The sequence below is a fragment of the Pseudorasbora parva genome, chromosome 2 (genome assembly GCF_024679245.1).
Source record: "Pseudorasbora parva isolate DD20220531a chromosome 2, ASM2467924v1, whole genome shotgun sequence".
In the NCBI taxonomy this organism is placed as follows: Eukaryota; Metazoa; Chordata; class Actinopteri; order Cypriniformes; family Gobionidae; genus Pseudorasbora; species Pseudorasbora parva.
Window position 1 is genome coordinate 517,532 of NC_090173.1, and position 72,089 is coordinate 589,620.

The 72,089-nt window shown below is 41.6% G+C and overlaps 2 protein-coding genes across 5 annotated transcripts in view; both read right to left on the reverse strand.

Annotated features, from left to right (window-relative positions):
* Positions 1-22,000: 22,000 nt before the first annotated feature.
* On the reverse strand, positions 22,001-46,164 carry LOC137090008 (uncharacterized). Its single transcript, XM_067453667.1, has 6 exons — positions 46,032-46,164; positions 39,483-39,583; positions 34,836-38,485; positions 25,515-25,542; positions 24,221-24,250; positions 22,001-24,014 (listed from the first exon to the last, which is right to left on the reverse strand). Exons 2-6 carry the CDS (start codon positions 39,580-39,582, stop codon positions 23,482-23,484), a joined length of 4,341 nt encoding a protein of 1,446 aa, XP_067309768.1. The 5' UTR covers position 39,583; positions 46,032-46,164; the 3' UTR covers positions 22,001-23,481.
* Positions 46,165-55,335: 9,171 nt separating this feature from the next.
* grin2ba (glutamate receptor, ionotropic, N-methyl D-aspartate 2B, genome duplicate a) overlaps positions 55,336-72,089 on the reverse strand; it is a 72,166-nt gene continuing 55,412 nt past the window's right edge. For all 4 annotated transcript variants that reach the window (XM_067453687.1, XM_067453679.1, XM_067453696.1 and 1 more), the window contains exons 16-17: positions 68,468-68,706; positions 55,336-60,315 (exon numbers count right to left, since the gene is read on the reverse strand). In XM_067453687.1, coding sequence (XP_067309788.1) covers positions 58,456-60,315; positions 68,468-68,706 — 2,099 coding nt within the window. In that variant the 3' untranslated portion in view covers positions 55,336-58,455. The remainder of the gene's footprint in view (positions 60,316-68,467; positions 68,707-72,089) is intronic.

Here is a 72,089-nt window from a genome sequence, read left to right on the forward strand (position 1 = left end):
TTAGCACGTGTTAGCTGTGCTTTTAGCCCCGGCTAGAGAGACGTTTAGCACGTGTCAGCTGCGCTTTCAGCCCCGGCTAGAGAGACGTTTAGCACGTGTCAGCTGCGCTTTCAGCCCCGGCTAGAGAGACGTTTAGCACGTGTCAGCTGCGCTTTCAGCCCCGGCTAGAGAGACGTTTAGCACGTGTTAGCTGCGCTTTTAGCCCCGGCTAGAGAGACGTTTAGCACGTGTTAGCTGCGCTTTCAGCCCCGGCTAGAGAGACGTTTAGCACGTGTCAGCTGCGCTTTCAGCCCCGGCTAGAGAGACGTTTAGCACGTGTTAGCTGTGCTTTCAGCCCCGGCTAGAGAGACGTTTAGCACGTGTTAGCTGCGCTTTCAGCCCCGGCTAGAGGGACGTTTAGCACGTGTCAGCTGCGCTTTCAGCCCCGGCTAGAGAGACGTTTAGCATGTGTCAGCTGCGCTTTCAGCCCCGGCTAGAGAGACGTTTAGCACGTGTCAGCTGCGCTTTCAGCCCCGGCTAGAGAGACGTTTAGCACGTGTTAGCTGTGCTTTCAGCCCCGGCTAGAGAGACGTTTAGCACGTGTTAGCTGCGCTTTCAGCCCCGGCTAGAGGGACGTTTAGCACGTGTCAGCTGCGCTTTCAGCCCCGGCTAGAGAGACGTTTAGCATGTGTCAGCTGCGCTTTCAGCCCCGGCTAGAGAGACGTTTAGCACGTGTTAGCTGTGCTTTCAGCCCCGGCTAGAGGGACGTTTAGCACGTGTTAGCTGCGCTTTCAGCCCCGGCTAGAGAGACGTTTAGCATGTGTCAGCTGCGCTTTCAGCCCCGGCTAGAGAGACGTTTAGCACGTGTTAGCTGTGCTTTCAGCCCCGGCTAGAGGGACGTTTAGCACGTGTTAGCTGCGCTTTTAGCCCCGGCTAGAGAGACGTTTAGCATGTGTCAGCTGCGCTTTCAGCCCCGGCTAGAGAGACGTTTAGCACGTGTAACTGTTTAACTGGGATCATGATAGAGCGTGACGACTCAACAGCCAATCGCGTTTGAGGGGGAAAATAGCATCAAGGGAAGTAACTAAGAGTTTTATTCATACTTTTATAGATTTTTAAATTGCACAAATTGAAATTGAGAAATAAAAATACGCCCAATGGAAACAGTTTCGCAAATACTCCCATATATCGCAAAAAAGTTTTTACGCTCGCATGATGTGGTTTCTCAGGCAATTAAAAGAGTGCAAAACTGCAATGGATAGTTACGATTGGGCAGTCCACACATTTACTAGCAGTGCAGTTTGCCATCGTCTTAACTTTAGCATGTTTATATAGCAATATGATTTAGACGGCTGAAGCGATGCATATTTTATCTCCTCATCTAAACTGCAACAGTACGGCCTTTCAAAATAAGAGTCCCTGTGTATTTGCAGCTCGTTTATAATTAAAGTCACGCATTATAAATACGCTTAGTGTAGAACTGATTCAATCTCCCATTATTCACATTCACACTTTTTTTTAAAAGTTGTAAAGTGTTAAAATGTAAGTACAATGTAAACACATAAGTGCATGGAATCAAACGATTAATGTAAATGTTGGTAAATAGTAGTTAGGCCACCTAATATGAGATTCTCCTGAGATGATGCTGGTGTTTCCATCACTCGTTCATGATGTGATAGCTTAACACTGGAACCGCCAGCGGGGGGGATTTACCCATGCACACACAGCAAAAAAAGCCAGTGTACATTTAACTCAATTCGAGTCAAATTTAACACTCATAAAATGTATATATGACTCCGTCCGTTTGGGAGTTAAAATCACACTTTTTAAAGTGTGAAATATGTACACTACTCTCAGAGTAAATTTTAACTCCCTAAGTGTTAAAATGTACTCTTGTGAGTAGTGTACATATTTCACACTTTAAAAAGTGTGATTTTAACTCCCAAACGGACGGAGTCATATATACATTTTATGAGTGTTAAATTTGACTCGAATTGAGTTTATATTGAGTATAATGGACTTGAAAAATGAAAGTTGAAAAAATGAATGCAAAGAGTTGTTTTAACAAACTAGTTCTTTATTAACAAGCAAGACCCTTAACATCACTGAAGGTTAACTTTTAAAATAAATGAATAAGGCACAGTATAGGCATTTCTGTCATCAGAATTATATTAAAACTTCTCAAGTGGTGTGTAATACTTCAAGTCCTGCATGTCAGTGCATATATGTCCTGTGTCAGTGAAGTTGGTTCAGTACCTTCAACTTTGCAACAGAACAGCAGTACTTGAGTCAACACAACATTCAGCAGATGAAAAACAGTAGCAGGGTATCTGTGGATCAGGTTGTGTCCAGTTGCTAACAGTACAGGTCAGTGCATAGTTGTTGTTTCACATGCAGAGCAGGGAAGGTTGTGCAGATCCAACTTTCTCGAAAAATCCTGGAATGCTGGTTCCCTAGACAACACAAAACCAGACCAATTACAATTAATATTATTTGTATTTTATAAATACAGCAAGTTTATGGTGGAAAAAGTCCAATCATCTTAGACTTTGGTGACTCAAACATGAAACTATTTTGGTTAGAATTGACTGATTTCCAAGTAAATTAAAGGCTTACATCATCCAAAAATGTTAACTCTGTTATTAATTACTCATGTTAATTAATTACTCAGATAGAGCAAACATTAGTACCATAGTATTTTTTTCCACTATGGTGGTGAATGGTTGCTCTATCTGCTTGGTTACAAACATTTTTCCAAATATCTTTTTTAGTGTTCAACAGAAGAAAGAAACTCATACAGGTTTGGAACAACATGAGGGCGAGTAAATGAAGACATAATTTTCATTTTTGGGTGAACTTTCCCTTACAGAAATCTCACTTACTAGTCAGCTGCTGGAATGATTTTAGTTCGCTCCTTCCTGACTTTGGGATAGGCAGAGATTTCCCAATCTGTTGAGTCTAAAATCAAACAATCAAATCATGAAAACAATTTGTTTGACTCTTTTTTTGTTATTATTTGATGTTAGCCAAATTCCAACAAAGCTATCATTATTTTAGTGCCCATGATTCTCTGATCACCAGGCAGGTTCTATTCTGTAGTCTTTAAGCACCTACCCAGGGCCTTACTTGATGCATTACAGAAACTCCTAAATACTGAAAATATAAAAACAAATATATTTAAAGGGATAGTTCACCCAAAAATGAAAATTTGATGTTTATCTGCTTACCACCAGTGCATCCAACATGTAGGTTTTGTTAGCCTAGAAATCTAGACGCACCCTAGCGGCAGCAAATTTAATCTGTCCGCGAGTGTCGTCTAGCAACTCTCAATACCCTTCTGAGCTGTAATCGCCTAACTCTTGCCAGGCCAATCACATTGTGTATAGAGTTGGTAGGCGGGGCCATAATGACGACGGCCGAGTTGAGTTTGTGTGCTTCTAGTAAACACAAAAGCTGGCGAACGGCAGACTTTCGAATCAGCTTTGACTGCATTTCTGGAATACTTGGAGTTAAGCTTTTCTCTGAGAAAAGAACGGCACTGAAGTCATTCTTAAAAAGGGAAGATGTGTTCTGAGTTTAGCTGAACGGATACGGCGAATTATCCATCAACAAGCTCTGCTTCATCTTCGTTGCTCTGGTTGGAGTAGCACTATCCTATCGCGTGCAGAGGGAGTTTGACAGACAGCCGTTTATCCGCCCCTCGGATTGAGCCGTCAATGGTGAGTTTCCAGACCAAACATCTTGATGTGGGTCTGGCTTGTCAGGCTAGGTTTTTGTTTCTTCAGAACACAAATAAAGATTTTTAACTCCAACTGTTGCTGTGTGTCAGTCATATAATGTGAATGGGTAACAATTCTATTAGAGCAAAAAATAAATGTATACATGGTTAGACGACATGCACAAAGAGCCCTGTGGTTCATGACGACACATTGATATCTTAAGACACAAAACGATCAGTTTGTGTGAGAAACTGAGCCGTATTTATATAATTTCTTACCTCAAATACAAAGCTATATCCAAAAGCCTGGAACGCCTCTCACTTTCAGTAAGGTCAATATCCACACTCGATATACGAGCCAGAGCGTGGATATTGACCTTATCGGAAGTGAAGCGCGTATATATCCAGAGTGTGTATATTGATCTTACCGGACATAATAATAATAATAATAATAATAGATTTTATTTATAATGCACTTTTCATTCCGAAGAATCTCAAAGTGCAACAAAGGGGGGGGGGGGGGGGGGAATAACAACAAAAAATGAATAACAAGTAAAAATATAGAATACTACAAACAATCAACCAACACAGAAAACAGAACAGAAACAGAGCTGATGGTGAACAGAAACAGAGCTGACGGTGAACAGAAACAGAGCTGACAGTGAACAGAAACAGAGCTGACGGTGAACAGAAACAGAGCTGACGGTGAACAGAAACAGAGCTGACGGTGAACAGAAACAGAGCTGACGGTGAACAGAAACAGAGCTGACGGTGAACAGAAACAGAGCTGAAGGTGAACAGAAACAGAGCTGATGGTGAACAGAAACAGAGCTGATGGTGAACAGAAACAGAGCTGATGGTGAACAGAAAACAGCTGATGGTGAACAGAAACAGAGCTGATGGTGAACAGAAACAGAGCTGACGGTGAACAGAAACAGAGCTGACGGTGAACAGAAACAGAGCTGATGGTGAACAGAAAACAGAGCTGATGGTGAACAGAAACAGAGCTGATGGTGAACAGAAAACAGCTGATGGCGAACAGAAACAGAGCTGATGGCGGACAGAAAACAGAGCTGACGGTGAACAGAAACAGAGCTGACGGTGAACAGAAACAGAGCTGACGGTGAACAGAAACAGAGCTGACGGTGAACAGAAACAGAGCTGATGGTGAACAGAAACAGAGCTGATGGTGAACAGAAACAGAGCTGATGGTGAACAGAAACAGAGCTGATGGTGAACAGAAACAGAGCTGACGGTGAACAGAAACAGAGCTGATGGTGAACAGAAACAGAGCTGATGGTGAACAGAAACAGAGCTGATGGCGGACAGAAACAGAGCTGACGGTGAACAGAAACAGAGCTGACGGTGAACAGAAACAGAGCTGACGGTGAACAGAAACAGAGCTGACGGTGAACAGAAACAGAGCTGACGGTGAACAGAAACAGAGCTGATGGTGAACAGAAACAGAGCTGATGGTGAACAGAAACAGAGCTGATGGTGAACAGAAACAGAGCTGATGGTGAACAGAAACAGAGCTGATGGTGAACAGAAACAGAGCTGACGGTGAACAGAAACAGAGCTGACGGTGAACAGAAACAGAGCTGACGGTGAACAGAAACAGAGCTGACGGTGAACAGAAACAGAGCTGATGGTGAACAGAAACAGAGCTGATGGTGAACAGAAACAGAGCTGATGGTGAACAGAAACAGAGCTGATGGTGAACAGAAACAGAGCTGATGGTGAACAGAAACAGAGCTGATGGTGAACAGAAACAGAGCTGATGGTGAACAGAAAACAGCTGATGGTGAACAGAAACAGAGCTGATGGTGAACAGAAACAGAGCTGATGGTGAACAGAAACAGAGCTGATGGTGAACAGAAACAGAGCTGATGGTGAACAGAAACAGAGCTGATGGTGAACAGAAACAGAGCTGAAGGTGAACAGAAACAGAGCTGATGGTGAACAGAAACAGAGCTGATGGTGAACAGAAACAGTGCTGATGGTGAACAGAAACAGAGCTGATGGTGAACAGAAACAGAGCTGAAGGTGAACAGAAACAGAGCTGATGGTGAACAGAAACAGAGCTGATGGTGAACAGAAACAGAGCTGATGGTGAACAGAAACAGAGCTGAAGGTGAACAGAAACAGAGCTGATGGTGAACAGAAACAGAGCTGATGGTGAACAGAAACAGAGCTGATGGTGAACAGAAACAGAGCTGATGGTGAACAGAAACAGAGCTGATGGTGAACAGAAACAGAGCTGAAGGTGAACAGAAACAGAGCTGATGGTGAACAGAAACAGAGCTGATGGTGGACAGAAACAGAGCTGATGGTGAACAGAAACAGAGCTGATGGTGGACAGAAACAAAGCTGATGGTGAACAGAAACAGAGCTGATGGTGAACAGAAACAGAGCTGACGGTGAACAGAAACAGAGCTGATGGTGAACAGAAACAGAGCTGATGGTGAACAGAAACAGAGCTGATGGTGAACAGAAACAGAGCTGATGGTGAACAGAAACAGAGCTGATGGTGAACAGAAACAGAGCTGATGGTGAACAGAAAACAGCTGATGGTGAACAGAAACAGAGCTGATGGTGAACAGAAACAGAGCTGATGTTGAACAGAAACAGAGCTGATGGTGAACAGAAACAGAGCTGATGGTGAACAGAAACAGAGCTGATGGTGAACAGAAACAGAGCTGAAGGTGAACAGAAACAGAGCTGATGGTGAACAGAAACAGAGCTGATGGTGAACAGAAACAGTGCTGATGGTGAACAGAAACAGAGCTGATGGTGAACAGAAACAGAGCTGATGGTGAACAGAAACAGAGCTGATGGTGAACAGAAACAGAGCTGATGGTGAACAGAAACTGAGCTGATGGTGAACAGAAACAGAGCTGAAGGTGAACAGAAACAGAGCTGATGGTGAACAGAAACAGAGCTGATGGTGGACAGAAACAGAGCTGATAGTGAACAGAAACAGAGCTGATGGTGAACAGAAACAGAGCTGATGGTGAACAGAAACAGAGCTGATGGTGAACAGAAACAGAGCTGAAGGTGAACAGAAACAGAGCTGATGGTGAACAGAAACAGAGCTGATGGTGGACAGAAACAGAGCTGATGGTGAACAGAAACAGAGCTGATGGTGAACAGAAACAGAGCCGATGGTGAACAGAAACAGAGCTGATGGTGAACAGAAACAGAGCTGATGGTGGACAGAAACAGAGCTGATGGTGAACAGAAACAGAGCTGATGGTGAACAGAAACAGAGCCGATGGTGAACAGAAACAGAGCTGATGGTGAACAGAAACAGAGCTGATGGTGAACAGAAACAGAGCTGATGGTGAACAGAAACAGAGCTGATGGTGAACAGAAACAGAGCTGATGGTGAACAGAAACAGAGCTGATGGTGAACAGAAACAGAGCTGATGGTGAACAGAAAACAGCTGATGGTGAACAGAAACAGAGCTGATGGTGAACAGAAACAGAGCTGATGGTGAACAGAAACAGAGCTGATGGTGAACAGAAACAGAGCTGATGGTGAACAGAAACAGAGCTGATGGTGAACAGAAACAGAGCTGATGGTGGACAGAAACAGAGCTGATGGTGAACAGAAACAGAGCTGATGGTGAACAGAAACAGAGCTGATGGTGAGCAGAAACAGAGCTGATGGTGAACAGAAACAGAGCTGATGGTGGACAGAAACAGAGCTGATGGTGAACAGAAACAGAGCTGATGGTGAACAGAAACAGAGCTGATGGTGAACAGAAACAGAGCTGATGGTGAACAGAAACAGAGCTGACGGTGAACAGAAACAGAGCTGATGGTGAACAGAAACAGAGCTGATGGTGAACAGAAACAGAGCTGATGGTGAACAGAAAACAGCTGATGGTGGAAGTCTCTGTTAGCTCCGCAGCACACTGTGGTCCACTCCATGTTTCAGATTTCTCCCAGCGGCAGTGTCCCGATGACATCGCCGAGGCACGACAGCTGAAGACCAGATGATGGGTCTTCATGATGATTCAAACGATGGGGATCGCTGCAGCACCATGCAGGAGGCAGAACATTCCTCCGGGCACTTCTGTGGACACACCGAGGCCGGCGCAGATGTCCAAGCCGCTCCACGGTCGCAATGCAGGACGGAACAGCGGCGCAGCCGAGAAGCAGAACATCCCAACATCATGCCGGACACTGATGACGCTTGCCTGTATGACGCTAGCCCGGTGCAAACTTCAGCCACCATGCAGCCCAAGCCCAAGGGAGACCACCAGTGAGCACCCGCGGCGAGAAACATCAAATGTCCTCCAAACCAGAAACCAACCGCAGCAATTCAAACGTAAACATTAGAGAAGCGGTTGAAAACGGCGAAACGACGAACAACGACCTCTCAGTGGCTGCCAGCAATCAGCAACAGTCCCAATTGTAGCTCTGACTGTTAGACTAGTCACAAACATAAGGAAATAAAATAAAATGTAAATCTAATAGTACATTAACATGATTTGTTGTGGGTGGAGAAGCGGCGAACAGACAACGCCAGCGTCCTCTCCCCCACGTTGCCTAGCAACCATGAAGCGCGTTCCAGGCTGTTGGATATAGCGTTGTATTTGAAGTAAAAAAATTATATAAATACGGCTCGATTTCTTACACAAACTGATCGTTTTGTGTCTCAAGATAACAATGTGTCGTCATAAGCCACAGGGCTCTTTGTGCATGTTGTCTAAGCATGTTTTTTTTTGCCCTCATTGAATTGTTACCCATTCACATGATTATATGACCTACACACAGCAACGGTTGGAGTTAAAAATTTGTATTTGTGTTCTACTGAAGAAACAAACTCACCTACATGTTGGATGCACTGGGGGTAAGCAGATAAACATCAAATTTTGAACTATCCCTTTAAACATGAAGGCATATCCAAACATTATCCAAAAGTTAAAATGATAAATACATTTTGCATAAATATTTAATATGAAAGAATTACTTACCCATTCTAAAAGTATTAGTCCTCCAAATAAGGAGTTGTTCTTCTGTTTTTCAGTCATATGGTAGGTGTGCTGGCAAACAAGAGTTAAAGATAGTTTGAGGATGAAGAAATACTTTAAATAATCTTAAAGAATACATTTTTTATTAGTTTTAATCAGGCCCCATTCATAATGAATCAATTATATTAAAATTCTTACCCATCTACTTCAATAATTTCAACAACAACTAAGATAAAGGGATAGTTCACCCACAAATGAAAATTATCCTATGATTTACTTTAGCCTAAAGTCATTCTAGGTGTATATGACATTCTTCTTTCAGACAAATTCCATCAGTTATATAAAAAAAAAAACATCCTGGCACATTTAGATGCACTTTTATGGACTTCAAAGCATAAACAGACATTCACTGCCATTATAAAGCTTGGAAGAGCCAGGACATTTTTGGTATAACTGATTGTATTTGTCTGAAATAAAGTCATATATACACCTAAGAGTAAATCATGGTCTGATTTTCATTTTTAGGTGAACTATCACTTTAAAGCGTTAGTTCTCCCAAACTTTTGAACTCTGTCATCTTTTACTCACATTGACTTACATAGTATTTGTTCTATTCTTTTATGATAATTTTCTAACTACCATCCTGTCCTGACTAAAACATGTCATTAAGTGATTTGAATTGGTATGCACAGAGGTCATAGTTGTGCTTTATTGTAAATAAATATTATTATCTATACTTCAATAATCTTCCAAGACAGGCACCACACATTTTGTCTATACCACATACCTTTTTTAATGCAGAACAGAAAGAACGGTCATCAGTGCAGCCTTGGTTTCATATTAGGGGATTGTCAAAAATCAGTGTTGATGCAGCTGTTGAACTTGATGCTTCTGAAGACAGAGACATCAGACAGGTCAAATTTTCTGCGCAAAACAAAAGAGGTCAACATTTTCAGAAAAAAACGTTCATGAAACAATCCTGCCTAAAACTTTGTCACTGATTTTGCACACAAATAGCCTTCCTTTGTTAGTCATTTCATCTGCATCTTTGAATCTGGATTTCTACCTAATACAAATCAGACACAAAGATTAAGTAACGTTGTGCAATAAGATTACAGTTTGATGAATGAACAATGAATTAAAGAAAGGTGAAAGCGTTAACGTTTCTCCGTCTGATGCTAGTTTCTTCAGGGAGGCCACTGTGCATGGCTCGTCTGTATAAAACTCTTACGCAGCCTTTCAAGCAGCATAGCTACTGGATTCGTTTTCCAAGACATAAATACATAATGACACATTATAGATACAGATTAATATAGGTGTGGGACACTTACTTTTTCGGCGTTGTCTCTGTTTCGGTATTTTCTCTGTTCTCTGTGATGCGGTGCAAACTCCGTGTGCACCAGATCACAAGCCTCAGCCTACTCTGAGAGATTTAGGTGCGTTATTAAAGCGTCAAGTTATATATCGTTATAAAACAATATGTCCTAAAAAACGTGTTGCAAATTAGGCAAAAACACTTACTTTCGGTGTTTCCTATGGGTGTTTCCCCTATACAAGCAACCCTCCACGTCGTCCGCTCCGTATCGCGAGTCAAAAGATGCAGCATGTGAGAAAAATTGTCTCGTTTAAGCGCGCAGAGCATTCAGACATCGCTTTAAATCAATATGTTATAAAATACATATTGTAAATTAGGTAAACACTTACTTACGGCGTTTCCCTGTTAAAAAGCAACCGCCTCACGTCTGCTCCGAATCACACGTCAACGAAAATGCCTCTATGAGAGCTGTTTAGCCGGGCACAGCACATTCATAGGTATAAAACAATATGATGTAATAAAATACATATGTAAATAAGATGAAACCGCATAAAACACGCAATATCCGCGTTATCCCTCCTTCTGTGGTCCGCATCACGAGTCAAAAAAAATGGCGTCTGTGAAAAAAAGTTTCAGCTTGTGTCGCCGAAATGCCCCGGATGTAATTTTACTCTCTCTCTCGGTGTTGAGATTTAACTCTACATATGTTCACCGGCCAGAGAGTGCGGTTTACACTAGCAGTGTTAATTCAACACCAGAAATGTAACACTTTACTCTGAGAGTCCTTAACACCAGGATTTTAATACCGGAGATTTTGCTGTGCATGATTGCTGTTTTGATATGGCTTAAAAACATATAATGCCACTTATTTTTAGTATATATATTTTTAGTCATGTGCTATTTTAAGCAGCTACACTAATCACTGAATATCGGCTAAACCAGCCTGCAATGACAACGAGAATTAGAGGGATATAAATACATATTTGGGTGGTGTAATATCATAATAAAATGAAGTACCTCAAAATTGTCTCATTCATTGCATCATAATCACTACCACACGTTAGCTTTTCGCTAGCCTGGTAGCTTTCCATCTCAGCATCCGGGTCTCCTGTTTTCTGAGTTCTTTAGACAACTGTGGTGAGTTGGATTATTAAAAAGACTCCATCAGACAACTGTGGTAAGTTTTGGATTCATCAACAAATACGGTAAGCCATGTCTTCTTCTCCTGTCATTGTCACTTGCACTGCATGCTACATGTTTAGCATATCTATCTCCGTTGGCGAACAGGGCTTCACATGTGATAAATGTAAGGAATTAATCAGGCTGACGGAGAAGATTTCAGATTTAGAGACACACATCCAAGCTTTATGTGAGAGTAGTGAGAATGTAACAGCTTTAGATACTGCTTTGGATGCGACTAGCTTAGTGAACACTCATTGTTTGGTTCCGGCTGAGCCCGCGCAGCAGGGCTGGGTGACGATGAGAAAGCATAGTCGCGGATCAAAAAACCGCTCTTCCGTTCCGATTAGAACATCAAACAGGTTCTCCCCACTCAGTGACGCACCCACTGAGGATCCTGTTGAAAGTGCCCCAGTTATTGGCGATTCTATTACACGGAATGTGAAAATAGAGACACCAGCCACCATAGTCACATGTTTACCGGGAGCCAGAGCGCCTTATTGCCTTGTATTTATATAGCGCCTTACAGCAGCCAAAAGGTGCACAAGGCGCTTTCCAGAACAAACATCAAACAACAACATAAAGACAAATACAAACAAACAAGACCAAGACTAAAAGTCAAAAGCTTGATTTAAAAAGTGTGTTTTCAGATGTGCTTTGAAAATACTCAGCACCGTGATGTTTCAAAGGTGCACAGGGAGTGCATTCCACAACTTAGGTCCTAGAACACTAAATGACCGGCCTCCAAACTTTTTATACCTGTATGTTGTGGTAACCAGAGAAATTTGATCAGAGGAACGGAGTGTCCTGGCTGGCTGATATATTTTTACTAGTTCAGTGAGGTATACTGGGGCCAAACCATGGATGGCCTTAAACACAAACAACAGGACTTTATACTCCACCCTAAACTGCACTGGGAGCCAGTGAAGCGAGCGGAGGACAGGGGTGACGTGTGACCGTTTAGATGTGTTAGAGAGAAGACGTGCGGCAGCGTTTTTGTACCAGTTGAATGCGACTGATAAGTGATGTATTTAGTCCAGTGTAGAGGGCATTACAGTAGTCGATCCTCGAGCTGATGAAGGCATGAATTGCTTTTTCAAGGTCGGCTCTGGACAAAAAATATTTGACCTTACTAAGAATTCTTAGCTGGTAAAAACTCGCCTTCACTACTGCACCAATGTGTTTATCATACTGCATGTTTTTGTCCAAAATAACACCCAGGTTACGTACAGACGGAGCAAACTGAGGTGTCGTAGGTCCAAAGGTAAAAGTACTGCTGGATAGATCCGGGCTGAACAGGATGTACTCCGTCTTTTCTTCATTTAAATGAAGGAAATTCTGGGAAAGCCACTGTTTGATGTCCTGAAGACAATTATAGAGAGGATCCAGTGCCGACCGATTACTCAGTATCACAGGAAGGTAGATCTGGAGGTCGTCGGCATAGAAATGAAAATGAACGTTGTGTCTGGAGATGAGTTGACCAAGTGGCAGAATGTAGAGAGAAAACAGAATAGGACCGAGAATGGAACCCTGTGGTACTCCAGACGACATAGGGGCAGTTGAGGAGGAAAAGTCATTGAGCATTACTGAAAAGGTTCTATTAGTGAGGTATGAAGTGAACCAATTCAGCACCACTTTCTGCAGAGCAGCAATATGTTGAAGACGAGAAATGAGAATTGCATGATCCACAGTGTCAAATGCAGCGGTAAGGTCCAGTAAAACTAGAACCATAGAGTTTTTTCTGTCAAGTGCTTCAAGAATGTCATTATGCACCCTCAGTAACGCAGATTCAGTACTATGCCTGGTCCTGAAACCAGATTGGAACGTATCCCCAATGCTGTGTAATTGCAGATGAGCCTGGAGCTGGGAGTAAACAAGATTCTCCATCAACTTTGACAGAAATGAAAGGTGAGAAATAGGGCGGAAGTTTGATAGAATGGAGGGGTCAAGGTTGGGTTTCTTAAGCAACGGTCTAATGATGGCATGTTTGAGAACGGTCGGAACAGTACCCAAAGTAAGACAGCTGTTTATGAAGGAGACAAGACAGGGACCAATGATGTCAACAGCCTCCTTCAGAATACTTGCAGGAACAGTGTCTAAAGGGCAGGTGGTAGGTTTCAGTTCAAGGACAGCTTTTTTGAGCTCCCCAAGAGTAACTCCCTCAAAGTTCTCTAACACACATTGCGCCGCACGAGACGGCATGACAACAGTAGAGTCTTGAATAATGGATTGCCTAACAACCAAGACCTTGTCCACAAAATACTGCTTGAATGCATTACAAGTTCTTTCAGACACATCATTCAAGGCAACAGACACCGGATTAATGATAGAATTAATAGTATTGAATAAAATTCCAGGACGGTGGCTATTGCTGTTGATGAGATGGGAGAGATATTGTCCTTTAGCTTTGTTCAGTGCTCTCTGATATGTGGCCAGACTGTCTCTAAACATCTCTAATGACACCTGCAACCTATCCTTCTTCCATTTACGCTCTATCTGTCTGCATCGGTGCCTAAGGGACCTAGTTGTATCATTGAGCCACGGGTCCAGAGGACCATTAGTCGACTTCACCTTAAAGGGTGCAACAGAGTCCATAATCTGGGAGCAGATGGTGTTGAAGGAAGAAATGAAATGGTCCGGGCAAAAAGGTGATGCTAACTCAACAGAAGCAAAATCAGAAGTGGAAAATGAAGCAATAAAATCTTCAACAGTAGATGAGGTGATAATGCGACGACGATGAGGGGCAGTAGTTGTAGGTTCTGATGATACGGCACTGATGTCAAACTGAATGAGAGAAGGGTCCGAGATGGCAAAATCCACAACCTCACAAGCTGTCACAATCACCCCGCAAGAGATGATAAGGTCAAGAGTGTGACCTAACCTATGAGTAGGACCAGATATGGACTGAACCAGATCCAATGAAGCTAAAAGTGCCTTAACCCTTAAAGACCTAGAACATTTTTGAGGCGCCTGATGTGCCTCTACTTTTCTTTGTTTTTCTCCCCCATTCTAGCAGTTAGCATCAAGTGCTATATATCATTTTAAACAGGAGAACCTGAAGTTTCCATCTAGCTCATTTGATGTCCCAATTTTACATTTATTTATTCTGAGAATGGATTAAATTAATATAATTTCAAGAAAAATGGCAGCAAAAATGTGATGTTTTTACTGTGAACTCGAACAGAACTTCTTGAAGTTTGGATTTTTTCCTTTAGAAAGTTAGACTTGGTTGTTTTACACTTCCAGATTAAATTTTGTCTACATGTAACAATCCCTCAGCAAGTTATAGCCATTTATTATAACAATATTCTAGGCGTTTCTAGGTTTTTGAGTGAAAACAGGTGTATTTTATTTAACGTTACTGATAATTTGTCCTAAAAAGTTCAAGTAATAGTAAATAGAAAGATTGTTATATTATAACAACACTGAAACAAACATTTTTCTTCAGAGAAATATATTATAATTTGAGCATGAAAAACAAACGCAAACAATACATTAAGTTGTGACAACAAACCGTGAAATAAAATATACTGAGGCTACTTTTACACGTGGGCGGCTATTTTCATAAACGGACATTTCAACCTCTCTGCACATAATCTTCTCAAACACAAATTGAGGAAAATATAATAGTGAAAATGTGTAAAACACAAACTACATACAAATAGAGAAATATACTGGCTGTGCTCTGACAGAGAGCGCTTTGCACGCGTTTATGTTTATTACTGTTTGGTTTCATGATGCATGCAAATTCACACCCACGTTCATTTTTCAGAGAAACGTGATTCGTGGTTCAAAAGACCAAACACTGTGTTTATTGGTTGAGTTGATGAAAGTTTCAACGAATCTGGACACAGGGGATGGGACTAATAAAAAATAATAATTTCTGTTTGGCTCAGGGGAACAACCCACGTGTGTTTCCTGGACAAATCAATGCTGCATATTTTGATGACGCATCCACGCTGACTAAGGAGCCTCTGAATAATCAATCGCGAGACATTATATACCTTTCTCCTCTTTATGGTGCAGTTTACAGCATACAGATTGGATTAGCGGTTAAAAAGTTATTAAACATTTTAGAACGATAGTTATTTTTAGTCAATGCTGCGTATTTTGATGACGCATCGATGCTGACTACGGAGCCTCTGAATGATCAATCGCGAAACATATACCTATGGAAAGCGGAGATTCTCCTCTTTATGGTGCAGTTATACAGCATGCAGATTGGATTTGCGGTTTAAAAGTTATTAAACATTTTAGAACGATAGTTATTTTTAGCCGCGGGCGGCTGTCTCGGTCTTTAAGGGTTAAAATCATTAGCCGGTTTATCAGAGGGGCAGCAAACATGAATGTTAAAATCACCACAAATTAAAATGTTATCAAACTTTGCCAGGAACTGGCGAAAAACTTTATTTAATTTGGGTGGCCGGTAGATTACTGCACATAAAATAGGACTGGGTAGTGTTAGTACAAATACTTGCAGCTCAAAGCTGGAATACCCTCTAGTGGACAACTGGCGACACTTCAGAGACTGTCTATGTGCGGTGGCTATCCCCCCGCCCCTACCCGCTGCCGCGGGGAGTTTAGGTAAAGGTAGCCAGAGGGGAGGAGCTCCGAGAAAGCACTGACGTCACCTGGGGGAAGCCAGGTTTCGGTGAGGAAAAGCAAATCCAGATTATGAGAAGAGATGATGTCATTGAGGACAAATGTTTTGTTATTGAGTGATCTGGTGTTGCAAAGTGCCATGTGGAGCGTAGCCAATCTGTTGACAGGCAGCGATGTCACGCACGTAATTGGACGGAGGTTACTACGAATGCAACCCCGGATAGATGTTCCAACACGGCGGGAGCACGGAGAAGGGACGCAAGTGAAGGGGCTTACCGGCCGAAGCCACCGGTAGCAATCCCTCGATCTTCTAGCGTCGCCAAATCCAGGCTGATTTCCACACCTCTGCAACGATGAATCCAGGTAAATCCTCAGCCTGACATGTTGTCCGCCTCTCCGACCGCGCCTTCTGCGGTGCTTACCGCCTGATAGCAAACAGACAGGGCGTCTCAGAAAAGGGGGAATTTGTGACAACAATGGTGGTGGAAGATTAAAAGACTGTGAGTTTAGGAGGCGGTGAGTTGTGAGACGCAATTCCAGTAGCGTGGTGCGGTCGTAAACAGTAAGCGACGAGACTGTAGGGAAAACAAACACGAAAGAACAGACAAGCAAGTGGCCGGCCAAACATAGAGGTGCCATCTTGAAAGCTTTCAGACGTGGCTCATGTTTGTAACAATAATCTCGGGGAGTGCACTCATTTAAAGTAATGTAATCGTCAGGTTTTAGCCAGGTTTCTGTCAAGCACAGCACATCTAAGTTATGATCTATAATCATATCATTGACAACAAGCGTTTTTGGCGAAAGGGATCGAATATTCAGCAACCCAAGCTTTATCAATTGTTCATCCGTATTATATCTGTTGTTTATTTGTTGGACATCAATTAAATTTTTACTGTTGAATGGTTTTGATGGTTTTTTGTATTTACTAATTCGGGGAACAGACACAGTCTCTATATGATATCTAGGTGAAAGAGTCTCTATGTGATAATATCTAGGTGAAAGAGTCTCTATGTGCTGGGATTTATCTGACTCTGGTGATGTGAGAAAGCTAGCAGACGGTTGGTTTAGCCAGTTTGTCTGCTTCCTGACCTGGGCCCCAGTGAGTCAAGGTTTAGCTCTAAGACTATGTGCCAAATTACTAGAGAGAAGAGCAGCAGCAGCCCAGGAGGGATGAATGCCGTCCATCTTCAATAGGTCAGGTCTGCCCCAAAAACTTTTCCAATTGTCTATGAACCCTATGTTATTTTGCAGACACCACTTAGACAACCAGCCATTGAGTGATGATAATCTGCTAACTATTTCATCACTCCTTTTCGCAGGGAGAGGACCAGAGAAAACTACGGCTTTTGACATCGTACTTGCGAGTTTACACACCTCTTTAATGTTAATTTTGGTGATCTCCGACTGGCGAAGTCGAACATCATTAGTGCCAACGTGAATAATAATCTTAGAGAATTTATGATTAGCTTTAGCCAGCACTTTTAAATTTGCTTTGATGTCAGGCGCTCTGGCTCCCGGTAAACATGTGACTATGGTGGCTGGTGTCTCTATTTTCACATTCCGTGTAATAGAATCGCCAATAACTAGGGCACTTTCAACAGGATCCTCAGTGGGTGCGTCACTGAGTGGGGAGAACCTGTTTGATGTTCTAATCGGAACGGAAGAGCGGTTTTTTGATCCGCGACTATGCTTTCTCATTGTCACCCAGCCCTGCTGCGCGGGCTCAGCCGGAACCAAACAATGAGTGTTCACTAAGCTAGTCGCATCCAAAGCAGTATCTAAAGCTGTTACATTCTCACTACTCTCACATAAAGCTTGGATGCGTGTCTCTAAATCTGAAATCTTCTCCGTCAGCCTGATTAATTCCTTACATTTATCACATGTGAAGCCCTGTTCGCCAATGGAGATAGATATGCTAAACATGTAGCATGCAGTGAAAGTGACAATGACAGGAGAAGAAGACATGGCTTACCGTATTTGTTGATGAATCCAAAACTTACCACAGTTGTCTGATGGAGTCTTTTTAATAATCCAACTCACCACAGTTGTCTAAAGAACTCAGAAAACAGGAGACCCGGATGCTGGGATGGAAAGCTACCAGGCTAGCGAAAAGCTAACGTGTGGTAGTGATTTAGATTAAAAGCTAGTAATGTCAAATTTAAATTGATAGGCTATATTAAACACTATATGGTGATGAGTAAGTTATATTTAGCAGTGTAGATTACAAAGAAAATATATCAAATAGAGATTCAAACACAGCTATACAGAGCTACAAACACTGTGGTGGCAGCAGCAGCAGGCAGACAGACAGGAGCAATCGATCAGGAACAATCTCGCCTTGATGGTCGCTTCTCCTGACTCAGGTAAGGCATAATTTTTGAAATCGCAGGATCTGACTCTTGGCCCTGCTGGATCTCCTCAAGGGGAATTGCTGAAATTGTGTTATATCCAGGCGTTGTTGCATTCTGAATGGACTGAATTGCCTGCATTGCCCTCAATTCAGTTACAGATTCCCACTGCTTATGGAGGTTCAAATGGGTTTCAACCGCTTTGTGATCACAGGACACTGCAGAAGTTGACTGGAATGACACATAAAGGCCATTCACCTGTAAACGGAAAGTGTCCTGGATTCCATCTTCGTCAACACCCGCGGTCTGTGATAAGCCTGTGACTGACTGTTCCTGACTGACTGAAAGGATCTCGGCTCAAAGCATCGGCCACAGTGTTCTTCCTTCCGGCAATATGCTTAAGATCAAAGGTGTAAGCAGCAAGCTTAGATACCCAGCGCTGTTCACATGCATCAAGCTTAGCCTTGGTTAGTATATAAGTGAGCGGGTTATTGTCTGTCCATACAGTGAATGTATGGCCCTTTAACCAATGACTGAATTTTTCACACACGCTCCACTTTAAAGATAAAAACTCTAGCTTGTGTGCCGGATATCTCTTCTGAGAGTTGCTAAGGGACTTGCTTGCAAATGCAATGGGACGGGCCTTCTCCTCGCCTGCTGGTATCTGTGATAACACGGCCCCAAGTCCATCCAGAGAAGCATCAATTGATAAGATTAACGGAAGAGAAAAGTCAGGGTGTGCCAAGACCACACAATGAAGTAGACTCTCTTTCAGGCTAGAAAGGGCTTTATCACACTCTGAGGTCCAGTCAGTTGGCTTGAGCTTTCTGTATGTGCCTGCCTTAGCCTCAGTTCTGACCTTTGCCCTCCTTTTCTGTCCAGCTGTTAAGGAGAAGAGTGGCTTGGCTACAGAGGAGCAATTTGGGATGAAGTGCTGGTAATAGAGAATCATTCCCAGAACAGACTTAATCCTCTTTACGGATGGAGTAGACCCATCATCCTCCATGAGGTTGACCTTTGACAGCTTGGCTATGGCCTCAACCTTTGAAGGATCAACAGCGACACCATTTCCATCGATGATGTGGCCTAAAAACTTAACAGATTACTGCATCAGATGGCACTTTTTTGGACTTAATTTAAGATTGTGGGTCCTCAGTCGTTGGAAGACTACCTCCAACTGCTCCAGGGCTGAACTTTCATCAGGTGCAAACACCAACAGGTCGTCTAAGTAACGGGTGTGCATCTTTAATGGTTCTGGCGTTCAGCCATCTAAAGTCTGTACAAATCCTCAAGCCGCCATCCTTCTTCCATTCAAGGACCAAAGGCAAAGCATACTCACTCACTGATTTACGAATTATTCCTTGCTCTTCAATTTCTGAGAGAGCCTGGCACAATTTTTGATAGTGAGCAGGGGGTACTCGACGAGTCAATATCAATGTCACTGAGGCCTGCAGCCTTTAGTCTCTGTTTAAGATCAGCTGTATCACTGTGTCGACAAAGATTCTCAGGTGTGGGCATTTGGACATTACTGAAACCTTGCAACAGCTCAAAATCTTCCACAGCTAGACACGGGAACACATCTGCAAGCTTATGATTTATTTTGAGGGTGAGTGGTTTGTCTGAAAGGTTCGTGACTTTTAAAGGAACCCAACAATCACCCCACAACGGTGTAACAACTTGGCCAACAATAATGTCCCGTGGCACGGATCTGGAGGAAGTGGCTTCAACGACTACAGTGCTACCTGGTGACATAGCCGTATTACTCGGCAGCCTTCCCCAGACAAGGTGCTCTCGTTTGGCCATTAGGGTAACAGACCGCTGAAGCCTAACAGTCCCAACCTTGTTGGGTGTATCTCCACCTCTCCAACGGCAAGTATTTGCCATAACATCCACGAATTGTTCACACGATGAAGATGGTTCTGAGACACAGTTAGACAGAATTCTACAGTAATCATCACTGATCTTCATCTTGTGCATGAGAAACTTAATCACGTTGGTACCAATGATCAAGTCATCCCTTTGCCCTGGCACAACTAGAACAGGTACCAAACATCTCTCACCATACACTTTCAGCTCCACTTCATGAATGCATTTTGGCTTAGTTGCTTTACCTCCGCATCCTATCAACATTATTTCCTGTGACAATGGCATGGGCTTCGGTAGCACATCTTCACTCAGCATTCTGCTCTCTACTGCTTCACTGAAAGTACATGCCATCGATCCTGAGTCCAACATTCCCATCATCTGGAACTTGGCGTTGACACAAACGGGTGCATAAAACAACTCATCGAACACATCAAGGGTTTGCATATTCTGTGCAATAACTTTAACCTCGGCTGGAGCTTGTGCACATGCACTTTCATAAACTTGCTTAAGATCTGCATCTTCGAGGGTTTGCTCCACTCTACCCACACGTCCCCTCTCCAGGTGTGGGCTGACTATTTTAAAGTCCGTGAACCTTGAGATGGCTGTGCAAACTGATTACCATCGCCGGGTTGGATATTTGCACAATCCCTCTTTATGTGACCAGGTTGGAAACAAGCAAGACAAAGCCACTGTCGTCGACAATGTACTAAAGTTGTATGATCAAAGTATGCCACACTGGCATAACTTTGATCATAATGTTAGTGTCCCCAACTGAGCAAGCCAAGCCAAAGGCGACCAAAGGAACCGAAACTCCATCAGGGCATGATGGAGAAAAATAAACCTTAGAGAAACCAGACTCAGTTCTCCTCTGGCCTATTAACACACCGTGGAGGATTATTATTCTGGACACCTCACAGCTCAGAAATCATATTAGATCGGAATATTCACAATTTCAGGGTATCCCGGAAGAGATGGATTTATTGAGGATGGCGTGCCGGGGAGGCAAATTCAGAGGAGAATTCAATCACCTTCAGCTTTCTGCCAAAGTCAACTCCATGGTCAGATTTAGATAAGAGACGAAACCATGGACGAAACAATGGATGAAGACGCAGCAGGTCCATCCTGTATGTGCCGACCCGTGATGTTCTGGAGTATGCGGCGTGTTTAACACAGTCAGGTTCAAATGTGGCTGCAAAAAATCCATTAAAAGGTTTGTCAGAGCGTTGCCATTGTGCTATTGCCTTGTGGGAAAGTGAGAAATGTTAAATAAAGCAACATGGTAAAAAGATGACAATGACTTGATTTCACTTTCAATTCCCTTTTCATTCTCCAAGACATTAACATTTTTCATAACTCCATGCAGGACGTTTCTGTACATAAATGTAAGCACTGTGGCAGAAGTAATGCAATATTAAAAAATGTATTCTTGTACTCTTGACACTCAAGTACTTTTAAAAGCAAGTACTTTAGTATTTTACTTAAGTAGACATCTGACTGTAGTACTTGTACTTGAGTAAAATTTAGCAAGCGGTATCTGTACTTTTACTCAAGTAATGAAGCTGTGTACTCTGTCCGCCTCTGGATATGGCCCAAGTAACCCCCCAAACAAAAGTCAAATGTTACATTGTTACGCTCGTCACTGTCAGATTGAGTGAGATGACCGATCAGATCAAAGAAGGCAGGCTTACCGTAATTCCTACGCCTCACTTTAGCAGTGAAAGAGTGCGTCGTGAGAGGAAATAGCTAAACATTTAATATGCCAGCTGTCAAATATTGCTGATCATGAGCTGCTCGCACTTCACTCCATCTTTTCCTTTCGAATCGTTTCGTTTAAAAGTGGACATTTCAAGCGTTCTATACACAGATTTCTTGTGTGTATGAGGAGAGTAGCTGCTGAGTTTGGGTTTATTTATGAGACACGCTCCAGTTCATGAGCAATGAAAGCGTGTCATGTCATGATTATAGTCTGCTATCTGCTTCTTATTTATTAAATCCAGACAATTGACCCAAGAAAGCTTTATTAAAATTAAGATACAATTAATACAAAACATTATATCAATCAATCAATCAATCAATCAATCATCTTTATTGATATCGCTCTTCTCCAACACCGATTGTGTCAGAGCAGCTTCAGTGTTAAACAGGACAATACTGCAGCAGAATTAGATGTTGGCAGATCAGGATTATAGTTTATGGGATTAAATTAGACCTTAGAAAATTAGAAGTTAATAATTAATTAATTTGATTTGTGTATTTAGTTGAATAACTTGGATCATAATTTTATTGTCCCCAGCTGAGCAAGCCAAGCCAAAGGTTTTTAAAAAAAAACATCACATGACACGACCAAGAGTGTTTTCCTGAATACCATCACGACTGAATGTGACACTGATTTCATGACAGATCCATAAACAATCAATTAAAATTAAAATGAGTCACTTACATTTTAGATCCAATATAAACTGCTTTTTTTCTGTTACAGCAGCGAACATATTCCCAAGATCAGATCATATTTCCACATCAGAACCACAGCACATCTCACAGCAATAGTGTGTTACTGAATGATTCAGCGTTTGAATGAATCAGTTGAATCAAAGATTCAGTGACCTGTTCGTAAACGACTGCCTCATTCATGAACGAATCAGCCGTTTGAACGAACCAATGACTCAATGACTCACTCATTAAGACCTGCCGCCACCTACTGGTGGTTTAGTTTCATGTTTAAACATTCTTTACAACGTTTCCTATATATATATTTAAATATATTTAAAACAATCTCATAACATTATTTAATGCAGTTGTAATTTGTGTAAATTATTTAATTTGATTAGTATCAACCCTATAGCGCTGTTCTAATTTAATGTATTGATCAAATTTAAGAATATAAAAGGAAAGCTGAAGCATGCTATATTTCAGATTAATCCTCATAAATATGAAGATTTAAACACATCAAAGCTGATGGAAATGTTCTTCTGGATATTGATATTTAACTCTGCAGATCGTCCTGATATTGTGAGTCAGAATGTAAACTGGGCAGCAGATGATAATCACGATTAGCCGACATTAACCCTAAACTAACTTCATTAAAACACCACAGCCCTGCTGCTTTCTTCTTTTTCATTATCAGAATATAGACATTAAGAGAATAAACTGTTATACAAGTACTTTTACTGTTAATACTTAAAGTACATTTCAAATCAAGTTGTCGTTGTAGTTCTTCTACTTTCACTAAAGTAAATATGGCTCTGGTTATTTGAGCTTTTACTGAAGGGCTGAGATCCAGTTCTTCCTCCACCACTGCTGATATCCATAAACACAAACGGATACATTGATAAAAGCACATATACACACTTGCTATTGTCTATATGAGCATGACATGTTGTTTCAGTGACAGAAGTGAGCGGTAGTATTAATGTAATGAGGAGACTATAACATCTCACTGTCACTGATTATCATGAGCTCACAGCATTATGGGTAGAATCTCTCCTCAGCCTATCACAGCAGTTTCACTGATGAGTCAGGAATCCAAAACCTAAACCCAGCATAGAGCGGCTCAGTGAATGTGGTCTGGGCTGAGTGGATGAGGCTCAGTGAGTCTCCAGAGACGCTGTAGAAGGACAGAGTTCCTGCTTCGAGATCCACATACACTCCTACTCTATTACCTTCACTGCTGATGGGCTCTACAGGGAGAACAGTGTCTGTGTCATTTTGCCAGAATAAATAATTGGAGGGAGAGCACTCCAAACTCAAGGACTGAGCATTAAGTCCAAACCCACACTCATCACCCTTTCCCTTCCTGCTGATGCTTTGATATGACACTGATATAAACAAATATCCACTCCACTCCACCTCCCAGTAAGAGCGTCCACACACTCTCTCTCTACTCAACACCTGAGGCCAAAACTCAAATCTGTCCGGATGATCAGGATACGGCTGCTCTGTGTCAGTGAGAGTAATCTCTCTGTTCCCCTCAGACAGACAGATGCGTTTATTCACTGTGTTCAGATCCGGAGTCAGCCGAAGTGAATCTGATGGAGAGAAACACACATCAGCATCAGGAATAATGACTCTGATCTCTTACAGCAGCTGAACTCTTCATAATCAGTATATCAGCAGCTCAGCTTAATCCTCCTTCACATCATCAGCTCTACAACTCTTCCGTCATGTTTCCTCTTCTCCAGGAAGAGCATGAACACACTCTGGAGATTATCTGCTGGAGATCTCAGTGACTTACATTGGAGGAGGTCGCTCCTAGTCACGGGATCTGTGGAAATCAACAGACATGAAGAGTGAGATTATCATATCAAGAGGAAATGATCCTGCATCCATTGCTAACACACGTCCTCCAACACTGAAGATATTTAGAGAAATGTTCCTGCTGTTCTCAGAGCCCAGATCCTTACTCAAGCACTACTGAGGGTTTGACACTATTGACATGTCACCATATTTGATCTGGCTTCTGTAGACATCAACTGATCACAAATTGGACTGAAGAGAGAACACGACTCAGATTTCACTTTATTTATCATAAAGTCCTCGAATCGCTTCATAAGACTTTGATTAAACCACTAGAGATGACTTTATGTGTAAGCAGCGATACAGTATGCAATTATAATTACGGCTTTAAATGATGAGCGGCACAGTAGAAGCCAGGAGAGCCATAATCACATTTAGTGTGTGTGTGTGTGATGGGTAGGTTTAGGGGCAGTGTGTGTGTGTGTGTGTGTGTGTGTGTGTGTGTGTGTGTGTGTGTGTGTGTGTGTGTGTGTGTGTGTGTGTGTGTCTGTCTGTGTGTGTGTGTGTGTGTGTGTGTGTACAGTGGGGTTGATTAGCGTGACTGAGGAGCAGCCATAGACGTAAAGGATGCAAACAGAAATGGGGAAAGAAAAGGGCTAACATTAACATTTCTATTCTGAAACAAGTCACGTTATATAGCCTATATAAGCTGCCATTTTTTCTGTTTAACTTTTATTAGACTCCAGGTTAAAATAAACGAAAAGAGCGTTTTTACACTGAGCACGTTTGCTGCAGTCCAAGTCCGAGCGCGATAGTGGTCCGTGTATTTTTTGATAGTTTGTTTTCCAATTTGAAATGAAATAAACAGAAACGAGAATTTTTAAAAAAAAACAGAAAAACAAGGTCTGACCAGGTTAAAAGTATAGTTTTGAAGGCTGAGTTTGTGAATATGAGCCTGATGCTGAATGTACTGGGAAATGAGCTCTGACCAGGACAGCGATATCTGCTTAAATGAAACCCTTCCAATTTCTAAAAGGAAACGAAACACTTTAATTTATTCCTTTCTAATTGATATTAAAATATTAATAGTGGCAGTTAGAGGCCCATCCAGATATATAGTTCGCTAAAGACCCGAATATATAATAATGATTGGCAAAACATTAATGCATTTAAGGATTATGTGCTAGAAAAATTATAAAGCATTATTTATTTATTTTTTAGAAAACATAAGCTATAATATTTAACATTATACTGTTGGTGATAAAATAATTCAGAAAAAGTATATGACTCACCTTTATCTGCTCGGTTCCCTGTACTTTTCTGAAAGACAAATTTGATTCTAATTAACACCTAACATGGGTAATAATGGCATAAGTGTATAAAGCTGGGATGCACCGAATATTCAGCCACCGAAAATTTTCGGCTGAAAATGGCCCAAAAGGGCATTTTCGGTTTTTGGCCGAAATACTATTATCACTGAAACAATACGGCAGAAATGTTGTGATGACGCAAACAGAAACCTCGACCTGCACGTGCTTGTCTGAAGCAACATGTCTGCGATGTGGATGTATTTCAGTATATCTGAGAAAGTCCCACTGATAGCGATTTGCAAAATATGTAGTGCCAAAATTTCAAGAGGGGATGCATCTGCAAAGACTTTCTCCACGTCGGTTTAATTTGAAATCCAAACATTCCGATCTTTTAAATATATCAATACTGCTATCTCAAACATAGAGAGGCTTCTTCGTGATCTCAACTAACAGATCCTGCAAAAAAGCGAAAAATCACCCATTTTGATAAAAAACCCGCTTCTTTCTCATTTTGCTCGAAAGTAGTGCTGCCGACTTGTGTCCCTGGTTTCCGTAACGAGTCACATATGACAGAAGTGATAGAAGAGAGCCAGCTGAAGGGAATACAGTGCTTGGCCCACACACTACATCTGGCTGCGAAAGAGGGACTGTTGTCTCAACGCAGCGTAAAGTTCCCCTCTTGTTTCATGTAGCTACAGGGTAAGTGTGAATCTGCTGCTGTAAATTAAAGTGGTGTTTGTTCTCCTCTTGTTTCATGTAGTTACAGGGTAAGTGTGAATCTGGGGCTGTAAATTAAAGTGGTGTTTGTTCCCCTCTTGTTTCATGTAGTTACAGGGTAAGTGTGAATCTGGGGCTGTAAATTAAAGTGGTGTTTGTTCTCCTCTTGTTTCATGTAGTTACAGGGTAAGTGTGAATCTACGGCTGTAAATTAAAGTGGTGTTTGTTCCCCTCTTGTTTCATGTAGTCACAGGGTAAGTGTGAATCTGGGGCTGTAAATTAAAGTGGTGTTTGTTCCCCTCTTGTTTCATGTAGTTACAGGGTAAGTGTGAATCTGGGGCTGTAAATTAAAGTGGTGTTTGTTCTCCTCTTGTTTCATGTAGTTACAGGGTAAGTGTGAATCTACGGCTGTAAATTAAAGTGGTGTTTGTTCCCCTCTTGTTTCATGTAGTTACAGGGTAAGTGTGAATCTACGGCTGTAAATTAAAGTGGTGTTTGTTCTCCTCTTGTGTCATGTAGTTACAGGGTAAGTGTGAATCTGCTGCTGTAAATTAAAGTGGTGTTTGTTCTCCTCTTGTGTCATGTAGTTACAGGGTAAGTGTGAATCTACGGCTGTAAATTAAAGTGGTGTTTGTTCCCCTCTTGTTTCATGTAGTTACAGGGTAAGTGTGAATCTGCTGCTGTAAATTAAAGTGGTGTTTGTTCTCCTCTTGTGTCATGTAGTTACAGGGTAAGTGTGAATCTGCTGCTGTAAATTAAAGTGGTGTTTGTTCTCCTCTTGTTTCATGTAGTTACAGGGTAAGTGTGAATCTACGGCTGTAAATTAAAGTGGTGTTTGTTCCCCTCTTGTTTCATGTAGTCACAGGGTAAGTGTGAATCTGGGGCTGTAAATTAAAGTGGTGTTTGTTCCCCTCTTGTTTCATGTAGTTACAGGGTAAGTGTGAATCTGGGGCTGTAAATTAAAGTGGTGTTTGTTCTCCTCTTGTTTCATGTAGTTAGAGGGTAAGTGTGAATCTGGGCTGTAAATTAAAGTGGTGTTTGTTCCCCTCTTGTTTCATGTAGTTACAGGGTAAGTGTGAATCGGGTGCTGTAAATTAAAGTGGAGTTTGTTCCCCTCTTCCCCTAAAGTGGTGTTTGTTCCCCTCTTGTTTCATGTAGTTACAGGGTAAGTGTGAATCTGCTGCTGTATATTAAAGTGGTGTTTGTTCTCCTCTTGTTTCATGTAGTTACAGGGTAAGTGTGAATCTGGGGCTGTGAATTAAAGTGGTGTTTGTTCTCCTCTTGTTTCATGTAGTTACAGGGTAAGTGTGAATCTGCTGCTGTAAATTAAAGTGGTGTTTGTTCTCCTCTTGTTTCATGTAGTTACGGGGTAAGTGTGAATCTGCAGCTGTAAATTAAAGTGGTATTTGTTCTCCTCTTGTTTCATGTAGTTAGAGGGTAAGTGTGAATCTGGGGCTGTAAATTAAAGTGGTGTTTGTTCTCCTCTTGTTTCATGTAGTTACGGGGTAAGTGTGAATCTGCTGCTGTAAATTAAAGTGGTGTTTGTTCTCCTCTTGTTTCATGTAGTTACGGGGTAAGTGTGAATCTGCTGCTGTAAATTAAAGTGGTGTTTGTTCCCCTCTTGTTTCATGTAGTTAGAGGGTAAGTGTGAATCTGGGGCTGTAAATTAAAGTGGTGTTTGTTCTCCTCTTGTTTCATGTAGTTACAGGGTAAGTGTGAATCTGCTGATGTAAATTAAAGTGGTGTTTGTTCCCCTCTTGTTTCATGTAGTTACAGGGTAAGTGTGAATCTGCTGATGTAAATTAAAGTGGTGTTTGTTCTCCTCTTGTTTCATGTAGTTACAGGGTAAGTGTGAATCTGCGGCTGTAAATTAAAGTGGTGTTTGTTCTCCTCTTGTTTCATGTAGTTACAGGGTAAGTGTGAATCTGCTGCTGTAAATTAAAGTGGTGTTTGTTCTCCTCTTGTTTCATGTAGTTACAGGGTAAGTGTGAATCTGGGGCTGTAAATTAAAGTGGTGTTTGTTCTCCTCTTGTTTCATGTAGTTACAGGGTAAGTGTGAATCTGTGGCTGTAAATTAAAGTGGTGTTTGTTCCCCTCTTGTTTCATGTAGTTACAGGGTAAGTGTGAATCTGGGGCTGTAAATTAAAGTGGTGTTTGTTCTCCTCTTGTTTCATGTAGTTACAGGGTAAGTGTGAATCTGCTGCTGTAAATTAAAGTGGTGTTTGATCTCCTCTTGTTTCATGTAGTTACAGGGTAAGTGTGAATCTGCTGCTGTAAATTAAAGTGGTGTTTGTTCTCCTCTTGTTTCATGTAGTTACAGGGTAAGTGTGAATCTGGGGCTGTAAATTAAAGTGGTGTTTGTTCTCCTCTTGTTTCATGTAGTTACAGGGTAAGTGTGAATCTGCTGCTGTAAATTAAAGTGGTGTTTGTTCCCCTCTTGTTTCATGTAGTTACAGGGTAAGTGTGAATCTACAGCTGTAAATTAAAGTGGTGTTTGTTCCCCTCTTGTTTCATGTAGTTACAGGGTAAGTGTGAATCTGCTGCTGTAAATTAAAGTGGTGTTTGTTCCCCTCTTGTTTCATGTAGTTACAGGGTAAGTGTGAATCTGCAGCTGTAAATTAAAGTGGTGTTTGTTCCCCTCTTGTTTCATGTAGTTACAGGGTAAGTGTGAATCTGGGGCTGTAAATTAAAGTGGTGTTTGTTCCCCTCTTGTTTCATGTAGTTACAGGGTAAGTGTGAATCTGGGGCTGTAAATTAAAGTGGTGTTTGTTCTCCTCTTGTTTCATGTAGTTACAGGGTAAGTGTGAATCTGCTGCTGTAAATTAAAGTGGTGTTTGTTCCCCTCTTGTTTCATGTAGTTACAGGGTAAGTGTGAATCTGCTGCTGTAAATTAAAGTGGTGTTTGTTCTCCTCTTGTTTCATGTAGTTACAGGGTAAGTGTGAATCTGCTGCTGTAAATTAAAGTGGTGTTTGTTCCCCTCTTGTTTCATGTAGTTACAGGGTAAGTGTGAATCTGCTGCTGTAAATTAAAGTGGTGTTTGTTCTCCTCTTGTTTCATGTAGTTACAGGGTAAGTGTGAATCTGGGGCTGTAAATTAAAGTGGTGTTTGTTCTCCTCTTGTTTCATGTAGTTACAGGGTAAGTGTGAATCTGGGGCTGTAAATTAAAGTGGTGTTTGTTCTCCTCTTGTTTCATGTAGTTACAGGGTAAGTGTGAATCTGCTGCTGTAAATTAAAGTGGTGTTTGTTCTCCTCTTGTTTCATGTAGTTACAGGGTAAGTGTGAATCTGCGGCTGTAAATTAAAGTGGTGTTTGTTCTCCTCTTGTTTCATGTAGTTACAGGGTAAGTGTGAATCTGCTGCTGTAAATTAAAGTGGTGTTTGTTCTCCTCTTGTTTCATGTAGTTACAGGGTAAGTGTGAATCTGGGGCTGTAAATTAAAGTGGTGTTTGTTCTCCTCTTGTTTCATGTAGTTACAGGGTAAGTGTGAATCTGCTGCTGTAAATTAAAGTGGTGTTTGTTCTCCTCTTGTTTCATGTAGTTACAGGGTAAGTGTGAATCTGCGGCTGTAAATTAAAGTGGTGTTTGTTCTCCTCTTGTTTCATGTAGTTACAGGGTAAGTGTGAATCTGGGGCTGTAAATTAAAGTGGTGTTTGTTCTCCTCTTGTTTCATGTAGTTACAGGGTAAGTGTGAATCTGCTGCTGTAAATTAAAGTGGTGTTTGTTCTCCTCTTGTTTCATGTAGTTACAGGGTAAGTGTGAATCTGCTGCTGTAAATTAAAGTGGTGTTTGTTCTCCTCTTGTTTCATGTAGTTACAGGGTAAGTGTGAATCTGCTGCTGTAAATTAAAGTGGTGTTTGTTCTCCTCTTGTTTCATGTAGTTACAGGGTAAGTGTGAATCTGCGGCTGTAAATTAAAGTGGTGTTTGTTCTCCTCTTGTTTCATGTAGTTACAGGGTAAGTGTGAATCTGCTGCTGTAAATTAAAGTGGTGTTTGTTCTCCTCTTGTTTCATGTAGTTACAGGGTAAGTGTGAATCTGGGGCTGTAAATTAAAGTGGTGTTTGTTCTCCTCTTGTTTCATGTAGTTACAGGGTAAGTGTGAATCTGCTGCTGTAAATTAAAGTGGTGTTTGTTCTCCTCTTGTTTCATGTAGTTACAGGGTAAGTGTGAATCTGCGGCTGTAAATTAAAGTGGTGTTTGTTCTCCTCTTGTTTCATGTAGTTACAGGGTAAGTGTGAATCTGGGGCTGTAAATTAAAGTGGTGTTTGTTCTCCTCTTGTTTCATGTAGTTACAGGGTAAGTGTGAATCTGCTGCTGTAAATTAAAGTGGTGTTTGTTCTCCTCTTGTTTCATGTAGTTACAGGGTAAGTGTGAATCTGCTGCTGTAAATTAAAGTGGTGTTTGTTCTCCTCTTGTTTCATGTAGTTACAGGGTAAGTGTGAATCTGCTGCTGTAAATTAAAGTGGTGTTTGTTCTCCTCTTGTTTCATGTAGTTACAGGGTAAGTGTGAATCTGGGGCTGTAAATTAAAGTGGTGTTTGTTCTCCTCTTGTTTCATGTAGTTACAGGGTAAGTGTGAATCTGGGGCTGTAAATTAAAGTGGTGTTTGTTCTCCTCTTGTTTCATGTAGTTACAGGGTAAGTGTGAATCTGGGGCTGTAAATTAAAGTGGTGTTTGTTCTCCTCTTGTTTCATGTAGTTACAGGGTAAGTGTGAATCTGGGGCTGTAAATTAAAGTGGTGTTTGTTCTCCTCTTGTTTCATGTAGCTACAGGGTAAGTGTGAATCTGTGGCTGTGAATTAAAGTGGTGTTTGTTCTCCTCTTGTTTCATGTAGTTACAGGGTAAGTGTGAATCTGGGGCTGTAAATTAAAGTGGTGTTTGTTCTCCTCTTGTTTCATGTAGTAACAGGGTAAGTGTGAATCTGCTGCTGTAAATTAAAGTGGTGTTTGTTCTCCTCTTGTTTCATGTAGTTACAGGGTAAGTGTGAATCTGCTGCTGTAAATTAAAGTGGTGTTTGTTCTCCTCTTGTTTCATGTAGTTACAGGGTAAGTGTGAATCTGCTGCTGTAAATTAAAGTGGTGTTTGTTCTCCTCTTGTTTCATGTAGTTACAGGGTAAGTGTGAATCTGCGGCTGTAAATTAAAGTGGTGTTTGTTCTCCTCTTGTTTCATGTAGTCACAGGGTAAGTGTGAATCTGGGGCTGTAAATTAAAGTGGTGTTTGTTCTCCTCTTGTTTCATGTAGTTACAGGGTAAGTGTGAATCTGCAGCTGTAAATTAAAGTGGTGTTTGTTCCCCTCTTGTTTCATGTAGTTACAGGGTAAGTGTGAATCTGGGGCTGTAAATTAAAGTGGTGTTTGTTCCCCTCTTGTTTCATGTAGTTACAGGGTAAGTGTGAATCTGCTGCTGTAAATTAAAGTGGTGTTTGTTCTCCTCTTGTTTCATGTAGTTACAGGGTAAGTGTGAATCTGCTGCTGTAAATTAAAGTGGTGTTTGTTCTCCTCTTGTTTCATGTAGCTACAGGGTAAGTGTGAATCTGCAGCTGTAAATTAAAGTGGTGTTTGTTCCCCTCTTGTTTCATGTAGTTACAGGGTAAGTGTGAATCTGCTGCTGTAAATTAAAGTGGTGTTTGTTCTCCTCTTGTTTCATGTAGTTACAGGGTAAGTGTGAATCTGCTGCTGTAAATTAAAGTGGTGTTTGTTCTCCTCTTGTTTCATGTAGTTACAGGGTAAGTGTGAATCTGCTGCTGTAAATTAAAGTGGTGTTTGTTCTCCTCTTGTTTCATGTAGTTACAGGGTAAGTGTGAATCTGGGGCTGTAAATTAAAGTGGTGTTTGTTCTCCTCTTGTTTCATGTAGTTACAGGGTAAGTGTGAATCTGGGGCTGTAAATTAAAGTGGTGTTTGTTCTCCTCTTGTTTCATGTAGTTACGGGGTAAGTGTGAATCTGGGGCTGTAAATTAAAGTGGTGTTTGTTCTCCTCTTGTTTCATGTAGTTAGAGGGTAAGTGTGAATCTGGGGCTGTAAATTAAAGTGGTGTTTGTTCTCCTCTTGTTTCATGTAGTTACAGGGTAAGTGTGAATCTACAGCTGTAAATTAAAGTGGTGTTTGTTCCCCTCTTGTTTCATGTAGTTACAGGGTAAGTGTGAATCTGCAGCTGTAAATTAAAGTGGTGTTTGTTCCCCTCTTGTTTCATGTAGTTACAGGGTAAGTGTGAATCTGCGGCTGTAAATTAAAGTGGTGTTTGTTCTCCTCTTGTTTCATGTAGTTACAGGGTAAGTGTGAATCTGGGGCTGTAAATTAAAGTGGTGTTTGTTCTCCTCTTGTTTCATGTAGTTACAGGGTAAGTGTGAATCTGCTGCTGTAAATTAAAGTGGTGTTTGTTCTCCTCTTGTTTCATGTAGTTACAGGGTAAGTGTGAATCTGCTGCTGTAAATTAAAGTGGTGTTTGTTCTCCTCTTGTTTCATGTAGTTACAGGGTAAGTGTGAATCTGGGGCTGTAAATAAAGTGGTGTTTGTTCTCCTCTTGTTTCATGTAGTTACAGGGTAAGTGTGAATCTGGGGCTGTAAATTAAAGTGGTGTTTGTTCTCCTCTTGTTTCATGTAGTTACAGGGTAAGTGTGAATCTGGGGCTGTAAATTAAAGTGGTGTTTGTTCTCCTCTTGTTTCATGTAGTTACAGGGTAAGTGTGAATCTGGGGCTGTAAATTAAAGTGGTGTTTGTTCTCCTCTTGTTTCATGTAGTTACAGGGTAAGTGTGAATCTGCTGGCTGTAAATTAAAGTGGTGTTTGTTCTCCTCTTGTTTCATGTAGCTACAGGGTAAGTGTGAATCTGGGGCTGTAAATTAAAGTGGTGTTTGTTCTCCTCTTGTTTCATGTAGTTACAGGGTAAGTGTGAATCTGGGGCTGTAAATTAAAGTGGTGTTTGTTCTCCTCTTGTTTCATGTAGCTACAGGGTAAGTGTGAATCTGTGGCTGTGAATTAAAGTGGTGTTTGTTCTCCTCTTGTTTCATGTAGTTACAGGGTAAGTGTGAATCTGGGGCTGTAAATTAAAGTGGTGTTTGTTCTCCTCTTGTTTCATGTAGTAACAGGGTAAGTGTGAATCTGCTGCTGTAAATTAAAGTGGTGTTTGTTCTCCTCTTGTTTCATGTAGTTACAGGGTAAGTGTGAATCTGCTGCTGTAAATTAAAGTGGTGTTTGTTCTCCTCTTGTTTCATGTAGTTACAGGGTAAGTGTGAATCTGGGGCTGTAAATTAAAGTGGTGTTTGTTCTCCTCTTGTTTCATGTAGTTACAGGGTAAGTGTGAATCTACAGCTGTAAATTAAAGTGGTGTTTGTTCCCCTCTTGTTTCATGTAGTTACAGGGTAAGTGTGAATCTGGGGCTGTAAATTAAAGTGGTGTTTGTTCTCCTCTTGTTTCATGTAGTTACAGGGTAAGTGTGAATCTAGGGCTGTAAATTAAAGTGGTGTTTGTTCCCCTCTTGTTTCATGTAGTTACAGGGTAAGTGTGAATCTGCTGCTGTAAATTAAAGTGGTGTTTGTTCCCCTCTTGTTTCATGTAGTTACAGGGTAAGTGTGAATCTGCAGCTGTAAATTAAAGTGGTGTTTGTTCCCCTCTTGTTTCATGTAGTTACAGGGTAAGTGTGAATCTGGGGCTGTAAATTAAAGTGGTGTTTGTTCCCCTCTTGTTTCATGTAGTTACAGGGTAAGTGTGAATCTGGGGCTGTAAATTAAAGTGGTGTTTGTTCCCCTCTTGTTTCATGTAGTTACAGGGTAAGTGTGAATCTGCTGCTGTAAATTAAAGTGGTGTTTGTTCCCCTCTTGTTTCATGTAGTTACAGGGTAAGTGTGAATCTGGGGCTGTAAATTAAAGTGGTGTTTGTTCCCCTCTTGTTTCATGTAGTTACAGGGTAAGTGTGAATCTGCTGCTGTAAATTAAAGTGGTGTTTGTTCTCCTCTTGTTTCATGTAGTTACAGGGTAAGTGTGAATCTGCTGCTGTAAATTAAAGTGGTGTTTGTTCTCCTCTTGTTTCATGTAGCTACAGGGTAAGTGTGAATCTGCAGCTGTAAATTAAAGTGGTGTTTGTTCCCCTCTTGTTTCATGTAGTTACAGGGTAAGTGTGAATCTGCTGCTGTAAATTAAAGTGGTGTTTGTTCTCCTCTTGTTTCATGTAGTTACAGGGTAAGTGTGAATCTGGGGCTGTAAATTAAAATGGTGTTTGTTCTCCTCTTGTTTCATGTAGTTACAGGGTAAGTATGAATCTGTGAAAAAATCTGTGAATCTGAAAATTATCTTTTACAGGGTAACTGATAATTTCCCCATTATTGAAAAATATTTACAGTATAAATAATTTGTTAATTTTCCTGATAGTTACCCCTTTATTCCCCCAAAATTACATATAATTCCTTTATACCTACACGTACTTACTTTATAATTACACTATAGTTACTGAAAGTTATGCTGTAAATTTGCTTTAACTACGCAGTACTTTGTAGAATTTTATTTTCGGTGCATCCCTAGTATAAAGTATACCTCATAACCCACTCTCATGAAACTGCATATATCTCTAATCAATCATTTCAATGTATTTGATCATACCTCTGTGGTGACTCTGATCACGTCACTGTCTCTGGTGTAGTTGAGTTTCCCCATCGCCGCACATTTGATCTCATACTCCGTCTCTGCTCTCAGATCAGTCAGAGTAACTGAGAGTTGACCCTTCAGCACAGGTTCAGATGTCCAGACTGTGTCCTGCTTTGGTTTATACAGTAATCTGAGCTCCACTGTAGCAGGACATGATGGAGGAACCTTCAGAACCACAGTATGACCTTGGACCTCTTCAATGATCGGACGGGCTGGTTTGGATGGAGGAGTGAAGCAAATAGCTTCACCACATCCATGTTCATACAGGAGAATGCAGGAACCCAGATGATTCTCAATTTCCTTTGAGGAGACAATAAATTTAGTGGACTGACTGTCATGTGACGTCATCAGTTCCTTAAACATGGTTACATTTTCTTTCATTTTCTGCCTGATGTGTCCAGAGAGCCATGTCAATGTTCGAGGAGTAGTTCCTGGATTCTTCCACATTGTTTGAGCTTCCATGTAGTTCTCTTGTTCAGAAAGCAGCTCGTCTGGCTGTTCAAGGGAACTAAAGGTGTAGCAAACCACATTCTCCACCTTAATATCTGACAGCACTGTGTCTAAACTCGTGTTCACTTCAGCTCCAAAGCACAGTAATTGTTGAAGAAACTCCCCAACTGTGTTTATTTCTTTTTCTTTCACTTTGATCCACTCCTTAAGATCCTGTGTGTTAAATGGAGACTCGCCGTGAGCTTGTAGAAGACTGGTCAAAGCACAAGTCTCTTCTTCACAAGCTTGAACTGACCGGATCAGCGATTGACTTCTCTTGTTGAAATCTTGCCTGTAGATTTGGCAGAATTGCTTCATATCTTCAATCTTCTTGCGGAATGCAGTAAATACATTTATCCTGGTGTCTTTCAGAAGTTCACTGCACTTGTTTTCAGTAAAGCTCAGATTTTCAATGACCGAGTCTGTTGCCAAGAGGAGCTTCTTCTCAATGACCCTCAGATGGATCACGTCACTGTCTCTGGTGTAGTTGAGTTTCCCCATCGCCGCACATTTGATCTCATACTCCGTCTCTGCTCTCAGATCAGTCAGAGTAACTGAGAGTTGATCCTTCAGCACAGGTTCAGATGTCCAGACTGTGTCCTGCTTTGGTTTATACAGTAATCTGAGCTCCACTGTAGCAGGACATGATGGAGGAACCTTCAGAACCACAGTTTGACCTTGGACCTCTTCAATGATCGGACGGGCTGGTTTTGATGGAGGAGTGAAGCAAATAGCTTCACCACATCCATGTTTATACAGGAGAATGCAGGAATCCAGATGATTCTCAATTTCCTTTGAGGAGACAATAAATTTAGTGGACTGACTGTCATGTGACGTCATCAGTTCCTTAAACATGATTACATTTTCTTTCATTTTCTGCCTGATGTGTCCAGAGAGCCATGTCAATGTTCGAGGAGTAGTTCCTGGATTCTTCCACTTTGTTTGAGCTTTCATGTAGTTCTCTTGTTCAGAAAGCAGCTCGTCTGGCTGTTCAAGGGAACTAAAGGTGTAGCAAACCACATTCTCCACCTTAATATCTGACAGCACTGTGTCTAAACTCGTGTTCACTTCAGCTCCAAAGCACAGTAATTGTTGAAGAAACTCCCCAACTGTGTTTATTTCTTTTTCTTTCGCTTTGATCCACTCCTTATGATCCTGTGTGTTAAATGGAGACTCGCCGTGAGCTTGTAGAAGACTGGTCAAAGCACAAGTCTCTTCTTCACAAGCTTGAACTGACCGGATCAGCGATTGACTTCTCTTGTTGAAATCTTGCCTGTAGATTTGGCAGAATTGCTTCATATCTTCAATCTTCTTGCGGAATGCAGTAAATACATTTATCCTGGTGTCTTTCAGAAGTTCACTACACTTGTTTTCAGTAAAGCTCAGATTTTCAATGACCGAGTCTGTTGCCAAGAGGAGCTTCTTCTCAATGACCCTCAGATGGATCACGTCACTGTCTCTGGTGTAGTTGAGTTTCCCCATCGCCGCACATTTGATCTCATACTCCGTCTCTGCTCTCAGATCAGTCAGAGTAACTGAGAGTTGACCCTTCAGCACAGGTTCAGATGTCCAGACTGTGTCCTGCTTCGGTTTATACAGTAATCTGAGCTCCACTGTAGCAGGACATGATGGAGGAACCTTCAGAACCACAGTATGACCTTTGACCTCTTCAATGATCGGACGGGCTGGTTTGGATGGAGGAGTGAAGCAAATAGCTTCATTGCATTCACTTTCATACAAGAAAATGCAGGAACCAGGATAATTCTCAATTTCTCTAGAGGACACAATGAACTTGGCAGGTTTACAGCTGTCTTTTGAATTGATTAAGGTCTCAAACATCTTCAAGTTTCTCTTCATGCTCTTTTTGATCTCATCAGTGAGCCAAGACTTTTGCTTTGAATCAGGGCTGTTCTGAACAGTTTCTCCTTTTGTTGAAAGATTCAGATAGGCATTTTGGTTAGAAAGAAGCATGTCTGACCAGTCCAGTGATGTGAACGTGTAACTCACAAGATTTTCATCTTCCAGGCCCATCCAGACGGCATCTACATTGAGCTCTACCTGTGCACCAGCATCCTTCAGCCGTCTGAGGACTGATTTAATGATCTCAGACTCTCTTTCTCTCTCTTTCAGCCATTCTGTGAGGTCACTTGCTCTGAATGGAGATAAATCATTTTCTTGTAGAAGATCATTCAGTGCAGTTTCCTGCATCACTTCTCCACGGATGTTTGGCAGCAGAGAGTGAAGTCTCTCCACCAGTCTCAACTTGTATGTGCAGCAGTTTTTCTTCATTTTCTCTATTTGATCATAAAATGCAGCAAATGTCCGAGCAGGAGAGTCTTCCATTAGGTCACAACATTTCATCTCAGCTGTATTTAAACTCTCAATGACTGATTCTGTCTTTGTGATTAGATGAATGCTGATGTCTTTAAGAAGTTTTGATTCTCTTGAGTTAAGTTTTTCCAGAGGATAAAGCCAAACTCTTAGTGGAACAGCCAGCTTTTGGTTTTCTTTCAGCAATGTTGGAAGTTCAGCAAAAATTGTCATCGAATCTTCAAAAGAGGTCGGGTTAGACAGCAGCTGGAAGTCGCCATAAAATGTACAAGATAATTTTTTGACTGCGTTTTTCTGATTGTCATCCATCTTCAGATTGACATTTGCATTCACTGAAACACCCTTCAGTTTCTCAAAGGCTACTTTTAATTCTCCTTCCACAGTGGTTTTGTCCTCATCTGATTCAACTTTTCTGTCAAAAATGAAATAGGCGTTTGCTCCGTAAAGCACTCCTGTCACTACATGTGTAGCTATATCATTATAATTGTCAGGCATATTTTGCATGCTAGGCAAATGGTTAATGATCAGTTCTTTGAATTCACAAGTTGCATTATAATGTAGCGTCAGTCTCTGCTGTATGAAAGACTTCTTGGTGTCTTTGAGATATTTTGCTGCTCCACTAACCTCGATGAGTCCACCTAAAACACTCAGGCTCATCCCACCATCAATATTGAGTAATTCAGATTTGTCCTGAATGGAGTCTGAAGCTGAGACTGTGAATCTTGTATTAACTTGGGGACGAGACGAAATAAACGGATTCAGCTCTATTTTCCAAGGTCTGATCCCTTTAAAAGAAAAAACAATATTGAGAAACAATATTGAGTCTGCAAATCACATAAACACTCCACACAGTACAACAACCGTGCGTGTCGGTGAAAACACTCGTTTAAACAACATACACACCAGGACATTCGACTGCACATCATGTTTTTTACAGTATTGATAATTGCAATCGTATGGCATATCAACAACATTCCTGAGTAATCATATTATCCACTTAAACTCCGTGGACCTGTACAGGGTCCGGAATGACATCGTCATGTATATATTTTCAATGTTAAATGTCTGTGGAGGAGCTCTGACCTCATACATGGCACCATTTGAAAGCTTAGAGTCCCGACTTTCTGGAGATTTGCATCACTTTGGCATTTGTTTTACACAAAGTAATGTATTAACACTAAATAACTCTGGTGCCATTTCCGCCAAGATTTGGCCGACCCAAATTGAAAAGCCTGGCATACACACATACAGTGGTCTCTAGGTTCAAAATGATTGAAATACTAATATCTGTGATGTATCTTTGATATATACTGACAACCACCAATCACAGTGGAGATAAGAGTCACATGATGAATCAAAACTCATCGCACGCAGCATAATACTCATTTACAGAAAGTGCACAGTGTCATTCACACAAGCACTAAAAACCATTAACACCTTTAAAAATGCAATAAACATTAATTTAACAACATTAGATGTAACATTAAACCCTGATGTACATAACTGATTAGAAAAAAACTCAGACGATATAGTTATTTTAAATGTGAAGTGTCACGCAGGGAATTCTGGGAATGGCAATTTATGATTTTTCACTGTAAATTACACAATGAATTGTTCTTTTGACCAAAATGTCCAAAAGCTGTAAAATTAAATTAAATGCAAGGTAACTTTCCTGACAAACAAAAATGTTTTGGGATTGTCCTGAGAACGTTCTGGGAACCAAAATTGTATTAGATTATGCACCTGCTTTCAAAAAAAGGGCACATTTATATATTTTGTTACCTGGTACTAATGCATCTTTTCTGCAGTCATACAGCATGCCCAACTCAAAGGATCTCCCAAGAGCTGCTGTTTTGATCACATTCACTCCAACTGATTCCATGCTAAAGACAATCCAATGAGAAAAACAGGACAGTGAGTTTACAGTGACTGTATGGGAACTAACACACACTCAATGCTGTCGACATGCGATATAAAGAAATAATAACTTTGTACCAATTGGCTTTGGTACCGAGTGTCTTAGATGCACAGTTTAAATATAAAGCTGTTGAATGCCACAGCACTGACATTATTTAAAACACTCTTTAAGCACTGTTAACCACTTCAGCTCTGCAGCACATTTTGCATTTTTTTGAGAATTAGGAATATCTGAATTAAAAAGCGCACCCTACCCACATACATTGGAGTAAATTGATAAAAATGGTCTCATTTTACAGAACAAACTCAGTGGTGGAATATTGCATATATTATATTGTATCTATTCACAATCTTATGATAAACATTGATAAAAAAAATTTTAATTTATTTATTATTTTATTTTATTTATTATTTTATTTAATTTTAATTTATTTATTATTTATTTATATAGGGCTAGAGAGGAGCAATTAAATTGACTGATAGACAACTACTCTGTAAGTGTTTGTAACGTTTCTCATTTGATTGTTTGTTCATTTGTTGTTGGATAAGTGTGTCTGTGTAGTGCAGAGGTGTGTATTATTAGTTTTGGTATATTCTCACGGTGTGTGTGGGAGTTAGCATTTGTTGAGTTAGCATTTGTTTGATCATTGCCACGTTGGGAGTGAGTTTGTTGGGGGCGTTCCCAGCTGCTTTCAATAACGATACTCAAGTGAGTATAAATAGCGTGATAGTCCGCGGCAGCGGAAGCGGCAGTGTGAAGCCCTCCTTGTGTGAAGACCGACGAGTGTAAAGACTTCAACTCTTCCCTGTGCAAGACCGACGAGTGTAAAGACTTCAACTCTTCCCTGTGCAAGACCGACGAGTGTAAAGACTTCAACTCTTCCCTGTGCAAGACCGACGAGTGTAAAGACTTCAACTCTTCCCTGTGCAAGACCAACGAGTGTAAAGACTTCAACTCTTCCCTGTGCAAGACCAACGAGTGTAAAGACTTCAACTCTTCCCTGTGCAAGACCAACGAGTGTAAAGACCTCAACTCTTCCCTGTGCAAGACCAACGAGTGTAAAGACCTCAACTCTTCCCTGTGCAAGACCAACGAGTGTAAAGACTTCAACTCTTCCCTGTGCAAGACCAACGAGTGTAAAGACCTCAACTCTTCCCTGTGCAAGACCAACGAGTGTAAAGACCTCAACTCTTCCCTGTGCAAGACCAACGAGTGTAAAGACTTCAACTCTTCCCAGTGCAACTCCTCTCGAGCAAGAACCCCGACAAGGCACTTGAGTATCATCTTCCTTTTCATTATTTGTGTTCGGTTCTTCTCTAATTCCTATCTGGCCTTTTCTCTGATCTGTATTCACCATGTGCTTTCAAATCTCAACTATAACTACTAGCACTCGTAAATCACGCTCCGTACGGACGAGACGCCGTAATCCTAATAATTTGCGCTATATCCTAACATCCTCTGCTACTTTACTCTCGATTCCAATTGGTCTCTGGAATTGCCAGTCGGCTGTAAACAAAGCAGACTTTATTTCATCTATTGGGACTCATTCTCAGCTTAGCCTCATGGCCCTAACTGAGACCTGGATCAAACCAGAGAACACTGCCACTCCTGCAGCCCTCTCAAGCAATTATACTTTTTCACACACTCCTCGGCCTATTGGGAGGGGTGGGGGTACTGGTTTGCTTATCTCAAATGATTGGAAATTTGATCCATTACCGTCTCTACCGGCCAATTCATTTGAATCGCACTCAATCACTATTACTCACCCTGTTAAAATCCATGTGGTAGTGGTCTATCGTCCTCCAGGTCACCTCGGTAACTTTGTGGAGGAGTTGGATGTGTTACTTTCTAGCTTCCCTGAGGATGGCACTCCACTGATTCTGCTTGGCGACTTCAACATCCATCTTGATAAACACCTAGCTGCAGACTTCAGCACTCTACTGACTTCATTTGACCTTAAGTTAGTATCTACTACGGCTACTCACAGATCAGGTAACCAATTAGACCTGGTCTACACACGCAACTGCTCCACAGACAACACTTTAGTTACTCCATTACACACCTCAGACCACTTTCTCATCACTCTTAACCTCATACTGACTCCTGATACAACACGTACTCCTACACAGATCACCTTTCGGCGTAATCTACGCTCCCTCTCTCCCTCTCGCCTATCCACTATGGTTTCATCTTCACTCCCTCCACCTGCTCAGTTCTCAGCACTGGACACTAACAGTGCTACCGACACTCTTTGCTCCACTCTAACATCCTCCTTAGACAGTTTTTGCCCCCTCTCATCCAGACCAGCCCGCCCCACCCCATCTGCCCCCTGGCTGTCTGATGTTCTCTGTGAACATCGCTCTGGACTCAGGGCGGCAGAGAGGAAATGCCATAAATCTAAAAACAATACTGACCTTTTATCAGTCTCTTCTCTCTTCTTTCTCTACAAATGTCTCCACTGCTAAAACAACATACTACCACAACAAAATCAACAATTGCTCTGACTCTCGCCAACTCTTTAAAACATTCTCCTCTCTCCTTTGTCCACCTCCTCCCCCTCCTTCATCAACTCTTACAGCTGATGACTTTGCATCATTTTTCACAAACAAAACATCCCTCATCAGCAAACAGTTCTCCTCATCACAAACTGACACGCACATTTAGAAAACTACCGACCGGTATCCCTTCTGCCTTTCATCGCAAAGACCCTTGAGCGAGTTGTGTTCAATCAACTCTCTATGTTTCTTGAACGGGACAACCTCCTAGACAACAACCAATCCGGCTTCAAAAGCGGCCATTCGACTGAGACTGCCTTGCTCTCGGTAACTGAGGCACTGAGACTGGCAAAAGCAGCTTCCAAATCCTCAGTGCTCATTCTGCTGGATCTGTCTGCTGCTTTTGACACAGTTAACCACCAGATCCTCCTGTCGACACTTAAGAAGACGGGGATCTCAGGAACTGCACTCCAGTGGTTCAGGTCTTACCTCTCTGGTAGGTCCTACAGGGTGTCATGGAGAGGTCAAGTGTCTCAGTCACATCATCTAGCTACTGGGGTTCCCCAGGGCTCAGTCCTTGGACCACTTCTCTTCTCCATCTACATGTCATCATTAGGTTCTGTCATTCAGAAACACGGCTTCTCCTATCACTGCTATGCTGATGACACTCAACTCTACTTCTCATTTCAACCAGATGATCCTACAGTCAGTGTTCGTATCGCTGCCTGTCTGACAGACATTTCTGACTGGATGAAAGAGCATCATCCTAAACTCAATCTTGCAAAGACAGAATTACTTGTTTTCTCAACCAACCCAGCACTTCATCAAAATTTCTCCATTCAGCTTGGTTCATCGACCATAACTCCATCTAGGACAGCCTGGAACCTTGGAGTGGTGATTGATGACCAGTTAAACTTCACTGACCACATTACTGCAACAGCCCGGTCCTGCAGATTTGCTTTATACAACATTAGAAAGATTAGAGCCTTCCCATCAGAACAGGCTGCACAACTCCTGGTTCAAGCTCTTGTTCTCTCCAGACTGGATTATTGTAATGCTCTTCTGGCTGGGCTTCCAGCATGCACTATCAAACCCTTGCAGCTGATCCAGAATGCAGCGGCGAGAGTGGTCTTTAATGAGCCGAAGAGAGCGCATGTTACGCCTCTCTTCATCAAACTGCACTGGTTGCCAATGGCTGCTCGCATCAAATTCAAGGCACTAGTTATCGCCTACAAAACAACCTCTGGCTCTGCACCAATATACCTAAATTCACTTGCTCAGACTTACACACCCTCCAGAAGCTTGCGTTCTGCGAACGAGCGGCGCCTCGTGGTTCCTTCCCAAAGAGGCATGAAATCGCTCTCACGGACATTTTCCTGGACCGTTCCCACCTGGTGGAATGACCTGCCGATCTCAATTCGTGCTGCCGAGTCTGTAGCCATTCTTAAAAAACATCTTAAGACACATCTTTTCCAGTTGCACTTGACCAATACAGAATAGCACTTACTGATCACCACAGCAACGACCAAAAAGCGCACACTCCTGGATCATATCTACGTCTCTCATCCGGATTTGTGCCTTCAGGCGGGTATGTTACATAGTTACCATAACTATCAGAATCCAGTGTTCTGTATATTGCGTACGTGAGTTTTTGTTGTAGATGGCTATTGCTGCGCGTTTAGCTAGAATACAAAACCAACCCATTGGGCCACTGAATCTGCATTAACGACAACAGCTGAGGCAACAGCCTTAGTCCTAATGGGTTGTAGCTATCTTAGCTATCAAAATCCAGTGTTTGGCACTGTGCGGACATGAGTTTTTGTTGTAGATGTCTGTCTTTAAAAAAAAAAAAAAAAAAAAAAAAAAAAAAAAAAAATTGTTGTGTATTGTGCTAATTAATTGAGATTTCTTACAGCTCTTACAGGTTTTTGGCCTTGTCTGTTCCGTTGCTTCTATTACTCTCCCCTTTTTTGTAAGTCGCTTTGGATAAAAGCGTCTGCTAAATGATTAAATGTAAATGTAAAATGTAAATTATTTTAAAATCTAGATTTTTTTTTATCATTTTGGGATCCAAGCTTTTTGGAGGTGGAATATTGCATATATTCTATTGTCTCTATTCCCAATCTTATGATAAACATATATAATAAATAAATATTTTTATTTATTTTTAATTCATTTGTTATTTAAAATCTCTATATATTTTTTAATCATTTTGGGATCCAAGCTTTTTGGAAGTTTCTGTTGATTCTATAAATTGGCACTAAACAGGGGGAATTTTTTTTTTTTTTTTTGATATCTCCTTGCAAATAAAAGTTATTGAGATTAATTTGACCAAAGTGTCTAACAACTCCTACTCATCTCCATTAACATCAACTGGCCACTAGGAAATCTGAAAGAAGGCTCCGCCTCTTCAACTTTGTAAAGGGAGATCTCGGCTCTGATTGGTCTAGAATCATGATCCACATGTCAATAAAGAGCTGAGATTCTCAGCTTTTCTGTAGCATGATGCAATATGTGATGACGTCATCAAAAATCGTGGCTAACATCGACAATCAAAACTAGCAATAATAAGAGTATTTGTCTGCATCACGTTTTGATCTGGACATCGGTGACATATTACAGTGTCATTTGGCCATGCTTTCTCACAGACATGTAAAAATAGTCTCAGTTTGAAGCAAACAACCTAAGGAACAAGCTGATATAGGGTCTGAGGCTAGTAGCTTTACAACGAGTTTGTGATCCGAACAGGAATATGACTCATGTGTTTGCTTGTTCAAAGGAGTCATTTCCATCTTTGTGATTCTTTTGATAATAAATTTACTGTAAATTATTGGATCGGTGAATATAACTGCTCAGCGATATTCCTGGGGCCGATAGCTTTCATTTGATATATGACTTGTGTATTTAGGTGTGTTTGTGTGATAAAAATATGAAATTTTATATTATTTGCATGATTTTCTCAAGGGGTGGTCGTTGTGGGGGGGGGGGGGGGGGGGGGTCGAATTCAGACCGTATTATTTTCTTCTATATAGTATAAATGCAGAAGTTATTGGGTTATTGAGAAAGCTGAGGTTCTAATCTTTCAAATGATACCATATATGTCTAGTTTTGTGGCCCGCGAGCTATAGATTTTTAAAAAAGATTATGATGATGCAATTTTGGACCCACCGGTGGGCCCAAGAGGGGGTGCAGAGCTGAAGTGGTTAAGAGTTGATAGCTACCCGTTTTTTCATGCTATTTATTCGCAGAAATTACTTTTTGCGTGCATATGGTAAGCACTGTTAAGAGTTGATAGCCTACCCTTTTTATTTTTTAATCCGTGAGGGAAAAATGCAGAATTGCAAGATGTAAACTCAGATTTCAATGGAAAACAGTCAGAATTGTGAGATAAAACGGCGCAATTTATTATTATTTTATTTTGATCATGGGTCTGACACAAGCTTCCATTTTAAAGATAGGGCACCATATTAAAATGATTTTAGTTTTACCTGTATTTTGAATGACGTATTTCATTGTGTTGTGTTGTTGAGGCGATACATGGATGCAATACAGTGCTTTAATTTTTCTAACATCGCTTTTCTGTAAACATTCGCCATAATTAAGCTCTCGCTCTTTTTATTTTACATCATCATGTTTACAGTTAATATTAGTGCTGTATTTTTCATAAAATCTTGGCATGTTTACAGACTTTATCTCTTCATCTCTGACTTTCAACATGTCATTATATAACTTTTTTAGCATAAAAGGTTCTTTGGAGTTGAACTTATATGCTAAAAAGGTTCTATCATGACAAGAAAGGCACTTAAAAAGGGTTCTATCTAGAAACGTTTAGGGTTTCCAAATACGTAGCGCTGACAGACCCTTTTACGGCTCTATATAGAGCCTTTTCTTCTAAGACTGCATGTATTCTGCACTCACCTTCTCTGTCCTTCAAAGCGCTTCCTTCAGTTTATCCTGTGGAAGAGCAGATGAGCTTGTCTTTAGACCAATGAATAACAGTAAGACATTGTTTAAATGTTTCTCTTGAATTGAATCTGATATTGTGTTCTTCCCCTGTTGACCTGCGACGGAGTCTTATAGCTGGACGAGCTTCACTTTCTGTTCCGCTTTAAAGGGTTTCTTCACTCCAGAAGCAGGATTAGAGAGTACTCACATCCTCATAGATGTTATTTTAAAACCTTTATGTCACGCTTTCATTTCTGTGCAGCGTTTACTGGAAATCGTGTCCTTTCTGGTTAACTTACCACAGAGGTCTTCAAGAGGTTGAAAACCTCTGACTTAACCGCTTGTTGATTCTATATCATCATGTTCATAATACAGTCTTGGCATCACACAGAATCAAACAGCAAACAAATATATACAATATATTCGTTATATTAAAACCAATTAAACGAACTGCACTTTCTGAACAAATACAGTGCCTTTTCCAATGCTTGAGATGTCAGTCAGTTTAGTTTGATGGTGTCATGAACTGGCATTTTTCATGTTCTTTTTAAACTTAGAGACACACACCATCATGCATTTATTCAAAAATATACTCTAAAAAATGCTGGATTAAAAACAACCAAAGCTGGGTTGAAAATGGACAAACTGAGCAATGTGGTTGTTTTAGCTCAGCGGTCGAGTTAAAGGTTTGATTTAGTAAACAACCCAATCACTAGGCTAAATCAACCCAATCACTGGGGTAAAACAACCCAATCACTGGTCTAAATCAACCCAATCACTGGTCTAAATCAACCCAATCACTGGGGTAAATCAACCCAATCACTGGGCTAAATCAACCCAATCACTGGGGTAAAACAACCCAATCACTGGGCTAAATCAACCCAATCACTGGGGTAAAACAACCCAATTACTGGGCTAAATCAACCCAATCACTGGGCTAAAACAACCCAATCACTGGGCTAAATCAACCCAATCACTGGGCTAAATCAACCCAATCACTGGTCTAATTCAACCCAATCACTGGGCTAAATCAACCCAATCACTGGGCTAAATCAACCCAATCACTGGGCTAAATCAACCCAATCACTGGGCTAAATCAACCCAATCACTGGGGTAAAACAACCCAATCACTGGGCTAAATCAACCCAATCACTGGGCTAAATCAACCCAATCACTGGGCTAAATCAACCCAATCACTGGGGTAAAACAATTAGACCATTAGACCACACCTTATGATCACCATTAGACCACACCTTATGATCACCATTAGACCACACCTTATGATCACCATTAGATCATACCTTATGATCACCATTAGACCACACCTTATGATCACCATTAGATCATACCTTATGATCACCATTAGACCACACCTTATGATCACCATTAGATCATACCTTATGATCACCATTAGATCATACCTTATGATCACCATTAGACCACACCTTATGATCACCATTAGACCATACCTTATGATCACCATTAGATCACACCTTATGATCACCATTAGACCATACCTTATGATCACCATTAGACCATACCTTATGATCACCATTAGATCACACCTTATGATCACCATTAGACCATACCTTATGATCACCATTAGATCACACCTTATGATCACCATTAGACCATACCTTATGATCACCATTAGACCATACCTTATGATCACCATTAGACCATACCTTATGATCACCATTAGACCATACCTTATGATCACCATTAGACCATACCTTATGATCACCATTAGATCACACCTTATGATCACCATTAGACCACACCTTATGATCACCATTAGACCATACCTTATGATCACCATTAGACCATACCTTATGATCACCATTAGACCATACCTTATGATCACCATTAGACCATACCTTATGATCACCATTAGACCACACCTTATGATCACCATTAGACCACACCTTATGATCACCATTAGACCATACCTTATGATCACCATTAGACCATACCTTATGATCACCATTAGATCATACCTTATGATCACCATTAGACCACACCTTATGATCACCATTAGACCATACCTTATGATCACCATTAGATCATACCTTATGATCACCATTAGACCACACCTTATGATCACCATTAGACCATACCTTATGATCACCATTAGATCATCCCTTATGATCACCATTAGACCACACCTTATGATCACCATTAGATCACACCTTATGAACACCATTAGACCACACCTTATGATCACCATTAGATCATACATTATGATCACCATTAGACCATACCTTATGATCACCATTAGACCACACCTTATGATCACCATTAGATCACACCTTATGATCACCATTAGACCACACCTTATGATCACCATTAGATCACACCTTATGATCACCATTAGACCATACCTTATGATCACCATTAGATCATACCTTATGATCACCATTAGACCATACCTTATGATCACCATTAGACCATACCTTATGATCACCATTAGACCACACCTTATGATCACCATTAGACCACACCTTATGATCACCATTAGACCATACCTTATGATCACCATTAGATCATACCTTATGATCACCATTAGACCATACCTTATGATCACCATTAGATCACACCTTATGATCACCATTAGACCACACCTTATGATCACCATTAGACCACACCTTATGATCACCATTAGATCACACCTTATGATCACCATTAGACCATACCTTATGATCACCATTAGATCATACCTTATGATCACCATTAGACCATACCTTATGATCACCATTAGATCACACCTTATGATCACCATTAGACCACACCTTATGATCACCATTAGACCATACCTTATGATCACCATTAGACCATACCTTATGATCACCATTAGACCACACCTTATGATCACCATTAGACCACACCTTATGATCACTATTAGACCATACCTTATGATCACCATTAGATCACACCTTATGATCACCATTAGACCATACCTTATGATCACCATTAGACCACACCTTATGATCACCATTAGACCACACCTTATGATCACTATTAGACCATACCTTATGATCACCATTAGATCACACCTTATGATCACCATTAGACCATACCTTATGATCACCATTAGACCATACCTTATGATCACTATTAGACCATACCTTATGATCACCATTAGACCACACCTTATGATCACCATTAGACCATACCTTATGATCACCATTAGACCATACCTTATGATCACCATTAGATCATACCTTATGATCACCATTAGACCACACCTTATGATCACCATTAGACCACACCTTATGATCACCATTAGACCACACCTTATGATCACCATTAGACCATACCTTATGATCGCCATTAGACCACACCTTATGATCACCATTAGACCACACCTTATGATCACCATTAGACCACACCTTATGATCACCATTAGACCATACCTTATGATCACCATTAGATCACACCTTATGATCACCATTAGATCATACCTTATGATCACCATTAGACCACACCTTATGATCACCATTAGACCATACCTTATGATCACCATTAGATCATCCCTTATGATCACCATTAGACCACACCTTATGATCACCATTAGATCACACCTTATGATCACCATTAGATCATACCTTATGATCACCATTAGACCACACCTTATGATCACCATTAGACCACACCTTATGATCACCATTAGACCATACCTTATGATCACCATTAGACCACACCTTATGATCACCATTAGATCATACCTTATGATCACCATTAGACCACACCTTATGATCACCATTAGACCATACCTTATGATCACCATTAGATCATCCCTTATGATCACCATTAGACCACACCTTATGATCACCATTAGATCACACCTTATGATCACCATTAGACCACACCTTATGATCACCATTAGATCACACCTTATGATCACCATTAGATCACACCTTATGATCACCATTAGACCACACCTTATGATCACCATTAGACCACACCTTATGATCACCATTAGACCACACCTTATGATCACCATTAGACCACACCTTATGATCACCATTAGACCACACCTTATGATCACCATTAGACCATACCTTATGATCACCATTAGACCATACCTTATGATCACCATTAGATCACACCTTATGATCACCATTAGATCATACCTTATGATCACCATTAGACCATACCTTATGATCACCATTAGACCACACCTTATGATCACCATTAGACCATACCTTATGATCACCATTAGATTGACCAGTGAACAAGCAGCGCTTCCTTTAGTTCAGGTCAACGTGTCCGAATCATTTTGCTCTCCTCACCTACACAAAAGTGTCCCGACCCCACTAGTGAAACATTAGAGCTGTGTCATCAATTAGATTTAAATCATTCCTGAAAAACTATAACTCAAATAGTATTTCTGCAGCTGTGATTGTGACTCAGATGAAGGATGGATCTGTGTGTTTGTGTGCTGGAGAGCCTCTGCAGTGCAGTCAGTAAGTGAAGCTCTCTCTCTCTCTCACACACACACACACGAACACACACTCAGTGAAAGTTGCTGGTGTGACTCAGTCTAGTGGGCGGAGCTTCCGACGGTGATTATCCTCTTACCCCCTGCGCGCGCGCCGTTCTGTTGCTAGGTGACCGTTATTAAGAGCGAGCTGCAGCTTCACAAAGGATTGTGGGATTGTGGGGGTGTGGAGAGGGGGAAGTGCAGCAAGTTCATTAGACACCACAGTCAACAAGAGTCTCTGGACTTCCCACTTCACCCCCAAATCAGCTTCATTAGCATACAGCGGAGCCCAAGCATTAACACATATATAAATAATTAGAATATGGCTAACACACATTCTGCAGCGAGTGTGTGAACATCTTCCCTCAAGATGAAGGGCATTTCAGTGAATCCGTCGGATATTTAGGACAGTGGTTGCTTTAGGGAGCTTATTTTGCAGGTTTTTTAGTGATTCGTCTTGTAGATTTCTGTCAGTAATGGCTGAGTTTCATGGGCTAGTTGAAGAGCCAGTGTGTTTCTTTGTATCCTATCTAGGGCTGGGTATCGTTTAGGTTTTTTATGATTCCGGTGCCAAACTGGAACTTTTAAAACGGTACCGGTGCCTAAACGGAGCCTGAACGATACTTAAACATAATACTTATGCTTAAAATAAAAATTAAACATAAAAAAGAGCCATACAACAATGGTGGATGACATTAAATAAAGTATTTTTATTGACTTAAAAAAAAAAAAGTATTAAAAGTTTAAAGTATACTTAAAACAACAAAATATGCAATTAACCATGCGTCCAAAGTGTGATTAATCACGATGGAACACACAGCAAATGTGCGATTAATCACGATTAATCAAGCGGACAAAGTGCAATTAACTGTGATTAAAACACAACAAATGTGCGATTTAATCACGATTAATCACACAACAGAAGTGCAATTTATCGCACATCAAAAGGTTTGATTGGTCATAATTAATCACGTCAAAAATGTGATTTATCACGATTAATCGCGTGACCAAAGTGTAATTAATCGCGATCAAACACACAACATGCAATTAATCACGTCAAAAGTGTGATTTATCACGATTAATCGCGTGACCAAAGTGTGATTAATCGTGATCAAACACACAACATGCAATTAATCACGTCGAAAGTGTGATTTATCACGATTAATCGCGTGACCAAAGTGTAATTAATTGCGATCAAACACACAACATGCAATTAATCACGTCAAAAGTGTGATTTATCACGATTAATCGCGTGACCAAAGTGTGATTAATCGTGATCAAACACACAACATGCAATTAATCACGTCGAAAGTGTGATTTATCACGATTAATCGCGTGACCAAAGTGTGATTAATCGTGATCAAACACACAACATGCAATTAATCACGTCGAAAGTGTGATTTATCACGATTAATCGCGTGACCAAAGTGTAATTAATTGCGATCAAACACACAACATGCAATTAATCACGTCAAAAGTGTGATTTATCACGATTAATCGCGTGACCAAAGTGTAATTAATTGCGATCAAACACACAACATGCAATTAATCACGTCAAAAGTGTGATTTATCACGATTAATCGCTTGACCAAAGTGTGATTAATCGCGATCAAACACACAACATGCAGTTAATCACGTCGAAAGTGTGATTTATCACTATTAATCTCGCGACCAAAGTATAATTAATTGCGATCAAACACACAGCATGCAGTTCATCACCTCGAAAGTGTGATTTATCACGATTAATCGCGTGACCAAAGTGTAATTAATCGCGATCAAACACACAACATGCAATTAATCACGTCAAAAGTGTGATTTATCACGATTAATCGCGTGACCAAAGTGTAATTAATCGCGATCAAACACACAACATGCAATTAATCACGTCAAAAGTGTGATTTATCACTATTAATCGCGTGACCAAAGTGTGATTAATCGTGATCAAACACACAACATGCAATTAATCACGTCAAAAGTGTGATTTATCACTATTAACCGCGCGACCAAAGTATAATTAATTGCGATCAAACACACAACATGCAGTTAATCGCGTCGAAAGTGTGATTTATCACTATTAATCGCGTGACCAAAGTGTAATTAATCGCGATCAAACACACAACATGCAATTAATCACGTCAAAAGTGTGATTTATCACTATTAATCGCGTGACCAAAGTGTAATTAATTGCGATCAAACACACAACATGCAATTAATCACGTCAAAAGTGTGATTTATCACGATTAATCGCGTGACCAAAGTGTAATTAATCGCGATCAAACACACAACATGCAATTAATCACGTCAAAAGTGTGATTTATCACTATTAATCGCGTGACCAAAGTGTGATTAATCGTGATCAAACACACAACATGCAATTAATCACGTCAAAAGTGTGATTTATCACTATTAACCGCGCGACCAAAGTATAATTAATTGCGATCAAACACACAACATGCAGTTAATCGCGTCGAAAGTGTGATTTATCACTATTAATCGCGTGACCAAAGTGTAATTAATCGCGATCAAACACACAACATGCAATTAATCACGTCAAAAGTGTGATTTATCACTATTAACCGCGCGACCAAAGTATAATTAATTGCGATCAAACACACAGCATGCAATTAGCGTCAAAAGTGTGATTTATCACTATTAATCGCGTGACCAAAGTGTAATTAATCGCGATCAAACACACAACATGCAATTAATCACGTCAAAAGTGTGATTTATCACGATTAATCACGTGACCAAAGTGTGATTAATCGTGATCAAACACACAACATGCAATTAATCACGTCAAAAGTGTGATTTATCACTACTAATCGCGTGACCAAAGTGTAATTAATCGCGATCAAACACACAACATGCAATTAATCACGTCAAAAGTGTGATTTATCACGATTAATCACGTGACCAAAGTGTAATTAATTGCGATCAAACACACAACATGCAATTAATCACGTCAAAAGTGTGATTTATCACTATTAACCGCGCGACCAAAGTATAATTAATTGCGATCAAACACACAGCATGCAATTAGCGTCAAAAGTGTGATTTATCACGATTAATCGCGTGACCAAAGTGTAATTAATTGCGATCAAACACACAACATGCAATTAATCACGTCGGAAGTGTGATTTATCACGATTAATCGCGTGACCAAAGTGTGATTAATCGCGATCAAACACACAACATGCAATTAATCACGTCGAAAGTGTGATTTATCACAATTAATCACGCAGAAAAGTGTAATTAATTGTGATTATTAATCGCGATTAAAAACACAACAAATACATGATTAACCTCGATTAATCACACATCAAAGATGCGATTAGTCATGGTTTATCACACATCATTATTTTTATTAGTCACGATTAATCACACACCAGAGGTGCGATTAATTGAGATTAAAACGTGTAAGTGATTGCCAGCCCTAGTTTAAACATGTCCCTGGCCGACGTCAGCACCAATGGGATTACTTTTATGATGGATTGATGTGCTTTTTTGGGCGTCAAAATCTCGCCCCTGATTATAAAGCTTTGAAGAGCCAGGATATTATTTTAACATAAGTCTCTCTGATTGTGTTTGGCTGAAAGAAGAAGGTCATAATCACCTAGGGCGGTTTGAGAGTGAGTACATTGTTTATGCAAACCAAGCCTTTATGTTTTAGCTGCCCCAGATGTGAGGGCTAACTCTGAGGAATGAGCTGTTGAGGAAGAGCAGCTGGTATTTACATTAGATAGATCTGTTATTGTCAGAAATGTTATTGTTGGATCTGTTATTGTTAGATCTGCACAATAGCAGAGTATCGGTGGCACTTGGCCCACTACGACTGTGTTTACAAGCATGCCAGATCTCAGAGAAAAACGATTGTATCGTGTTATGGTTTCAGCTGCCTCACGCTAAAGGCAGGGTCGTAGGTAGGCAGCTCCCTTATGTTTCATAGGTTGCATCAGGCATAACATTATGACCACCTTTCTAATATGTTGGTCCCCCATGGGCACCCTGACTGGTCCATACGCCTCAAACTGAGCTGCTCTGTGTATTCTGACAGCTTTCTATCAGAACCAGCATTAACTTCTGGAGCAGTTTGAGCTCCAGTAGCTCGTCTGTTTGATCGGACCCCACGGGCCAGCCTTCGCTCCCCACGGTCATCAATGAGCCTTGGCCGCCCATGACCCTGTGGCCGGTTCTCCACTGGTCCTTCCTTGGAGCACTTTTGATAGATACTGACCACTGCAGACCGGGAACAGCCCACAAGAGCTGCAGTTTTGGAGATGCTCTGACCCAGTCGTCTAGCCGTCACAATCTGGCCAAACTCGCTCAAATCCTTACGCTTGCCCATTTCTCCTGCTTCACACACATCAACTCTGAGGACTAAATGTTCACTTGCTGCCTAATATATCCCACCCACTAACAGGAGATGGAGATATCATCAGTGTTATAATGTTATGGCTGGTTTTTTCCACTCCCCATCTTGGATTGCCAGAAGTATTTCTCCTGTCTATTGTCTGAAGCCCTTCCTTTCCTCTGCCTTTCTCTCTCTGTGTGTCTATCAATATTTCATATGCCTCGTTCTCCTACGTGTGTGAGAAATTAATAAGAGGAGAGGATGGATGATGGGATGAGCTGTGTGTGTGTGTGTGCGCGCGCGTGTGTGTGAGAGTGGGACTTGACGTGTCCTAAAACACGAATAAGGACGCTATTCTAGACGGAAATGGCTGCATGAAATCAAAATAACCTTTTTGTTATGTATCATTTTCCCTCATAATGTACAGACAGAGGACGCATGTGTGTTTTTAATTGGCTTTATTCAGCATGTGAAAGAATTCAGATCCATCATCATCATCATCATCATCATCAAAACACTCTCACTATTAAAGTCTCATAGAGGTTTGTGTTCATAATGTCATACAAAAGGAGGAGTTCTCACATTATTATATATACAATCTGTACATGTATTCACTTGAGAATCGTTTCAGAGATGTAAATGACGTAAAAATTTTGGTAACATATCAAAGTGGATGTAGCTCTTATTCCATAGTGAAACAATTCACTCATTCAGCCCGCATCCTCTTGCACTGCAGTTACCATGGGAACAGCATCGTAACACCATGGCAGTGCCATAGCAACAAGAGTATTTAACATGAAGTCGGCATGTCTCACACACACACACTCTCACACACACACACACACACATGCGCGCGCGCGAGTGTGTCTTTATCAGCCCTCGTGAGGAACAACATACGTGACTAAACGACCTGTGGATAATACTTCAGACCAGCTATACTTACCTTAGAATAATGAGAATATACTAGTCAACAGAACGCTAGAAGTTGCTTATATATCGCGAATACACTAGAAAAATTATAACTACAGCTATGCGCTATAGGCGTATTTCTCTATCAACACAGGAAAATGTGCTTTTAGCATATAGAGCTCAAGCTATAAGCATGTCGGGAAGTGTGTGTGTGTGTGTGTGTATGTGTGTGTGTGGTCATGTTTTTGTGAAATATCAGGACTCAATGGGTATGACACAGGTATTACAGGAGAGGGTGAAATATGAGGACATTACCCATGGCCCCACTTTACAAAAGGCTTATAAATCACACAGGAGGAGTTTTTATGAGAAAGTGAAAATGCAGAATGTTTCCTGTGATGGGTAGGTTTAGGGGCAGTGTGTGTGTGTGTGTGTGTGTGTGTGTGTGTGTGTGTGTGTGTGTGTGTGTGTGTGTGTGTGTGTGTGTGTGTGTGTGGTTTAGGGGCAGTGTAGGGGGATAGAAAAGACATTTTTTTACAGTATAAATAAAAAAACATTTCGCCTATGGAATGTCCCCACATTTCACAAAAACAGACGTGTGTGTGTGTGTGTGTGTGTGTGTGTGTGTGTGTGTGTGTGTGTGTGTGTGTGTGTGTGTGTGTGTGTGTGTGAATCTAAACTATGTAGGAAAACTCATAGATTAGTCGGGAACATTTGCACCGCCGGCTTCAACATATCAGAAGAAAACATCCTAAAACGCTTCGATATAATAATAATAATAATAATAATAATAATAATAATAATAATAATAATAATGCTCTAAAGGAAATGCTAAAGACATGGTTAGAGTTGCTCTAACTGGAGATGAAAGGTTATTCTGCGGTTTAGACCTAAAGCGATACGATTAAAAACATGACACACTCTATCAACACACTAATTATCTTTACAAAGTCAGTCAGTCGTTAGAAAAGGTTAAATCAGCCCCTGGTTTAGGAGATCTCTGTGTGTGTGTGTGTGTGTGTGTGTGTGTGTGTGTGTGTGTGTGTGTGTCTGAGTGTGTGTGTGTGTGTGTGTGTGTGTGTGTGTGTGTGTGTGTGTGTGTGTGTGTGTGTGTGTGTGTGTGTGTGTGTGTGTGTGTGAGTGTGTGTTTGTGTGTGAGAGTGTGTGTGTTTGTGTGTGTGCGCGTGTTTACTTCGCTACGCTTTGAAGACGATTGTTGGCTAAATCAGACAGAAACACTTTTCAGCGTGTATAATTAGCGTTATATGTAAACAGCTGAAGTCTCTGATATATTTAGGGAAGTGTGTGTCCGCCACGGAATAAAATAATAATAAATGCGGTAACAGCAACTTTATATCTCACAATTTGTTATAAAGCCAAAATTAAACTTGCAAATGTGAGAAATAAAGTCTGAAATGCGTGTTTATATCTCGCAGTTCTGCCTCTTTTGTCATAAATTTGGGATACATTCATAATTGCGAGTTAAAAAGTGAGAATTACCAGATATAAACATATTTGCAATAATAAATTCTGAATTACGAGTTAATATTATATATTATTTCTCATTGTGTGACTTTATATCCTCACAGTTCTGGCTGTTTTCTCAAAGTTGTGTGATAAATGTGCAGTTGCAAGCTATAAAGTGAGAATTATGAGATATAAAAACACGTTTGGGATAAAAAAGTCTGAATTGCGAGTTTGTATTAAAAATAATTGATCAGAATTGCAATGTAATTCACAACTGCAAGCTATAAAGAGAGAAGTTTTTATTTGTGAGAATAAAGTCTGAATTGCGAGTTTATATTATATATTATTTCTCATAATTGTGATTTTATATCTTGCAGTTTTGTCAGATCAGAATTGTGAGATATAAAGTAGCAAATGTCCTCATTGATTCCCATAGCGAAGTAAAGGTGTGTTTGAGGAACACACACCTGAAGAGAAGCTCAGCGAGGAGTAACCATCCGCTCCGCTAAACAAACACAGGTAAACCCCTAAAATAAAGCCGCTTAAACTATCAGAGTTAAGGAATAAACAGCAAACTATCGCTTAAAATATCACTTATCATGAATTATAATGCTTTTGCTAAGTTTTGCATATTTTTGTGTATTTTGTTCTGTTTTTGTCGTTATTTTGGTTATTTGTTATATTAGTTGAAAAAAAGCTATATTAAAGGTCGACCGTGTAGGCTTATAGAAAGAGAAATGTATTTACAAACCAAAACAAATACTGCCTTGGGTTTCCACCTTTCCCAGAGTCACGAAACACATGGACATGGAATATCACGGCAGTAGAGACTCGAGTGGAAATGACGGCAGAGTGCACGTGTGTGTCACGGCTGTTGCCATAGAGACGTTAGCCTGATGTGGACATTCAGATAGAGCTCAACAAAGAAACCCAATTTCAGCAAGTGATTCCCAGTCAGCAGCGTCTCTAGAGTTATTACCCTGTTTCAAAACTAAACCAGTCATGCTTTTATGATTGTATCTTCACACCAGAGTACAGGACTGGAGGATGGAGGGAGGTGAAGCGGGCCATCTGCTCTACACTCGGCAGATGGACCGGCTTGGAGAGAGAGAGATTTGATGGTGGACTTCACAGGAAATGGCATTCTCGTTTCTCTCAGGTTCGGCTTGTCCTGTTAAATCGCTCTCTCACACATCGGACTCGATGCTGGAGAGCTTCTCGTACACATGTCCGTTGCTTCCGTTGAAGGGCCGCGGTGGGCCGAGGCTGAGCTTGCTGGTGTGATGGTTCCCCATGCACAGATCCGGCGGGAATCGGGATACGATCCCTGAGGAAGTGGGCAGGAAGGAGCCGGAGCCCAATGGTGCGCGTAGATCGGCCTGATGCTGAGGCACGCAGTAGGATTTGGCCCCGTGCAGCAGACACTGGTCATCTCCAAACGTTGGGATGAAGGGGTTGTGGTCGGTCCGGTCGGGATAGAGGGATTTGGATAGGGAGTGAGCCGCCTCCATGAGTCCTCTGTCCCTCATGTCCCTCTCCCCGACGGAGCGCCGCTGCGGGAACAATCCGAACGGAGAGCTCTTCTTCAAGCCCCTTCCCATGTAGAACAGCGGATCCGTCTCTGGACTCTCCAGGATGTGTGTGAAGGCGTCCATGCAGCGCTCCCGCTCCTTCAGGCTCACGCTGCGTGGCGTTGGGATGGCTCCGGCGAATCCCAGAGGAACGGCCGGCTCTTCCCGCTGCAAGGCGTCGCAGGAGTGCTGCCTCCGTAAGGCTTTCCCACTGAAAGCCCGTCTCCGCTGTGCCGGGGTCATCTGATTGCTATCCTCGCTGATGTCGTACAGCTTTCCGGATGATTTCTGGCACGCCTCGCACCGCATACAGGTGGCGGAGCTGGGCCGACTGCTCCCGAGAACACCTCCGGACGCCACACAATAGGCACGGGTGCTCCCGGCACAGCTCCGGCATTCCCACTCGCTCTTCCCCTCCGGCTGCTGCTTCAGGAAATCCTCCACGGACACTCCTCCGCTGGGGCCATCCGTCAGATCCACGTGCTCCCACTGCGGCACTCCTTCTTTGGGCCGAAACTGGTCCAGGTAGAAATCCCTCAGGCTCTCCTTGTCCTGCAGCAAGTATGAGGATGAGTTGACCCGGCTGCTCGCTCCTCGTTTGCGTTCGGACGGAGGAGAGGCAGAGCGATGTCCGTGATAATGGTGGTGATGCCGGCGCCGATATCCCTGCTCCAGCTCGTCCAGCTCCCGGCGGGATTTTGCTGAAGCGGGACGCTTCTTCAGGCTGTCTCTGTACTGCTTACGCTTCTTAGCATTGCCTTCCAGATTGCCGTAGGTCACGGTGTGAGTGGAGATGTCGGATACGTCAGAGCGGATATTTCCGTCATCGCCACAGTACCGGTCGTGTCCCGGGATATATCCTGAGCCTTTAAAGGAGAACTTCCCATAGAGTTCAGCCAGCCCTTGCTTTAATCCTGTCCCGGATGTGGGAGTTTGGCTCTGGAGCAGGTCAAACTTGCTCATGTTCCTGTGGGTTAGGGCGGAGCGTGGCTGAGTGTTGAAGATAGGAACCACACCTCCACCTCCAACTCCACCTCCGCCCAGGCTATCGCAGTCCAGAGAGCTGCCGGAGCCCAGACTGAGGGGCCGGTTGGTCAGCCCCAAAGTGGAGCCTCCGTGGTGGTGCAGGTAATGATCCTGGTACAGATTGCTGTCCTTCAGGTGTAGGTTCCCAAAGGTGCGCTCCACCTCGTTGATGTAGTCGCTGAACATGTTTTCCTCGGGCATGTATTTGCAGTCGGAGTGTCCGGCCAGGCTCCGGCGATGCTCGCTAATGTCGTACACCGAAGACTCCCGGCGGATAAAGTCCAGCGCGCTGTGCGGAGAACCGTTGACCCCGGAGAGCGACGCCATGTTTTTGGCGGTGCGCAGAAGACGGAGGATGTTGGAGTGGGTGTTGTTCATGGTGGCGGAGGGCGAGTTCATCGCTGAACTCTTATCTTCGATTTCAACTCCGTGAATGCAGCTGTAAATCTCCTGAGGGAGGGAGAGAGAGAGGAAGACAATGTTAATCTAATTTTGTTGCAATATCGTCCTGTTTAACACTGAAGCTGCTTTGAAACAATCATCATTGTAAAAGTGCTATATAAATAAAGTTAATTGATTGATTGATTGATTGAAAAAAATCATTGTTCTGGATCATCTATTTGGTGTATGCTATTGATTCTAATGCCTAGTCATGTAGCTTTCTTTTAAAAATGGTTGTCATAGTACATTCATTTATTATTTTATATATTATTTATTATTACATACTAAAACAGTTAAAGTTAGTTCAACACACACTGGAAAAAAGGCTCTTCTTACTTAGTAATTTTTTCTTGATGCCAGTCCCAATATCTAAAATCAATATGCAGTTACTATATAGTCGTTGTAGGTGAAGCCTGGCTTCTAGAGTAAACGTGTCTCGATATGTTGGTGTATTTACCCTCCTGATGGTGTAGGTAAAGCCTGGTTTCTAGAGTAATCGTGTCTCGATATGTTGGTGTATTTACCCTGCTGATGGTGTAGATGAAGCCTGGTTTCTAGAGTAATTGTGTCTCGATATGTTGGTGTATTAACCCTGCTGATGGTGTAGGTGCAGCCTGGTTTCTAGAGTAAGCGTGTCTCGATATGTTGGTGTATTTACCCTCCTGATGGTGTAGGTAAAGCCTGGTTTCTAGAGTAATCGTGTCTCGATATGTTGGTGTATTTACCCTGCTGATGGTGTAGGTGAAGCCTGGTTTCTAGAGTAATTGTGTCTCGAAATGTCGGTGTATTTGCCCTGCTGATGGTGTAGGTGAAGCCTGGTTTCTAGAGTAATCGTGTCTCGAAATGTTTGTGTATTTGCCCTGCTGATGGTGTAGGTGAAGCCTGGTTTCTAGAGTTATCGTGTCTCGATATGTCGGTGTATTTACCCTGCTGATGGTGTAGGTGAAGCCTGGTTTCTAGAGTAATCGTGTCTCGATATGTCGGTGTATTTACCATCCTGATGGTGTAGGTGAAGCCTGGTTTCTAGAGTAATCGTGTCTCGATATGTCGGTGTATTTACCCTGCTGATGGTGTAGGTGAAGCCTGGTTTCTAGAGTTTTCGTGTCTCGATATGTGAGTGTATTTACCCTGCTGATGGTGTAGGTGAAGCCTGGTTTCTAGAGTAATCGTGTCTTGATATGTCGGTGTATTTACCCTGCTGATGGTGTAGGTGAAGCCTGGTTTCTTGAGTAAGCGTGTCTCGATATGTCGGTGTATTTACCCTGTTTATGGTGTAGGTGAAGCCTGGTTTCTAGAGTAATCGTGTCTCGATATGTCTGTGTATTTACCCTGCTGATGGTGTAGGTGAAGCCTGGTTTCTAGAGTAAGCGTGTCTCGATATCTGGTTGTATTTACCCTGCTGATGGTGTAGATGAAGCCTGGTTTCTAGAGTAATCGTGTCTCGATATGTCGGTGTATTTACCCTGCTGATGGTGTAGGTGAAGCCTGGTTTCTAGAGTAATCGTGTCTCGATATGTCGGTGTATTTACCCTGTTTATGGTGTAGGTGAAACCTGTTTTCTAGAGTAATCGTATCTTGATATGTGAGTTTATTTACCCTGCTGATGATGTAGGTGAAGCCTGGTTTCTAGAGTAATCGTGTCTCGATATGTCGGTGTATTTACCCTTCTGATGGTGTAGGTGAAGCCTGGTTTCTAGAGTAATCCTGTCTCGATATGTCGGTGTATTTACCCTGCTGATGGTGTAGGTGAAGCCTGGTTTCTAGAGTAATCGTGTCTCGATATGTCGGTGTATTTACCCTGCTGATGGTGTAGGTGAAGCCTGGTTTCTAGAGTAATCGTGTCTCGATATGTGGGTGTATTTACCCTTCTGATGGTGTAGGTGAAGCCTGGTTTCTAGAGTAATCGTGTCTCGATATGTTGGTGTATTTACCCTGCTGATGGTGTAGGTGAAGCCTGGTTTCTAGAGTAATTGTGTCTCGAAATGTCGGTGTATTTGCCCTGCTGATGGTGTAGGTGAAGCCTGGTTTCTAGAGTAATCGTGTCTCGAAATGTTTGTGTATTTGCCCTGCTGATGGTGTAGGTGAAGCCTGGTTTCTAGAGTTATCGTGTCTCGATATGTCGGTGTATTTACCCTGCTGATGGTGTAGGTGAAGCCTGGTTTCTAGAGTAATCGTGTCTCGATATGTCGGTGTATTTACCCTGCTGATGGTGTAGGTGAAGCCTGGTTTCTAGAGTTTTCGTGTCTCGATATGTGAGTGTATTTACCCTGCTGATGGTGTAGGTGAAGCCTGGTTTCTAGAGTAATCGTGTCTTGATATGTCGGTGTATTTACCCTGCTGATGGTGTAGGTGAAGCCTGGTTTCTTGAGTAAGCGTGTCTCGATATGTCGGTGTATTTACCCTGTTTATGGTGTAGGTGAAGCCTGGTTTCTAGAGTAATCGTGTCTCGATATGTCTGTGTATTTACCCTGCTGATGGTGTAGGTGAAGCCTGGTTTCTAGAGTAAGCGTGTCTCGATATCTGGTTGTATTTACCCTGCTGATGGTGTAGATGAAGCCTGGTTTCTAGAGTAATCGTGTCTCGATATGTCGGTGTATTTACCCTGTTTATGGTGTAGGTGAAACCTGTTTTCTAGAGTAATCGTATCTTGATATGTGAGTTTATTTACCCTGCTGATGATGTAGGTGAAGCCTGGTTTCTAGAGTAATCGTGTCTCGATATGTCGGTGTATTTACCCTTCTGATGGTGTAGGTGAAGCCTGGTTTCTAGAGTAATCCTGTCTCGATATGTCGGTGTATTTACCCTGCTGATGGTGTAGGTGAAGCCTGGTTTCTAGAGTAATCGTGTCTCGATATGTCGGTGTATTTACCCTGCTGATGGTGTAGGTGAAGCCTGGTTTCTAGAGTAATCGTGTCTCGATATGTGGGTGTATTTACCCTTCTGATGGTGTAGGTGAAGCCTGGTTTCTAGAGTAATCGTGTCTCGATATGTTGGTGTATTTACCCTGCTGATGGTGTAGGTGAAGCCTGGTTTCTAGAGTAAGCGTGTCTCGATATGTGGGTGTATTTACCCTGCTGATGGTGTAGGTGAAGCCTGGTTTCTAGAGTAAGCGTGTCTTAATATGTCGGTGTATTTACCCTGCTGATGGTGTAGGTGACGCCTGGTTTCTAGAGTAATCCTGTCTCGATATGTCGGTGTATTTACCCTGCTGATGGTGTAGGTGAAGCCTGGTTTCTAGAGTAATCCTGTCTCGATATGTCAGTGTATTTACCCTGCTGATGGTGTAGGTGAAGCCTGGTTTCTAGAGTTATCGTGTCTCGATATGTGAGTGTATTTACCCTGCTGATGGTGTAGGTGAAGCCTGGTTTCTAGAGTAATCGTGTCTCGATATGTCGGTGTATTTACCCTGCTGATGGTGTAGGTGAAGCCTGGTTTCTTGAGTAAGCGTGTCTCGATATGTCAGTGTATTTACCCTGTTTATGGTGTAGGTGAAGCCTGGTTTCTAGAGTAATCGTGTCTCGATATGTTGGTGTATTTACCCTGCTGATGGTGTAGGTGAAGCCTGGTTTCTAGAGAAATCGTGTCTCGATATGTTGGTGTATTTACCCTGCTGATGGTGTAGGTGAAACCTGTTTTCTAGAGTAATCGTATCTTGATATGTGAGTTTATTTACCCTGCTGATGGTGTAGGTGAAGCCTGGTTTCTAGAGTAATCGTGTCTCGATATGTCGGTGTATTTACCCTGCTGATGATGTAGATGAAGCCTGGTTTCTAGAGTAATCGTGTCTCGATATGTCGGTGTATTTACCCTGCTGATGGTGTAGGTGAAGCCTGGTTTCTAGAGTAATCGTGTCTCGATATGTCGGTGTATTTACCCTTCTGATGGTGTAGGTGAAGCCTGGTTTCTAGAGTAATCCTGTCTCGATATGTCGGTGTATTTACCCTGCTGATGGTGTAGGTGAAGCCTGGTTTCTAGAGTAATCCTGTCTCGAAATGTCGGTGTATTTACCCTGCTGATGGTGTAGGTGAAGCCTGGTTTCTAGAGTAATCGTGTCTCGATATGTCGGTGTATTTACCCTGCTGATGGTGTAGGTGAAGCCTGGTTTCTAGAGTAATCGTGTCTCGATATGTCGGTGTATTTACCCAGCTGATGGTGTAGGTGAAGCCTGGTTTCTAGAGTAATCGTGTCTCGATATGTCGGTGTATTTACCCTGCTGATGGTGTAGGTGAAGCCTGGTTTCTAGAGTAATCGTGTCTCGATATGTGGGTGTATTTACCCTGCTGATGGTGTAGGTGAAGCCTGGTTTCTAGAGTAATCGTGTCTCGATATGTGGGTGTATTTACCCTGCTGATGGTGTAGGTGAAGCCTGGTTTCTAGAGTAAGCGTGTCTCGATATGTCGGTGTATTTACCCTGCTGATGGTGTAGGTGAAGCCTGGTTTCTAGAGTAATCGTGTCTCGATATGTCGGTGTATTTACCCTTCTGATGGTGTAGGTGAAGCCTGGTTTCTAGAGTAATCGTGTCTCGATATGTTGGTGTATTTACCCTTCTGATGGTGTAGGTGAAGCCTGGTTTCTAGAGTAATCGTGTCTCGATATGTCGGTGTATTTACTCTTCTGATGGTGTAGGTGAAGCCTGGTTTCTAGAGTAATCCTGTCTCGATATGTCGGTGTATTTACCCTGCTGATGGTGTAGGTGAAGCCTGGTTTCTAGAGTAATCGTGTCTCGATATGTCGGTGTATTTACCCTGCTGATGGTGTAGGTGAAGCCTGGTTTCTAGAGTAATCGTGTCTCGATATGTCGGTGTATTTACCCTTCTGATGGTGTAGGTGAAGCCTGGTTTCTAGAGTAATCGTGTCTCGATATGTTGGTGTATTTACCCTTCTGATGGTGTAGGTGAAGCCTGGTTTCTAGAGTAAGCGTGTCTCGATATGTCGGTGTATTTACCCTGCTGATGGTGTAGGTGACGCCTGGTTTCTAGAGTAATCGTGTCTCGATATGTCGGTGTATTTACCCTGTTGATGGTGTAGGTGAAGCCTGGTTTCTAGAGTAATCGTGTCTCGATATGTCGGTGTATTTACCCTCCTGATGGTGTAGGTGAAGCCTGGTTTCTAGAGTAATCGTGTCTCAATATGTCAGTGTTTTTACCCTTCTGATGGTGTAGGTGAAGCCTGGTTTCTAGAGTAATCGTGTCTCGATATGTCGGTGTATTTACCCCGCTGATGGTGTAGGTGAAGCCTGGTTTCTAGAGTAATCGTGTCTCGATATGTGGGTGTATTTACCCTGCTGATGGTGTAGGTGAAGCCTGGTTTCTAGAGTAATCGTGTCTCGATATGTCAGTGTATTTACCCTTCTGATGGTGTAGGTGAAGCCTGGTTTCTAGAGTAATCGTGTCTCGATATGTCGGTGTATTTACCCTGCTGATGGTGTAGGTGAAGCCTGGTTTCTAGAGTAATCGTGTCTCGATATGTGGGTGTATTTACCCTGCTGATGGTGTAGGTGAAGCCTGGATTCTAGAGTAATCGTGTCTCGATATGTGGGTGTATTTACCCTGCTGATGGTGTAGGTGAAGCCTGGTTTCTAGAGTAATCGTGTCTCGATATGTTGGTGTATTTACCCTTCTGATGGTGTAGGTGAAGCCTGGTTTCTAGAGTAAGCGTGTCCGATATGTCGGTGTATTTACCCTGCTGATGGTGTAGGTGAAGCCTGGTTTCTAGAGTAATCCTGTCTCGATATGTCGGTGTATTTACCCTGCTGATGGTGTAGGTGAAGCCTGGTTTCTAGAGTAATCGTGTCTCGATATGTCGGTGTATTTACCCTGCTGATGGTGTAGGTGAAGCCTGGTTTCTAGAGTAATCGTGTCTCGATATGTTGGTGTATTTACCCTCCTGATGGTGTAGGTGAAGCCTGGTTTCTAGAGTAATCGTGTCTCGATATGTTGGTGTATTTACCCTGCTGATGGTGTAGGTGAAGCCTGGTTTCTAGAGTTTTCGTGTCTCGATATGTCGGTGTATTTGCCCTGCTGATGGTGTAGGTGAAGCCTGGTTTCTAGAGTAAGCGTGTCTCGATATGTCGGTGTATTTACCCTGCTGATGGTGTAGGTGAAGCCTGGTTTCTAGAGTAATCGTGTCTCGATATGTCGGTGTATTTACCCTCCTGATGGTGTAGGTGAAGCCTGGTTTCTAGAGTAATCGTGTCTCGATATGTTGGTGTATTTACCCTGCTGATGGTGTAGGTGAAGCCTGGTTTCTAGAGTTTTCGTGTCTCGATATGTCGGTGTATTTACCCTGCTGATGGTGTAGGTGAAGCCTGGTTTCTAGAGTAAGCGTGTCTCGATATGTCGGTGTATTTACCCTGCTGATGGTGTAGGTGAAGCCTGGTTTCTAGAGTAATCGTGTCTCGATATGTCGGTGTATTTACCCTGCTGATGGTGTAGGTGAAGCCTGGTTTCTAGAGTAATCCTGTCTCGATATGTCGGTGTTTTTACCCTGCTGATGGTGTAGGTGAAGCCTGGTTTCTAGAGTAATCGTGTCTCGATATGTCGGTGTATTTACCCTGCTGATGGTGTAGGTGAAGCCTGGTTTCTAGAGTAATTGTGTCTCGATATGTCGGTGTATTTACCCTGCTGATGGTGTAGGTGAAGCCTGGTTTCTAGAGTAATCGTGTCTCGATATGTCGGTGTATTTACCCTGCTGATGGTGTAGGTGAAGCCTGGTTTCTAGAGTAATCCTGTCTCGATATGTCGGTGTTTTTACCCTGCTGATGGTGTAGGTGAAGCCTGGTTTCTAGAGTAATCGTGTCTCGATATGTCGGTGTATTTACCCTGCTGATGGTGTAGGTGAAGCCTGGTTTCTAGAGTAAGCGTGTCTCGATATGTCGGTGTATTTACCCTGCTGATGGTGTAGGTGAAGCCTGGTTTCTAGAGTAATCGTGTCTCGATATGTCGGTGTATTTACCCTGCTGATGGTGTAGGTGAAGCCTGGTTTCTAGAGTAATCCTGTCTCGATATGTCGGAGTATTTACCTTGCTGATGGTGTAGGTGAAGCCTGGTTTCTAGAGTAATCGTGTCTCGATATGTCGGAGTATTTACCCTGCTGATGGTGTAGGTGAAGCCTGGTTTCTAGAGTAATCGTGTCTCGATATGTCGGTGTATTTACCCTGCTGATGGTGTAGGTGAAGCCTGTTTTCTAGAGTAATCGTGTCTCGATATGTCGGTGTATTTACCCTCCTGATGGTGTAGGTGAAGCCTGGTTTCTAGAGTTATCGTGTCTCGATATGTCGGTGTATTTACCCTGCTGATGGTGTAGGTGAAGCCTGGTTTCTAGAGTAATCGTGTCTCGATATGTTGGTGTATTTACCCTGCTGATGGTGTAGGTGAAGCCTGGTTTCTAGAGTAATCGTGTCTCGATATGTCGGTGTATTTACCCTGCTGATGGTGTAGGTAAAGCCTGGTTTCTAGAGTAATCCTGTCTCGATATGTCGGTGTATTTACCCTGCTGATGGTGTAGGTGAAGCCTGGTTTCTAGAGTAATCGTGTCTCGATATGTCGGTGTATTTACCCTGCTGATGGTGTAGGTAAAGCCTGGTTTCTAGAGTAATCCTGTCTCGATATGTCGGTGTATTTACCCTTCTGATGGTGTAGGTGAAGCCTGGTTTCTAGAGTAAGCGTGTCTCGATATGTTGGTGTATTTACCCTCCTGATGGTGTAGGTGAAGCCTGGTTTCTAGAGTAATCCTGTCTCGATATGTCGGTGTATTTACCCTTCTGATGGTGTAGGTGAAGCCTGGTTTCTAGAGTAAGCGTGTCTCGATATGTTGGTGTATTTACCCTGCTGATGGTGTAGGTGAAGCCTGGTTTCTAGAGTAATCGTGTCTCGATATGTCAGTGTTTTTACCCTGCTGATGGTGTAGGTGAAGCCTGGTTTCTAGAGTAATCGTGTCTCGATATGTCGGTGTATTTACCCTGCTGATGGTGTAGGTAAAGCCTGGTTTCTAGAGTAATCCTGTCTCGATATGTCGGTGTATTTACCCTTCTGATGGTGTAGGTGAAGCCTGGTTTCTAGAGTAAGCGTGTCTCGATATGTTGGTGTATTTACCCTCCTGATGGTGTAGGTGAAGCCTGGTTTCTAGAGTAAGCGTGTCTCGATATGTCGGTGTATTTACCCTGCTGATGGTGTAGGTGAAGCCTGGTTTCCCAGAGCACACGCCCATGAAGCAGAAGCGCAGATGCCAGTAGAAGACGTGTTCTGCGATGAAGGTGATGAGTGAGAGGGCCATGGCCGCTCCCAGCATGTAGAAAACTCCTGCCATGTTGTCCACATCCAGCTGGCTGCTCATCACCTCGTTCTTCTCATGATGGCAGATGCCCGTCAGCCACAGAGCCTCCAGCTCCTCCATCTCACCTGATTCAGAGGAGAGACAACGGACCGATCAAAACAAGGCAAGGCAAGGCAAGGCAAGGCAAGGCAAGGCAAGGCAAGGCAAGTTTATTTATATAGCACATTTCATACACAATGGCAATTCAAAGTGCTTTACATAGAAAGGAATTAAAATAGGGCTAAAAAATGCATAAGGAAGGGAATACAATGTAAAGAGAATTAAAAGTAATAAAATGATGATAACCAAAGAAAAGAACAGGTAAACTAAAACAGTTATAAAAAATTATTTAAAAAATGATGCATAGATAAGGTAGAATCAGTCGGCCGTACAGTGGCTCAGAGCTCATTCAGTAAACGCACAGCTGAACAGATGTGTTTTGAGTCTGGATTTGAATGTGGCTACTGTTGGAGCACATCTGATCTGTTCAGGAAGCCGGTTCCAACTATGGCTGGCATAATAGCTAAAGGCAGACTCTCCTTGCTTTGAGTGAACTCTTGGTATTTCTAACTGACTTGATCCTGCTGATCTGAGTGATCTGTTGGGTTTGTATTTAATCAGCATATCTGCGATGTATTGAGGTCCTTGCTCATTGAGTGATTTATAAACAAGTAATAGTACTTTAAAATCGATCCTAGATGTAACTGGAAGCCAGTGTAAAGACCTGAGGACTGGTTTGATATGGTCATATTTTCTGGTTCTGCTCACAATCCTGGCAGCAGCGTTCTGTATGAGCTGCAGCTGTCTAATGGTCTTTTTGGGAAGGCCGGTGAGAAGTCCATTACAATAGTCCACCCTACTGGTGAAAACAAGGACAATCCATATACACGGCATCGTGCTTTACCTGAACACAACTGGAAACACACTCAGGGAGCGATCAGAGCATATCCTGGGGGAACATTACGCTGCTTTTCCATATAAATAGCACCTGGAAACTAGGGAGGCACGATTAATCGCATCTGCTTCTCTCGATTGATTTCAAATAATCGTCACGATATTGGCCCGCTCATTATTTATCCTTAAATCTCGATATGTCGGTTTTTTCTTTGGTATTTGCGTTATCTTGCATTGGCAACGAGCCTCCACTCATTCCTGCTTGTGCTTGGCAGATGCGAAGAGCTTAAATCCCCCAAACAGAGCTTTTCCTTTAAAAAGATATATTACTTCCTGGTGTTTTTTTTAAAGGGCTGGTTCCGTGTTTTTTTCTAGGCTTGGTTGTGTTTATGGGGCGCAGTTTTACATGTCTTAATACTTTTTTTATTTAAAAATGCTGTATTTTTCTTCTATTCTCCCTTTATTCCACACTGCTGTCTCCACTGTCCTTTGAACGGCTTATTTGCTTGTTCATCCCTCTGAAAAACGCAACAGTCTTAGATGGGTTAGATGGCCAAATGTAGTTTCCTGTATTTTTATTGGCTGAAGCAGCGGTTGTCCTGGAAAGGCCACCCCCCTTCCCATTACGGGCAGAAGTCACATCTGCGGAGACTAGCGAGGGTTTATGATGTCACCAACCCAGGAATAAGCTTGTTGTAGTCCAAACCGGCCATTTTTGTAGGCAATAAACTGCCGTAACTTTAAAAGACAATATCTCCGTTTGCAGTGAACTTCAGCGCTGTAACTTTGCAGAGACTGTTTATGCTCAAGCAGCGACATTACACACTAACTAAGGTTAAACAAGTCAAATCACATGCAACCTCCCCTTTAATCTGTGCAATCTGGCAACTTTAAATGGGAAAGCAGCACTGTTGATCTGAAAACACACGCTGGAGTTTAGCCATCTCTCCACAGTGATGAAAGTGTCACAGCCAGTCTTTGTTTCTTCTCGAGCCATTTGTGCTATTTGTGTGCTTAAATCTGCCATGATATCTGCTTCAGTGATGAATTTGCAGCACGGATCTCCACCTTATAGGTTGCGAAGGTGCATTTATTCTGCAAACAGTGACAATTCAATCGGGAAAACTGTAATGTTACAGTATGGTTTATTGTTATGTTTACAGAGTTTGGTCTTTTAATATCACTGTCACCGTTTTAGAATGTCCTTAGCCAGAAATATTAATATTATATTTAAATTAAAGAGCATCGTTCATTGCTTCGTTGAATTTGCAAGGCAATCTGAATCTGTGGTTTGTCTCATTTGCAAACAAATTGTTTTGCTTTAAGGGTTAGGGTTTAATTAAAGCTAATGTGAATACAGATTACAAAGCGTTCACCAAAACCATGTGTTTGTGTTGATTTACCATCTAACAAAGTTATCATAGTTGGTTAAACGAAGTCGGTGTGCCATCTACAGGCCTTTTGGGTGTATAGTAGGTTGGTAACATGCAAAATGCCATAACTACTTTAGAGTAATCGTGATTAATAATCGTGATTATAATTTTGAAGAAAATAATTCTGGTTATAATTTATAGCAAAACAGTTGTGATTATAATTTTGAGCAAAATCATCGTGACTATTAGTGGTGCAAGGATTCATTTTAACAATGATTTGATTCGTATCACGATTTGAGGTTGTCGATACGATTTGAAACGATTCATTTAGAACGATACGATCCGAAATGATTCAGTAACTTTTTAGCCCAAAATTAAATCACTGTGACTGAAATAAACACGTGCAGGTGAAGTTTCCTAGATTCCTGTTGTTTCTTTTAAAGGAATCAGATATCAATTAATTATGGATATAAACAAACAAGTAAACAATTAATGGCCAATGTGTTCACATTTTATTTGAATAAAGTGCAACCAACAGTTTAGGTTGAATGAACAGGAAGTTAACCTTTTCTGCTCTCATTTTCAATAAAAGTACAGTAAGTGCAACCAACACACCACTACTGCTACTTCTGCTTGTTTTTCAACTTAAAAATATTACAATATTAATATCAAAAATAAAGTGCGACTAACATCTCTTCAGGTTAACCTGAAGCTAACCTGCTACTACTACAAACAGCGAGCGACTCCTTTAGAGCATCTCCATCTTTACTAAAGTGTTTCGCTGTGTTTAGTTTTCTTTGCGCTGCTGCTGGCGTGCGGCTGACGTCACACATAGGCAGACTGAGTAACGTTTAACACCTTTATCATTAAAAGTGTTAAGAAAAAACATCCAGATAATGTCTGACGTGCTTTAATCAAACGCGTTATTTCCTATTATCAATACAATCGATCGATTACCTTTTAAAACGATATTAGATCGATATATGTCGTCTGGAAGGCCAACTTGCCGAGCACAGATCGATTATTCGGATCATAGGAATATAAATCGATACATCGATGTAGTAGATGAATCGTTACACCCCTAGTGACTATAGTTTTGACCAAAATAATCGTGATTATAACTGAGTAAAATAATCGTGATCATAACTGAGTAAAATAATCGTGATTATAAATTGGAGTAAAATAATCGTGATTATAACTTT

Bases quoted from the DNA above. Each gene is read 5' to 3' on its own strand.
- LOC137090008 (XM_067453667.1), bottom strand. From the start codon at position 39,582: ATGGAATCAGTTGGAGTGAATGTGATCAAAACAGCAGCTCTTGGGAGA. The intron at 38,486-39,482 runs GTAACAAAATAT...TTTCTTTTAAAG, and splicing joins AAAAGATGCATTAGTACCAG to GGATCAGACCTTGGAAAATA. The intron at 25,543-34,835 runs GTATGATCAAAT...TTTGTCTTTCAG, and splicing joins TGATCAGAGTCACCACAGAG to AAAAGTACAGGGAACCGAGC.